This window comes from Cetorhinus maximus, chromosome 9, assembly GCF_964194155.1.
Source record: "Cetorhinus maximus chromosome 9, sCetMax3.hap1.1, whole genome shotgun sequence".
NCBI lineage: Eukaryota > Metazoa > Chordata > Chondrichthyes > Lamniformes > Cetorhinidae > Cetorhinus > Cetorhinus maximus.
In genome coordinates this window covers 21913265-21985353 of record NC_135887.1, presented here as the reverse complement: position 1 = coordinate 21985353, position 72089 = coordinate 21913265, and the positions used below count along the sequence as shown (strand labels likewise).

General features: G+C 41.8%; 1 protein-coding gene and 1 long non-coding RNA gene across 4 annotated transcripts; both read left to right on the top strand.

Moving 5' to 3' along the window:
• The first annotated feature begins 18061 nt into the window (after positions 1-18061).
• Positions 18062-31628, top strand: tbx2b (T-box transcription factor 2b). Of its 3 annotated transcripts, none has more exons than XM_078548267.1 (7): positions 18062-18625; positions 19755-20022; positions 22503-22649; positions 24673-24749; positions 25230-25399; positions 27065-27684; positions 30244-31628. In XM_078548267.1, the coding sequence occupies exons 1-7, from the start codon at positions 18252-18254 to the stop codon at positions 30700-30702; spliced, it is 2115 nt and encodes a 704-aa protein (XP_078404393.1). In that variant the 5' UTR covers positions 18062-18251; the 3' UTR covers positions 30703-31628. The 3 variants fall into 3 exon arrangements, with proteins under 3 accessions (XP_078404393.1, XP_078404392.1, XP_078404394.1); XM_078548266.1 differs by having other exon boundaries at positions 18198-18625; positions 19755-20034; XM_078548268.1 differs by lacking the exon at positions 18062-18625 and adding an exon at positions 18693-18904 and having other exon boundaries at positions 19755-20034.
• Positions 31629-34222: 2594 nt separating this feature from the next.
• On the top strand, positions 34223-54994 carry LOC144684167 (uncharacterized). The gene is made up of 3 exons (XR_013577426.1): positions 34223-34313; positions 54387-54498; positions 54880-54994. It is a non-coding gene; the product is annotated as an uncharacterized LOC144684167 (long non-coding RNA).
• The last annotated feature ends 17095 nt before the right edge of the window (positions 54995-72089 follow it).

The following is a 72089-nucleotide window of genomic DNA, read 5'->3' as shown; positions in this document are numbered from 1 at the left end:
AATAAATTCTTGTTGACCAAGCGTCTGGGGGATAAATGATAAAATAAAGGGAATCATTGGAGGAGCCTCTGCGGGAATGAGTGAGGAGCCAGTGGTGGAGAGTCTGTTACTGTGGCAGAGAAACACAGTTTACCACCGCTACCACCTTCTCAAGGACAGTTAGCGATGGGCAATAAATGCTGGTGGAGCCAGTGACAGGGCCCACATCCCATAAAAGAATAAATTTAAAAGCCTGGGAATCTAGTAACTGAGGGAGTGAGGGGGGGAAAAGACCCAAATATCGATTGAGTTCAGAGTCATAATCTGTCAAACGTCTGCAGGAAAGTATTTTTTATGAACTTTGTAGAACTGCTTCTGTCCATTCTGAAATCTCTGTCCTGAGCATTCGGCGCCCTCTTTAACCCGGTCACTTCAAGGCTCATCCACCCTCCCTCTTCGTTCCAATATCATCGTTTGGTTTTACTGTTGCTGAAGTCTTGTCACATAGGTTTGATAGAGGCGTTCAAAATCACGAGAGGGCTGGACAGAGTAGATAGGGAGAAACTGTTCCTGCTTGTAAAAGGGTGAAGAACGAGAGGGCACAGATTTAAAGTGATTTGCAAAAGAGAGTGTGATGTAAGAAAAAAGCTTTTTCACACAACGAGTGGCTCGGGTCTAGAATGCACTGCCTGGGGAAGTGTGGTGGAGGCAGGTTCAATCGAGGCATTCAAGAGGGCATTAGATGATTGTTTGAATAGAAACAATGTGCAAGGGTACAGGGAAAAGGCAGGGCAATGGCACTAGGTCATAATGCTCATTTGGAGAGCCGGCGCAGACACGATGGGCCAAATGGCCTCCTTCTGCGCTGTAACAATTCTGTGATTCATCCATCAGGCCCGGCTCCATTTCTGGGGCACCGCGGGCTCTTCATTGAGCTGCTGCACGAAGCTCCCTGGGATCCGCAGATATCGCCAGGGTGTGGGTAACTGATGATATTGAAAGAAGGACTGTCGCTCACGGAACCTCCCGTTCCTATCAAATTCTAGATTAATAAACATTTATTGAGGGGCTTTGGACTTTTGGTGAACTTTAATAGCGGATTTACCCCAATTGGAAATCTGGGCCCCTCAGTTCAGGTTGGGAGTCAAAACGGATCAATGTGATTAGATAATATTGTTAAGGGATAGGGAGCAAAGAGCATTAGATAGAGTTAAAGATGCAGATCATTCATGATCAGAGGGGCTGAATGGCCTCCTCCTGTTACTGTATTTCTGTTGAAATGGTAGCCCAAGAAGACATTGTAGTTAAGTCCTGCAAGAGTTTGCTACCTTTGTCGGCCTGCCTGTTGGGAGATTAAAACTCGAGGATGACCCTTCCCGTCCCAGTTTAAACAGTAATCGAGTTGTTATTCTAAGGGGATAGCTGTTGTACTGAGAAAAACAACTTTAAACATCATCACGCGGCAATTTGTGTAATTGCCAAACCATCAAATACTCAAATGATGGAGAAGCGATGATCGCGGAACCTCCCACCGATGATTTCAATAACTGAGGATTGAACTTTGACCAACAACAACCTGCATTCATGTAACGCCTTTAAGTTAGCAGGCCTTCCCGAGGAAGGCAGCAATTTTAGTGCGGGTCTCATCAGTTCTCTTCAGCCGGCTCGGATTCCTGCCGCTTAACACGAACTGACCCGGAACCCGCTCCGAACATCGGGACTCGCTGTGGGGGAGCCGAGGGATGGGGGCGACTGATACCCTCAGGGCTTAAAACAACCATGAATCAATACCATTACAGTTCAAACATTTAATATTAACACGACTCGTCAAAGACAAAATATTCCTGCACTAAATTTATTCCGATTTTCAAATATTGGTGCCTACATCCCGAGATAATTCCTCGTACTTGACACCATTTTATACCAAACCGGGAGAGCAGTCTCTGCCTCTTGAGTGATACTAGATTCTAGCTTTTTGTGAATCAAAATGATGGCATTTCCTTGTAAATATTCTTGTCCACAATTAAACACAATGAATAAATAACGGACCGCAACAAGCAGGGTGCGAGGAATCGTCTCTGCAATCTCAAACAGATGGGTATTGTAACTCAGAGCTGGGAAGCCCTAGTACATGATGGGCTGGGTGTGGGGTATTAGTTACACTGGCAAGCCCTTAAATCGACTCCATATATGGTTAAAGCAATTGGAGGCAAGGCACAAATTGGAACGTGATAAAAGATTTGCCCGGGTCAGCAGCGCTGTTGTTGCCAGATCTGAAGCAACTAGTTAGAAATGGGGAGTGGTTTCATTTGATGCTGAGCTGAACCGGTTGATGGTCTCAGTACCGGACGCTTGGTGCCCGGGTGGGTGGGTGGGTGCCCGGTGGGTGCCCGCGCTTATAAGAGTCGAGGGAAAATGCCCATGAACTCTCGGTGTCAGTCGATCCTCTCCTCCTTGTGGCCAGGGGGACTGATTAGAGCTGGAGCCGCTTCCAGACCAGCGACAATGAGCTAATGAGCCGCGGCCGAGGCTGCGCTTCACTCCCCGCCCCACAACCGCCGCCCCCGAGCTGCCTCCTAAAGTCAGCGGCCCCGGTTACAGCTCCACCGAGGCTGGACGCGACAGAATCCCCCTCTTCATTCGGCCCAACAAGCAGCCGTGAGCCAAGAGCCGGAGGCCACTGGTCAGACTCTTAATTGAAAATAAATCCACCTGCTCCACCATTCAACTGATTTACAGGCGGGGTCAGAGTTGGCTGATCAAAGGCGGCGGGAGACTGTTAATAAATTTTCTCCATGCGTGGCAGTTGTGCACATTTCTGTGCCGTGTCTGTGCTGTGAGGCCGCCTACCCCTACACAGTCTGTCCCACTCCACAGGCCCCTGAGACTCACAGTACTCAGCTCTGCCGTGTGGAGCATGAGTTTGCAGCCTTTAAACTCATGTCTCACTTCCTAACTGGTGACATTTATTCATTTAAGTGTGCCTTTGTATCTGTCTATAGTATCTATGTTTATGTCAACGTCTATGTATATCTATATGTTTGTGTATATATCTCCAAATGTATTAATATCTGTATATATTAATATACATTAACCAGTGTATGAATATATGAACAGAAAATGCCTTAAACACTCAAGTTTCCAGTTATTTTCATTTCAGATTTCCAGCGTTCGGATGGTTTTATGTATATATTAATCTCTTAACAAATATGTATGCCTATATTATCTTTGCATTAATCAATAAATGTATATAATAATCTCTAATCAGCAATGTGTATGCATTTATCTCTGTATTAACTATTATTTGTGTATTTTATTCTATTAATTCACATGTATATTAATCTCCATGTATTTATTTATGTCACACGATGGTCCTTTTTCAACCTTTGCCTGTTTTAAGTGCTGGCGAGCGGGATGGTTAGGAGATTGTTAAATCTTTCTTACATTTGGACCGCAATCTTGTACATCTATTTGAATCAGGTCACTCCTTAAGTATAATTTTCACGTACTCGGTATCTCTGCTTTATTGTGTGTTGCAACCCCCCCACTTCTCCCCATCCCCAGCACGCACACTCCTCCTTTCCAAGCCGAGGTACAAAACTAACACACTGGAAAATGTGTTTAATGGTTGTTACTGAATCAGTCTCCCACGCTCCCTGTGACTATGAAGGCTACAATATTGCTACAAACTCCTCGCTTCCCTTTTGCTCCTTCCAAGTCCAATCTCTGGCTTTCTGGCTTCCAATTTCCAGAGAGTTTGGTGAACATTATCTTGGCGCAATACGAGAAACACCGCAGTCCAAACACACTTAGGAGGGTTGATTTAAATTAACCTTTCCCTAAAACGCCCCCAGTCCCTAACCAACAGTGGCGAGGAAAGAATCATAGATTTTTTTTTAAATATGAAGAAGAGGCACGATTTGAATAATGTCCCCACAAAGACTCGATTTCTTGTGCCATATACATTAATGATCCTCTTCTCATATTAATGCGGCGACAGATTTTGATGGCGCCCTTTTCAATGACTATTATCTATATGCACGTTAAATCAGGTGGAACTCGAAACATAAACACAGGAGCATATTGTGTTAAAGATGTCAATAATTTATGCTTTTAAAAAAATAATCATTCGTTCCGGATTAAAAAAAATCTGCCCATTATCCGTTAATTCTCGCCGAAATTTATATTTGTAAAAATCTCATTGCATTGAACGGTGCATCAGAATTGATTAATATATGATGGACTGGGAAAGACTGGTTAATAATTTATAGATCGATAACTACAAAAAGTTAATTTCGTTTATAAAGGCTATTAGATGAATTACACAAGTGTTTGGTTTGATCCTGGTATTCGCTATTCTCTTCACACCGCTGTTCCTGCCCTGCTGAATCTGGGTAACTATCCGACCAGATTATCATTTGAAATGATTGTGGTCGTTTTGACCACCGCCGCTAACACTGTACTCACTCTAGTGACCGCTCAAGTTAGACGGGGTGGGGAGGAGAGGATGCACATCTCCAAGGAAGAGAGGGCGTTCCAAACCCCTCCACACTCTGCTGTCCCAACGTTAACCCCTCGACATTTAACCCTCTCGTCACATCCTGCCTGATCCCTGGTTTGAACCTAGCGTTTGAAAATGACCAAACCGAACCCAAAGAAAACAAAAAAATAACTTGTTTTTAATTGCATGGTTGCGTTAAACAACAAACAAAAAGAAACACGTTTACACTTAAAGGCACTCGGGCATTTATTCCGATGCGGAGTTTGGTTTGGAAATTTACCGGCGTGGTTTCTGTTGGTAGCGGACGGTCCGGGATGCTTGTTCTGCAATGGGCCAGCTTTCCGTGCTCCAGGATTTTTCTTGTTGCTGTTATTGTTGCAAAACACAGTTATTGGTGTCAGCGCCCCCAACCGACACCTGACTGGGAGATTATGGGTGTGTAAGAGAGAGAGAGAGGCTGTGAAACTCTGCGACTTGCACAAGAAACATACGCAGAGGACGAACACATCCAAATAAATGTTGCAAATTACACAAAGATGGAGGATTAGTAAATTGAGTCCATTTCACATCTCATTGAAAACCTTACAAAGCAGCCCCAGATTCATGTGAAGTAGTGATACCGAACAGGAGGGAAACTCCAGTCGCAAAAGCGAGAGAGAGAGAGAAAACAACAGTACACGCTTTAAAACAGGAACATTTAAACACTCGTGAGGAGAGTGAATTTCGCCTAATTGCGGGATTCGGCTCTGTTAGATGAAGCAATGTTTCAGTAGCAGATGCTCCAGTCGCTGTGATTATTCTGCGGGCCTTTTGTGTGTTTAATTCCCAGTTCTGTTTCACCAGTTGAAACGATCCCTCTGACCCAGTCGGGTGCGAGGATCAGGTGTCCGGTACCGTGCGCCAGATCAGTATCCCGGATATTTTTCCGCCCGTCCTGTCCTCCATGTCAAGCCTATGTTTTCCGCATTTTTTTTTTAGCTGTTAAAATAGGTCTAAAGATCCGTTTATAAACCGAGAAGGGCTATTGCACCGCGGATGATCTGATGTTGGATTTAGTTTCCTGGTTGACATTTAATCTTTTTTTTCCACGGTTTAGGCTGAACTGATCAAACAAACACACGCGTGAGAATCAAACGGACTGGAATTAAAGTCAAAATGACGAACTGGGCAGAAAATTATCAACGCAAAAATAGCGGCAAAACGAAAATGTCAACATTCCTTGATTGAAAAGCATAATTACTTTATTAGACACGAAGAAATGAGCAGATCGAGTTTTATAAAAGCTATTTTTTCTGATTTGCACATTGTACAAAGAGTGTGTGTGTGTGTGTGCGGGGGGGGGGGGGGGGGTGTGCAATAATTGGAGAATGTGAGGGGGGGTGGGTGGGAAGCAAGGAAAATCGGCCTTTTGTTAATGTAGCACCTTCTCCTGTCCCAGGATTGGCGCAAAGTCCTTCACCTGCTGCCACTGATGATACAGATAGACATCCTCTCATAATCAGCAAGTGTGGAAGATATTAAATGGTGTTATTATCCAGTAATATTATTGAAGAATGAATTTATAATTAGCTTTCAAATAAATGTAATGGCTTGGATCCGGAGCTCTGCCTAATGAGTAAAAGTGATTGAATTGATGTCCAGGAACGTTAAAGCCCGGAGCTGAATTATTAGAATCAGATCCGGTAAAATGTGACATTCCTGCATTATTTAATCCTTTCGCAATATTAATATGGACACAATAGTGTCATTAGCATTCAAACAAGGATGACCAGCGGAAATTAATGATAGACTAGAAGCGTCTGGTCCGGCGTTATCCCTGAATAGTTATTAAATTCGGCTCCACGAAGAATCTTCCAAAGTTCTCAGGGTTAATCTTTACTGGGGTCGGATGGCGCAACAGCTTGTTGCAATGTGCCGGGACCCCTCCAGTCCCTGGACCGGAGAGGTGATAGGTAGACTCACTGGAGAAAAAGTTTGTGGTAAATGACACACAAAGAAAATTGCTTACAATATGTATGACACCAGGATTAACTGGAGTTTGGTAAGAGGATTCCTATTCCAAACGATACATCTGAATTATTATCCACTTTTTAAGCAAATAATTTAGCACCAGCGAAAAGTTGGCCAAGTCAATGGCAACTGGGAACCACCTCAACACTCCCACCTCCAAATGTCATTCACTTCAACACTGACATTAAAATGTACGTTTGAGCCAAACAGTTGGTAATATTTTGAAACTATAAAAGTCACTTTTTTCAGCGATATATTGAGACTGTTTTATATCAACGATTGTTTTACATAAATGTTAAAAGCTCCACTTAAACGAAATCATTGGAAGGAGTAGTGGCGTTTTAATTAAACAGAAATGATTTCGCAAACTCATCACCTCCCACTGCGGACATTTGTCTTTATTCACCATTCTGTGCGCCTGCCAAAATGTGAAATATTTATTTTAATAAATATATTCCGACCGACTGAGAGTCAGAATTGGTAATATCATAGATTAAACAATCTGGAAATAACAATTTACTGGATACGCCGAGGATAATTACAGAAACAGTGAGGCGTGTTCGCTAATAATTGATTCTGTGTCCGATACATACACATTTCATATTGTATACTTGAGGTAACACATTCTACACGTTGCGTTTTGATATCGTAGTTAATGTAGCATCAGGACAAGAAATGCAGAAGTGGGTTATTTTTCTCCAGCGATGGATAAGTGCACTATTATGGTGTATGTGATAGAAAATCTGCCTGCACATGATATCTAAACCTGGTAACAAATTACTGTTGCTGTATCGTGGATAGATGAATATAATAATCAACAGTAAATGACCCGGGGAGTTGGCTGCACCGTCGTTCCCATTGCTAAATGTGCATTCCCAGCTAATTAGCGGTTTATGTCAAATTCTTCTCTCTCTTATACAACCCCGCTGTTAATAGTTATTTTCTTTATTCTCTCTCGCCTGAGCTAGTTACAGGAATTGAGATAAGGGTCCGCGGACAGGTGGTTTCTTGTGTGATTTTTTTTTTACTCTTAACACTTTACAGGCCAGAGCTGTTCAATGATCATAACGTTTTTCATAATTCTGAAATTTCTGAGCATTGAATTAGGAGAAAGACACTATCTAAGAATGTTCCAGAATGCAAACACAAAAGAATCAGATAAAAGCTAATTTATTAGTGGTATATTTACCAGGCGTAATATATATGATAAACTATTTTACTGACTTCATTTCTGGACATCGGAATCTACATCGTGTGTGTGTTATACGAGCAATGATATATACACATCATATACCATTACACTATCTAAAGGTCATATAATATTCACAATTTTCGCAGGGGTAGGGGGTGAATTACATTGGCTTTTATCTGTAAATGTGATAAATTAGTGCAGAGAACTTTCCTCTGTTTGCTATTTCTGATCCTCTTCGTGGCTATGAACAGTGGAAAATGTAATCTTCCAGAACTGATATTACTATTGTGGCGATGGGATATTCAGAGTGACTGGATAAATTATTATAAAAACAAAAAACTACTGCGGATACTGGATCTGGATAAATTATTCCCTCGCAGTAAGACATTCCTCTCATGACTCACACCGGCGCTTTATCTATCGCCTTATCTCCACTACTCCAATCTCTTTTTCTATTCTGAAGTAAATGGCAACAAGATTTCATATTGTGTTCTTATAAATTCCCTAACGCCAAAGGTAGCAAACACAAACTCTCCCCTAAAGCGCAGGTGGATCCAACCAGGAGACTCAACTTTTCCCAAAAACCAGATTGAATGTTGCTTGGGGACACACATGTTTTCCCCTAAATCCGGAGTGGATCTAGCTTGGAGACAGAAACTTTCCCCTAAAACCAGAGTGTCTTTGCTAGGAAACTCACACGTTCCCCTTAAACTGGAATGGATCGTGCATCGGCAAACGTGACCCACAATTGGAAACGCTCATTGAATAAGACTAATTATTTGTGATTAATTATTAGAAATTAATGACTACTGTCTCACAGCGATTACCCAGGTGAAACAGTATCTCCCCAGGTAATGGTACCGGCGAATGCAGCTTCTCCGCTTTGGAGAAGGTGGGATTGCAAATCCGATGGAACACACTGAGCCCCGGTACCCGTCTGTCAGCACCTGTCGCTGGTCTTCCGCCGAAACTGCGCCAGTTCCTTCACTTCAGTGGATATCTCGCCTAATTCCTTTGTTTTCTCCCCCCACCCTTCTCGTTACACTGACCCGCAGACAGGGACTTTGACCCCGTTTTATCCATACGCATTCGATCGCTATGCAATCACTTGACTATGTACTTGACTCAAGAGGGGCCCATACCCCATCCACCGGCATCAACATCGAAGTGAACACCTCCTTTCACTTTAAACATGGTCTGGACCGTTACAAGGTCAATAACACAGTTATATTCTAAACTTTGGGTGTAGAGTTACATTTAAGGACGAGACATTAGTATTTATCACATTGCTGGCTGTGGGATCTTGCTGTGTGCAAATTGGCTGCCGCGTTTCCTACATTATTACAGTGACTACACTAAAACGTACTCCAGTAAAAGCAAAAATGCCGCAGATGATGGAAATCTGAAATAAAAATAGAAAACGCTGGAAATACTCAACAGGACTGGCAGCATCTGTGGAGAGAGAAACAGAGTTAACGTTTCGAGTTAACTTCTGAAGAAGAGTCATATTGGACTCGAAACGTTAACTCTGTTTTTCTCTCCACAGATGCTGCCAGTCCTGTTGAGTATTTCCAGCAGTTTCTGTTTTTATTTCAAAAATAACTCCATTGGCTGTGAAGCACTTTGAGACATCCGATTGTCCCAAGTCTTACTTTTTAACCTGACCCGAGACTGTCACTATCACTGCCATTATAAACTGTTATTATACACAAACACTGTAATATCATTGTCATTGTACAGTCATTGTACACAAACAGTGTACTACCACTGTCATTATACACCAACACTGTACTATCACTGTCATGATGCACTGTCATTGTGCACAGGCACTACTATCACTGTCACTACACACTGACATTATACACAAACACTCTGCTATCACTTTCTCTATACACAAACACTTCTATCTCTGTCACTATACATAGTTATTGTACACAATCACTACTATCACTGTCACTGCACACTGTCATTATACACAAACATGTACTATCACTGTCATTATATACAAACACTGTACTATCACTGTTATTGTACAGACATTGTACACAAACACTGTACTATCAATGTCATTGTACACAAACACTATATTATCACTGCCACAATACACTGTCATTATGCACACTCTACTATCACTGTCCCTATAAACAAACATTACTGTCTCTGTTACTATACACGTTCATTGTACACAAACACGTGCTATCACTGTCACTACACACAGTCATTGTACACACTGTACTATCACTATCACTATACACACTATCATTATACACAAACACTGTACTGTCACTGTAATTGTACATTGTCATTATACACAAGCATTCTGCTATCACTGTCACTATACACTGTCATTGTACACACTGTACTATCACTGTCACTATACACTGTCATTATATACAATCACTGTACTATCACTCTAATTGTACACTGTCATTATGCACAAACATTGTACTCTCACTATCATTATACACAAACACTGTACTATCACAAATTGCATGCTTTCATGCACAAACACTGTACTATCACTATGCACTGTCATTACAGACAAACACTGTACTCTCACTATCATTATACACAAACACTGTACTATCACTAATTGTACCTTTTCATGCACAAACACTACTATCACTGTCACTATACACTGTCATTATATGCAAACATGCATTATCACTGTCACTATACACAAATGCTGCACTATCGCTAATTGCACCCTATCATGCACAAACACTACCATCATTGTCATTATACACTGTCATAATACACAAACACTGTACTATCCTTGTCATTATACACAAATGCTGTACTATCACTGTCATTATACACAAATGCTGTACTACCACTGTCATTATACACAAATGCTGTACTACCACTGTCACAATACACAAACATTGTTTTTTCACTGTCACTACACACTGTCATTATACACAAACACTGTACTAACACTTATTATACACAAACACTGTACTATCACTGTCACTATACACAAATGCTATACTATCACTGTCACTATACACATTGTTCTATCACTGTCATTACACACTGTCATTATATGCAAACATTACTATCACTGTCATTATATGCAAACACTGTACTATCACTGTCACTATACACAAATGCTGTACTATCACTGTAACTATACACAAACACTGTTCTATCGCTGTCACTACACAGTTATACGCAAACACGGCACTATCACTGTCATTATACACAAACGCTGTACTATCACTGGCACTATAATCTAGGCTTCCACAAATGATATTTAATGTGCTCATATGGAAACAATGGTAGGGATTTCGTTGAATGCTAATAAACTTGCATATTCATTTAATACCTAGGTCCAAAATTTGAACGTTTTAGAGAAATTTTTTTAAAAGAGATGGAAGAATAGCATTTCAAGGTAAAGTGCTCTGGCTAGTTGGTCTGAATGGAGTGAAGTGTCTGTTATGGTGAATTGGGAGGCAGGAGGCAAAGAATATGCTTCTGAGCTGGGAACCCGGTGGCGGGCTTTAAATTACAGAATGATTCGCCGTGTGCAGATGGAGAAGGAGAAGGAGTGAGAAAGAGGGACGGAGAAAGGGGGAGAGATAAGGACAGAAAGGGAGGGAGAATCGCACGGAGAGCGAGAGTAGGGACCGAGAGAAGGCAGACAAGGGCACAGAGAGGTGGAAGCATTAAGTCAGAGGGAGTCACGTCGGGAGGCAGAGGCGGACAGCAAAGGGGAAGATACGGAGAAAGAAATAATAAGAGAAGGATAGAAGAGGGGAGAGAGATAGGAACAACGGGAAAGAAAAAGCAGAGAGAAGGTATAGAAGATAGAGCGCGGGGGATAGATAAGGAGGCAGACGAGACCGAGAGGTTGAAAGCGAACTTTACATTGAACCGCGGCTGCCGACTCTGTCGATTCAGTACAATCTTCTAACTGGACAGGACACCAGCAGCACCTGCTGACTCAAGGTACAGACACTAAGGACGTGGCGGAACAAATCGCAGCCACTGCCTTCCCAGAACACAGGGGAAAGGCGAGCTCAATTGCTGCTTTTGCATTGATAGTGTACATGTGACATGAAAAAATATGAAGGATTTTGACAGGTCTTAAACTGCCTGGCGCCAGGGCCAGAGTCTCTGCTAAAATAGGCAGTGATGGGGCGAAAAAGAGAAAATGAAAATGGGCATCAGGAAGGAGTGGAGAAAGAAGTAGAGGAAGGAGTGGGATAGAGAAAGATTAAGTTTAAATTAGGACTTGTCCTAGAAACGCATATCAGGTGGGGGGAGGGGAGGAGGATGGTGAGTTGTTGGGGGGGGGGGGGGGGGGCGGGGAGAGGGGGGGGCTGAAAATTAATCCCAATTAGGAAAAACAGTGAAATAAACAATGGAGTGTACATCAAGCTATAGGGGCTGAAGTGTGGAACAGAGCAGAGAAAAATAAGCGCATGGATGAAAGGACTCGCAAAAGAATATATAATTACATCAAGAAATAATGAGGAATATTGCCGAGGAAGTGGGTCCCGGTGTGAAGATGATCCGCTCAGGCTCCCTCATCTGCTAAATTGAACTCCAGATGTAAAATTAATCCCGTATAATATGGAAGTTGGAGTTTTATTATTGGATTCGTTTTGTGGTTCCACTTCCGTTGCACACACACAATATCACACTCATATTTACAGAAACACATTCACTCATATACACAGAAACACACACTCATATACGCACAAATACACGCATACACACACACATATTCATATACACACAAACACACTCATATATACACTCACACAAACACATACACACACTGTCACACCTACACACACTGACACACACTCGTATACATACAAACACATACTATCACACCTACACACACTCACTTTGACAGACACACATATATACACACAAATACACTCACTGCCACACCTACACACTCACTTTGACAGACACACACTCACATATACACACAAACACACATACACACACACAAACATTCATATACACACACACAAACACACACACACACACAAACACATACACACACACTGTCACACCCACACACACTGACAGACACACACTCATATACAGACAACACACACTGTCGCACAAACGCACACTCGTGCGCACAAACATATATTCACGCCCTTAAGCACACATTCAGGCTCACAGGCACATTAAATTTCACACAACACATCCATATATACACAACATACTCTAAAACACGCAACACTCAATCATTCTCAGACACATATACACACAATTTCTCGCAGATTCACACAGTCTCATACAACACATCCGCATTCACGCAACAAACACATGTATCGCACACACTAAAACACATATCACACACTCACACTCACATACAAACATTCACTTACACACAACAACCCATTCATAAACATATACACAACAGACACATAAACTCACACATGCACATGCGTTTTAATTTCCCCAGCTTTCTAACTATTTTAATTTCAGTCGAAATTTAAATTTAGGCGACAATGTGCAGTGATAATGCATAAACAAAAGGGACGATTAGGTTGAGCTGGAATAACTACGGGAAAAAAAACGTTTTTATTTCTGTTGTCCATCTATTTTGGTGACTTAAATTCTCAGTTAAAACAATTCCACCAGGATTTTAAACACTGATTTGTTACTAAGTAATCCTTTGAATGCAATTCAGCATCATCGTGTGCACTCTATAATTATTTTACAAAACAATAAAAAACCTGTAAACTTTAATATTGACATTTGTAAAGGAAAACACAAAATAGTTGAATTTGTAATTCACATTGTCCATTCAATAAAAAGCGGTAGTATCCATTCTCTACGGAAATTCAGAAAAGTTGTGTCTCCAAATGAGCGCTGCACATGTCGGCTTAATATACACACAGGAACCAGACAGACCTCGAAATAACGAGGCTGATCCAGAGAATATGTAGTTTCTTCCATAAATGTAAATGTATATTAATAAATAGATTTAATATACAGGTACATGCTTGAACTTGCAATGTATATGTAGCTGTATACATTCACCATATGCATTGGATACCGTGGGCGAACTAAGGTGGCATGTTTGGAATGTTATGGGATTATTTGTTATGCAGTTATGGAGTAGAAATTATTGTATAATTCGGTAATGTGTTGGACACTGAGGAAACAAACGGGAAAAAAAGAGGCAGATAGAGGAAAGATTAAAGATTAATTGATGCACGGTTGTGTTTAAAGTCTGGGGTTGTGCTTGTGCTTTTCAAATAAATAAACCTTGTGCAATTAAATAAATATATTCATAATTCAAAATGCAGAGAAGTCTGCGCAATAAACTCTATCAGAGTGTCCACTGACATGCAACAAAGTCTGCTAACTTGATTCCCCATAAACACAACCGTCTGAAAGGCGTATGTGTTTTTATCTAAATAGATAATAAAACTTTTCTGATAATTGCATGATAATGGAAAAATACCCTATTGTCTTCCAAACATGTGAGCTTAATGCACTTACAGTAACCAAAGAGTGACCTCCAAATACTCAGGCTAACCCAGAGAACACGTTTATATAATACAAAACCTGACCAGCTGGTGTATTTCGGACGTGATGCCATGGAACTCTCACTGGCCACAAAGGTTAAATACTGAAAACACGGTGCCTGAATCATCTGCTTTGGCGCTTAACAACCAAACCATGGGAAGTTGTCGCTTTAATGAGAAGGGTAATCGCCCCCAATCCGTCAGTCCTATCCAATCTCTGGTCTGCAGCCGCTCGGCCTCCTCCCAGAATCTTTATTATTCTAACTGTGTTTTGAGTTTTTTTGGTTCTTGGAAAGATAACAAAACTGCATTTTAAATTGCATTTTATTCATTAACGGTTTTAATTGTACGACTCCGTTTAAACCTGAAACATTTCTCTTTCTGATAAAATCTAGATTCAAATTAAAGTCACTTCCAAACTCGTCTGTAATGCTATCTGGTTGATATTCTTAACTAGAATTGGCCTAACAAGTCTGAGTGGACGTTTGAGTGGAATAAACTCTCCAGTAAACGACTGGATACGACGGTAAAGAAGGATTTACGAAAAAAAAAATCCCAAATGAATATCCTGAGAATTCATGCATCTAATACGAACTACTTCAATGCCCCATCAATAGCTTTAGTTCCGATAGATGCAGGATCATATTTTGCAAAGCCTCCCATCTCTCTGCTTTACATTTATTTTCTGCTTGTTTAAGAATAGCACGCATCTTTTTTTTTACAATCTTTCTATCTTTCTTTCTATCTTCTGTCTGGGTGAAGCTTTGAACCAAACGTTCCTCCAACATTGTAGGAAGAACATGCCCTTGTGAATAACATTCTGCATCGGGTGCCAGAACTACTGAGTTCTTTGGCGGGCTATCTGGCCAGACCTCGCAGACTATGATCAATTTTAGGTGAGGATGTAATTACCTGGAACAAGAACGCCGAGAAATGGGAGCTGACCTCCCTCTGGCTGTCTGGTAAAAGTGATTGTATGAGGTGGTGGTGGAGCTGTGCAGCTATCTTTAAACACGAGTTATCTCACAGGACTTGGCCAGTAAAGGCATCATCAAAAAGTACCTGTACATTTTTTGATTAAACATTTTGATTTAGAGTGGAGAAGTGAATAAAGAACAGTCTCGGAGACAATGGCCCAGTATAAATGGAGAGAGATTGTCCTTTTATTGTTGCAGGTATTGGAGTTGCTTGTGGCGCCAGTGACATTATCTCGTCAACAGATAGGGAGACTAAAGACAAAAGGCACATCACACCTTGTTCGATAGAGACCCAGATGACTATCTGCCGCTCGCACACTGGCGGCGTTGAGATAAGTCAATCCGGCTCAGTAACGACGTACTTTTTTATATAACAGATCACAGATTCTGAAGCCGGGAATGGGATTTATTTATCCAGATATCATACAATTTCCCTATATCGAATAATAAAAAAAAATACCCGGGGAATAATGCAGAACAGCGTTAATAAACCCGACCAAGAAAACACTTCTTGGCGCCGTCTCTGTATTGTTTCCTGAGGTTCGACTGGGGAAAAACCAGGTTGAGTACGAAACATTAAACTAATGGGTTTACAAAAAAAGATGGCACGTTCTTAGAACTGTATCATCAGGTTACTGTTAAGGAACTTCAAAAAAAAACTCGATCTTTGAGCCCGGATCAGTTGTGTAGGGTCACGTAGTAAAGCGGCAGATGTGAGGATCTCGGGAAAGAATAAAGATTAACAATTTAAAAAACTTTTCCTTTTCCGAGATGGTAAATGATGTATGTGTGCGTGTGTCTGTTTTTCTCGATCGTTCTGCCAGGTCAATTGGAAAGGGCCAGAAGCCGAAGAAGAGCCGTGACCGATCAAAGTGCATCTCTTCCCCGCTTGCATGTCGTGGACACTCCGACCCCTAATGCTGCATATATATATATATATATATATAAACCATATATATATATATGTAAACCTAACCGAAGTAAGAATTTAAACAAATCAGCGTTCCTCCCCTATTAGAAACCGGCAGATGCTCTTTTATTTCCATGCTTTCGGTGGAGGATATTTGCTTGGGGAGGTGGGGGCGGGGGCGAGGTGGTTGCTGGATGGATTGGGGAGAGGAGGGGCTCTGTTAAAATTTCTTTGCTTAATGCAAAGTGACAGGAGACGGTGCTTATTGTTGGACGTCAGCAGCCTGGCGCCAAGCGCTCTCGACAAGCCGTGTCCGACTTAATCGGAGGAGATGGTTTGGACGAATACATTTCCCACCCCGAGAATCTGCTCTCCTGCGCCCCTCAGATTCTCACCTCACCCCAGTCTTTGACATTTTCTCATGGACTTCTTTTTAGGATTATCATCCAAATAAACACCAAGCCCTTAACCCTAACAAACAAATGCATTAGAAACAATCGGAATCGTACATAATTAAAATTAGTGTTGTTTCCCCTTCTATTACCCATTTTCCCTAGTCCCCACAAACTCACAAGTTACAGTTATGGCCTGTATTATATATATAGACATGTGCCTATATGTATAGGCATTAAGTACAGTGTCAGATGTATTTTATATATACTATATGTATAGGCATTAAAATAGTGTCAGATGTATTATATATATATTATATATATGCTGTATGTATAGGCATTAAGATACAGTGTCAGATGTTCGGTTTTACTGGCGCGTCCCGCTCGGCTTTTCCCACGACTCGCAAAGCGCTGAAGCGTTTGAGCAACTTGCTGGTTCTAAAATTAAAAAGGGCAACGTCCTTATTTTCGTCGCCAGAGCTGGTTCTGCGGACCAGCCACACATAAGGCAACTCAAGTAGAAGAGAGGAATATTGCCCCCTCCCTCCCACCTCCAAAAAAACTTCACTGATCTGCTTTACAGTTTAAGGTCGCGTTTTATTTCACAATAACTTTATTTCAAATCCTAATTACGCCATCTGGTGGGACCCACCGCGATTTTTTAAAAAAAAGTCTATTTTCCTGTTAGCTGGTGATTTTACGGGCAAAGGGATAGTGGTTGTATAAAATCAGTAGAAATAAATATGGAAATGTTTGGCTTTAGAAACTTTAGGTTTTAAAATAAAAACAACGTGGATATTTCAAATTGTTAACTTAAATATTTGTTCTTGACAAAAAAATGGAAGCAGATTAAAACTGACGTTTCTGTTTCTTTTAACTTTATAAAGTGTAGATGCTCTGTGCTCAGTACCTGGCTGCTTAAACCAGGACAAAGGTGAACAATTGTTAATTGGTCTTGGAAGCAGAATTGCAGGGCTCCATTGACCGGCTCTTCCAATTCCTGACAATACACTACATACGGTTACAATACTCTACTTACACTAAACAATATAATTCCAAATAACCAGCAAAAAAAATGCCTAAAATGATAAATTCAGCATTTTAAATAAATATACCCACCGTGGAGTAACATACAAGTCTAAGACTTGTCATCCCGCTCAAGCTCCGTTCCTATTATCTTTTATATAAGTGCACATAGATACATGCCTGTATGTTGTTACCTGCGGATTTTGGAGATTTTAGCGGCTCTAGGTGTTTTGCGGTGCGCCGTGGAGTCTCTGTCCGGGGCCGGGCACTCTTAATCCGGGACGCGGGAAGGATGGAGACCGCTTGGGGGCAGGGAGAAGGACAGGGGGAAAATGCCTTCTGTCATTGGTTAATATTTAATTTTGTTGACATGTTTTCAAAGAGCGATCTCAGTGATGCTTACTGTACGTTGAAGCTTCCGACACCTTTTTCCCCACCCCTCCTCTCTCTTAACTCATCCATCCTGGCTTTAGTTGTCAAAACCCCGCCTTTCCAGGCTCACAATTGGTCAGGACGCGTAAAATCACCAATCAACTGGGCGGCTCATTAGCAGGACGGAGCCGAAGGGAGATCATTGTAGGAAGAATCTGTGTGTGTGTATGTGTGTGTGTGAGAGAGAGAGAGACAGACTCACACAGAGAGAGATTGTCGATCTGTACTTGTTCTTCAAGGAGATGGTATAAGTAAGATCCGGCGAGGGCGACTCTTCCAACAGAAATCTTCTCCCCACCCCCCCCTTTCTTTTTCCGGATGCACCGATGAGAGAACCAGTTTTAGCGGCGACGACCATGGCTTATCATCCGTTCCACGCTCACCGGGCCGCGGATTTCCCCATGAGCACATTCTTGGCCGCCCAACCTTCCTTCTTCCCCGCTCTGGCGCTGCCGCCGAGCGGGGCGGCTGCTCTCTCGCTGCCCGGAGCTCTGGGCAAACCCTTGACGGACCCGAACATGGCCGAGGCCGGGATCCGCGTCTCCACTCTGGGGCACCAGTCGGCACACCTGCGGCCCCTCAAGAGCCTGGAACCGGAGGATGAGGTCGAGGACGATCCCAAAGTGAACCTGGAAGCTAAAGATCTGTGGGACCAGTTCCACAAAGTCGGCACTGAAATGGTTATTACAAAGTCTGGGAGGTACGAATATCGCCGAGGACAATACCCAGTTAATGCAGCAGTCTTTCTCATATCCCCATTATTGCTTAACTTTTTCCACTCGCTTGTATCTTTTCTGTTATAAAAAAAACAAAACTGCAATTAAGAATCAGTCATCTGTTAAATGATTTCTAGTGAATTTGCGAAGTCCTTAAGAGAAGCCAGTTGACAACGTGCCAAGGCAGAATCGGATCTGCCAGTGAAATGCGAGCGCTTTAATGTGAAGTCTCTTGTTAAAGGGCTAAATAGTAACTCCTAAAGGTTGTGTTTTCTGCTCAGAATTCCGATTCATCTCTTTATATTTTAAATCCATATAAAGAGGGCGGTCAATGCTATTTTGACCATCATTCCGCCGCTTTGCAATCAAGCAGTTTAAAATGAAATGTATTAATTTACATATGAGCTCATTTATTTTTGTAACACAACTTGCGACAACTTTTTCTCTTTAAATATAATTGTGGCTCTACAGCAAACTGCTGTGCCGTTTGTGGAAAAAATCCTACTTGGCCCCTTAGCTCTCTCCCGAGCGCTGTCTGTCTCATTACAGAAGTTGTGAGTTCGAAGCGATAAGTCTGTTGCTAATTATAACCTTTGATGGTAATCGGCCGATGTCTCTTCGCTGGAAGGGGCCGTACCGACAGCAAAATGTAAAATGCAAAATATAAAAAAAAGGTCCGCGAGACTGCAGAATTTTAAAAAGTGGCCAAACTTTGTGTCAGTTGGTTGAAAAAAATCCCCGCTTGAAGAGAATGAATCTGCTTTGTACATTCTTCATACACAATACGGAATAATTGAAACGTTGATCTGGGATGTGAATTACTGGAGATAGAAAAACTAGGAATATTATATCTCACTTAAAATATGAGCTCATTTGTATTAAGAATTGAGGAATAAAATGGAAGGGTTCTCAGTTTGAAATAAAAAGGCTTTTCGAGAAGCTATAAAGAGTTTAATGCATAACTGAGCAGGGCTCTGATTAAGAATACTATTTTAAGTTGAAGGATTTGCATTATTTTGATTGCTCTTTATATGCTGAATTGTATTTCTCACCACCAGTGTGTCCCCATATTAAATTAAATGTGCTGCTTCCTGTGTTCCATTGCTCTCTTAGGAGAATGTTCCCACCGTTTAAAGTGCGAGTTAACGGTTTGGATAAAAAGGCAAAATATATTTTACTGATGGACATTGTGGCAGCTGACGACTGTCGTTACAAATTTCACAATTCGCGTTGGATGGTGGCCGGGAAAGCGGACCCGGAGATGCCGAAGAGGATGTACATTCACCCAGACAGTCCGGCAACCGGTGAACAATGGATGGCAAAAGCAGTCACGTTTCACAAACTCAAACTCACCAACAATATATCCGACAAGCATGGATTCGTAAGTGTTGCTGTAGGTCCATTTATATATTTTCCATTTTGACTGTCCTTTTATTTTAGTAAGTATTCGGGTGAGATAAGACAGTTGAAGAACTCCTTCTGTTTGGGATTGTTACATTCATGTCTTGTCATTTTACTAAGTGGTTTGAATGCCCCTTGTATCGCTGACCGTATACACCGACTTGGCCTCATTTCTGCAATAGGTTTCGAAACTTTAAAAATAACTCCCCTATGAGAGATTTGTTATGGATTTGGGGAAATTGACTCGCCAATTGGCGAGCAAGTCTCTGGGAAAAGACATAAAGTGAATTAGAGGCTTCAGAAACACTAGGGCCACTTATAGCTCAGAACCGGTGCCTATCAACTGGAGCAGGAAGGCCCATCTTAATTATCCGATAGAAGATTGATACATTTCCATTAACAGAATATTTATAGAACATGTGAAGCCAAAATCCCCTCAAAACACTACAGTAACCAGTTTACTTTTGAATCAAATGATTTAGAGATAGAATAAACACATGAGGTCAAAATTCTGCTGAATATACATAAACATCTGAATTCTACTGGGGTTAGAGTCTATGTACCGCTGTTATGGGAGGCTCGGGCCGTTTGAAACAATAACCCGGGCTGTCAGATTTGTTAATTATCCTGCACTCCTTGATTCAGGAGTAAGTTTGAGCACTATTAAAGGCTGAGAGACGTTAATAATCTGCGGTAGAGACTGTGCCGAGGTTAAAGATTTTATAATTATGCCTTTAAATATTACTGTTAAAGGCCTTTGTTTTTTTGCTGTATTCTAACTCGGGGTCAGGCTGAAGTGTATTAAGGATATGAGCTGTGAAAAGCAGGTCAGGCTTTGTGGCGTCAGGGAGGAGAGAGAGAGAGAGAAAGAGAGCGAGAGCAGAGAGTGCTCGCTAGTTCGAAAGAGCCTGAGTACTGAATGGACGATCTCTTATCTCCAGCCAGTGGGTCTCCGAAGAATCACTCCAGTGATGCTTTAGAGGTGGACAGGGGCCAATGGAGAACAATTTGTGACCATTTATTTGCGAGGGGGAATGAATGTTTTTAATGCAGTGTCTGGGAAACTTGATTGAAGGTTGCAGGAATGGCACTGGAGGTAAAAGCAGCCATTATGAACTGGAGCTTTACAGAAAGCGCCCTGAAGCACACAGCATTCGACCTAGATCAGCAAGCGTGAACAAAATGCCGCTCACTTATACCAGTAGCATATTCAAAATTAAAGTAAAAATGAAGACATGGGTTTCAGTCAGACGGGAGACTGTAAATCCATCAAGAGATAATAAGAAAAACTGTAAAAGATTCAATGGACTGTTTACAATCTCTTTTTGTGTGATTGAATTGCAAACGCCATTGGCGTTATTAATAAATAATAGGAACTGATATTCATTTTTGAAAGGTCTATCTCGGATATCTCTAGGCTGAAGAGCCTTGTCTAACGTTAAAGGAATTATAGCTGGGAACAGTTCAGAAGGATTTTGAGAGCTCAGAGACTCACAGGCTTGTCTCGCTGATCCAGGCTTTGAGTGGCTTGGCTCTAGATGATTTGCACGCCTGAGCGGGGAAGCACTGTAACATTTTATATTATATAAACCCAGGACAGAGTTCAGATGACGCATCAATGCCCAGATCCAGTGTCTATCTTTTATGTGTCAAAGACAATGCCTCAGTTTCGCTTTCAGTGGATGCCAGGATATTTTTTTTTAAAAGAGACTAGGATGATTTCTTTTTTCTCTCGGTGTTCTTTTCAAACAGATTTTCATCTACCGACCTTGTCATAGATGTGTTTTAATAATCATCATCATCATTTTAAAAAGAATAAAGCTAGGGAAATGGAGGGGGGAGATCGAAGTCACATTACAGCAGGAAACCGGTGACCTCAACATTCCATGTCTGTAATACGGGTCAAGATCAAACATTTCAAAGCACCTCCAGCCAGAATAGGCAGCTTGGAGTTGCCATTTTTAGTGTAAAATAAAAATAAATAGAGCTGAATTTTTTACTGTTTAATATTATTCGGTTGTAACACAAATTATAATCGAGAACGTATTGTATAATTAATCTTACACATTTATTCGCCAGTTTTAAAATGCTATTTACATTTATCTATTAATGTACACACCGAGGTTCCTATTCAATACAACGCCTTTTGCACTGATTGTAAGGCACGTAGCAAGGTTTGCTCTTAACAAGCAAGAGAGATTAAAGTTTCGATTTTTGTTTGTGTACTGAATTTTTACTAAACTGCATCAGGACAAGGTGCAGTCCCCTTTCCCCTCCTATGTGTGTGTGTGTGTGGAGGGGAGGGGTGGGGGTGGGGGGTGGGGGGGGGGAAAAGAATTATCAAAAAATGATCTGTTTTTCTTTAGATTTTCACTGATTCCTGGCTCCAGACACAAGAGACAAACCGTGGGCTACCCTTCTGTAGAATTAACCTGAGTTGTTCTCTGTCGCTTTTCTTAGACCATCCTGAATTCTATGCACAAATACCAGCCCAGGTTCCACGTGGTCCGCGCCAACGATATTCTCAAACTGCCCTACAGCACTTTTCGAACGTACGTGTTCCCTGAGACAGAGTTCATCGCGGTCACAGCCTATCAGAACGATAAGGTGAGCCCGGCACACTCCTGTCCCATTATCCCGGGAGCTAACTAGACTCGTTCATGCAGGGAGTTGGGGGTTGAGGCGGGGTGGGGGGGGGGGGGTGGGGGGGAGATTTATAACCGACTCAGCATATTAATTGTTTACTTCATTCATTCAAAATGTTTTGAGACGTTTCTGTCTGTTGCCCAACTTGATGTCTGGTGTACGACAGACAACCTTTTTAAATGAACATTTTTAATGCAGTCAAATACTGTACTGAATTTTTAAAAAAAATTTGACGGCGGCCTGAATACAAAAGACAGAAAAAAATAATGCCTCACATTCCTGAGAATTGCAACCTGCACCTTTGAATTTGGACTCGAAACTAATTTTGTTTAATAAGTTTTTTTAATAAAATAGTATTTAGGGCAAATAATTTATATCAGGACAAGGACACGCACAGAAATAAAAAGTGGTTTTGACTTTTTCTAAATTTAATACTTGGTCTTAGATCTATAAGATCTTTACTCCAGATGTGGAGATGGCGAGGATGTTAGTTCCCCCCCCCCCCCCCCAACCCCCAGCCCCCAGCCTGGCCTGTCTGAAAGCTGGAGGAGGATTGTTAGGCCAACAAAAGCAGTTAACATTTTGGTACACAGGGCTGCTATGTAAAAGGTGTTGGGGCAAAATACAGATTGAAGCAGGTAACAGATTTTGAATAAGACTTAGCGTTCGAAAGCGGTCTCCGTTACCCGCATTCCACCAACCTCCTCTCTGTTGCCCGATATCTTGGTTTCCGGGGTTCTGCTTAATTTCGTGCAACACTTAATAGCGAGAATCGAAATCGATAAGTGTACTTATCACTGAATATTCGTCTGATGGAAGCTGAACCAGGGCCCTGCTGTGTTGATCTTGCCTGATAATATGATGCAGCAACTTTTAAAGATAAAATTATAGACACAGTCAGGAAGATATTGTGGCCACAACTTCCCCTTTCACAGGCATCTCACTTAATATTGTTTCTCAACTGATTTAAAGAAGGAGTACAAATTAACAACGAGGCCGCCTCCGCCTGGCCAGCCCCTCAGAAGTTGCAAAGGTTGCTGGAAAAAGTACACAGCTTTATTCCTCTTCGATTTGTGAAACTTCAGGTGTTTTAATTCTTCACTTCTCGCGTGTTCTGCCCCTTTAAAGACGTTAGCTTTTTTTTTGCAAAGCGTGGCTTATGAATAATGGATGCAGGCACAGCAAGGGAGGCACACTTGTCGGTTAGCTGATATCATACACCATAATTTGTATGAAGTATTCATAACCTGATCACGTAACCATGCTGTTAAAAACCTTTTTAGGAGTGCTCCATAACCTTCTTATTGGCAAGTAAGATTAAATATCTCAACACTACACCGAGAGACAAATCCTGATTTATCCAACATTGACTCAACGCATCAATGGTTTAAATTTGTCTTGTTAGCACAGATGGCAAGGGCAGTCGTTTTACAATGAATAACCAGCATCGGCTATTGTCGCCACCTTTCTCTAAGAAAAAAGGGAGGGGCAGGTGGACCATTTCATATGTTTTCATATCGTAATATTCAAGTCAAATCATTCATAGAATTTACATCGAATTTCTTTGGCGAGCCTGGCCTTAGAGAGTATCACAAAGCCCTCACCCACAAGAATGAAAAGACTAGTAACTGTAGCACATTTCAGGGCCGTAGGTTGTCCCAAAGCGCACAGCCAGTGCAGACCTTTGTGATGCAGGAACGTTACAAGAAACTGTGGGCAGACAATTTGCACACAGCAGCTTCCATAAACACAGACAATCCTCGTGATGTTGACCAGGGTAAGTATTGGTCAGGGCACATGCAAGTAAAATTATATCATTCCATTGACATGTTTGTTGCTCAGTCTCACAGTTCCGATGTTATTTCATTTTAATTCACTAGTCCCCAAATAACATGCCTTAGGAAGGCGGTTGTGTGCACTCTGCATGACTGTATCACGTTTCAGTTTTATTAACTGGGTTTTTTTCCCCCTTTTAATTCTGCAGATAACGCAACTTAAAATTGACAACAACCCCTTTGCAAAAGGATTCAGGGACACTGGGAATGGGAGAAGAGAAAAAAGGTAATAGAGTGGAACCGACCAATTGATTTATTATTGTTGTCGATATCAACAACGACTCAAAGCATTTAGAAATATTTTCTTAAGGGTTTAGGTGGAAGAGAGGTGATTTCCTCCCTTTGCCCTCAGTGATTTCCCATCCGGATAGTTCTCAGTCTGAGTTGCGCCGGTACAGATTGGCGTATTGGAAAGCACGCCGTTACTCTGCTTATAGGTTATGGGTTACTCCGGGTTGCTGGTGTGCACCTCCTGGCGGCCAGTGACAGAATGACACCAGCGATTGCTGGGAACATTGTGTGAAAGAGTTAGGGGTTAGGCTACCGCGGTATGTTTTAAATGAACGATTAATATCTTTATATGATAATTTTATTCTGATTTATATTTGGAGGTGGGGATTAAAGTTTGTTACTTTTAAAACAATATTATTTAAGTCCGTTATCGGTCTCATTGTAACACTGCCAGGAACTAATGTTTTATTTTCAGAAAGCAGCTCTCTCTACCCTCCTTGCGAGTGTACGAAGATCAGTGTAAAGGTGACCGAGATTGTGGCGATTCTGACGCCTCCTCCAGCGACCAGCCACCGGCTAGGGACTCCCTGCGCTCGCCCCAAGCTGTAGACCCTGTTTCTTTGCAGTTCAGCCAAGTATCCAAAGGTAAGAGATAGGAAGGGTGGGGGGGGGGGGGGGGGGGGGGGGGGGTGTTGGGAGTAGGAGGGAGGCGGCAGAGTCTGATTTAATTCAGAGATCAAAGGCGAGCGGGGTTTGTTGACCGCATGGCGTCCCCCAGGTAAACCACGGGGCCAGTGGCTTAACCTTTAAAGCCTTGGTGTCATTACTTGCTTCAGTAAATTCTAATAAATGACTACAGGAGACGCCGAAGCACGGGCAAACATCAACTTTTTAAAGGGCTAAAGACTTAAATGAATATAACATAAAATTAGAACAATGCCCTAAAACTCAATAGGAAGTCTCCAAACCCATTAGATACATTTCTGGCACCTTGAGGAATCTACCTCGGGATTGGAGTTTTTAAGTTGGCGTCCGTGACATTCAAACATTAAATATTATTCCCTAATTATTTTTATGACGTGATAGGGAGATCTTGTTGAAATAATATGTACGCAGGGAGAGACGAGGAGACAATACTTAATGGATTTTGGTGATTTGAAAATATATATTTCAACACCAGAGCCAATATAAGTGCGATGGGAGCAATCCAGCATGAGTAATGAGTCATTTTTACTAGTGAAAACGACACAGGAATCCCTGAAGTATAAAACGCGCAGTGTGTGTGTGTGTTCTATTTATATTGAAACACAAATGATCCATCGGCCTTTCTTAAACTGAAGCCTAGTGAATCAGAGGTTCATGTCGCTGGCTGAGAGCATTTAGCTTACTGCTGGTCCCGGACTTTGGATCCGGTGTTTGGACATTTCAACTGAGTGTTGATAGTATTAATTGCTGGTCTCAGTTTTGTGAAGCATCGTTTCTTTATTTATGGTTTGGACTACTTTTTAAAAATATTACTCTACGGAGTGTTCTTAAAAAATAAAGGTGGTAACTAGACAACGCTAGCAAACAATTATGCTTCACGGGTTAGGAAATTCGATCCCTAGGTTTTCCACTATACAGTTTTTATTCAAAAGCTAGCTGCCTTCACCGTTATTTCAGCCAATGCTTTAATGACGTGCTTGAGACATTAATTTTATAAAGCAGAATATTATTTGCCTGTGTAGTATTCGCATAAATCTTAAATCACCTTGTTCAGACATTGCTGACCTGGATACAGAAAATGAAAGCATGTAATATGTCCAAATAAGACTCGCGTATAAAACTGACATCTGTTCCCAGTCATACACGGTCACTCTCTCTCTCTCTCTCTGGTTTTAATCATCTATATGGAGTTATTGTAGAAACACTTTCAGAACTGGATTCCTCCAGGAATCAGAGACTGAAATAAAGGCAGTCAACAAGGAGAAATATTATGAGAAAATATGAAACAAAACAAGCCCTGGATTTATTTAATATTGTTGTTAAATATTAAAATAAGTAACTTTAAGTCTAGAGGGATATTTATCACAAGGGATCTATCGAGGGCATGGATTAATTCATTTTGTTATATCCTGGATTGAACATTTAATGTATTTGCGTTTCTTGAGCGAGATACATGAAGAATTATAACACGTATTATATTTAAATATGCACTCACTTTCTAACCTATACCCGTGGATTGCTGAACGCGACCGAAATACCATTGCGTTACTGACAAACTCTCAAAGCCGTTTCAAATTTATATTTCATCTATCTCGATCTCCTCAGATGACAAGTCGGGTGCGGACAGTGACCCTGAGCTGGAGAGACAGGAGGAACACTCAGCCGCGATTAGTAACAGCCCCCGAGTCGCAGCGTCCGGAACCAACACTCCACCCGCGGAACATACGGTGGGAGACTTGTCTCATCGCCCGAAGCAAGGATCTATCCCGGAGAAGAAGAAGGAATGTCTGGAAGCGCGCAGGGACAGTGAGATCTGCTTCAGTCACAGAAGCTCGGAGAGGGAGAAGGGCGAAGGGAGGAGGAAGGATGAAGTCAAGAAGGACGGTGAATGTTTGAGTAAAGATACTTACTCTCCGCTTATGATACAGACTGACGGCCCCTCTCACCTAAACGCTGGACATTTGCAGAGCTTGGCTTTCTCGGGGTTGCACAGCCAGCAGTTTCTTAACCCTTTAAATGTCGGACAGCCTCTCTTTATTCACCCGGGTCAGTTTGCAGTCGCACCGGGAGCTTTCTCGGCCATGGCCACGGGAATGGGACATTTATTGGCCTCGGTGTCGGGAGCCGGCAGCTTGGACAACGCGACCATCACCTCGGCTCAGGCCTCGGCAGGGGCGGGAACTCACTTCCCTTTCCATCTCTCTCAACACGTCTTGGCTTCTCAGGTAAGAGGCTCCCAGGCGCGGAAGCGGCGAGTTTTGCATTTCATTGACCAGAATTAGCTTCTCAGTCCCACTTTGGGTAAGGGATTTCCCATTATGTAAACATTGAGTTTTATAATAATTCATGGTCCATTCGCAGAGATTGAACCCGACCGTTAATATTGGGATTTGAACATTGAACCGTTTGCATACAAAGATTGGTTAAAGATCTTTTTTTTTAAAGAAATCCTTCCTGTTCCTCTTCTATTTTTTCATGATGTCTGAATTTCCTTTCGGGGCACCAGAGTCTGCGTCTGCGAAAATGCCTGGCTTCAGTTTCCCAGAACATGACATTTTAGATTACAGCAGAGAGGGAAATAGAGAGAGAGAGAAATGCATATCGAGAGGGAAGCAAGAAGAAAAGGGGACAAAAAATCGAATATTGAAAAGAACTAAGTAAGAGGGAGGAGGAAGGGAGAGTGTGAACTGTTTAAAATATCATCGGGCCATGTCTTTTAAGCTATTCCTGCCGCCGGGGTGATCTCTGTCCTGTCAGCCGGGAGCTAATGCTATGAAGTGCAGGCTAATAGTCCGACTTTGACTGATAAAGGGAGGGAATATTTTTAGATGGGCCATTGGGTATAAAGCTAAATCAGTATTCTATCAAAACCAACAGCCGGGACACAGGTCAACCCGCAGGACCTGGATTCCAAGTGTAACACCTGGAACCTTCATTCTAAACACCCTGATCAGTGTTAATCCGGATTCAATAATTTATTGTCAGAATAGCAGCGTTTTACGCAGGTTGAGGAGGCGTGGAGAAATTTAACTTTTAACATCCCAGATTTTAACATGAAATCATTAAATCCCAGTTCCATGTTGAGTGGGTGCTAATCAATAACTTAAAATCCACGCTCTGCAGCTCTGAGCAAAGGTTCACGGCTGATTGATTGCCAAATCCTGCCCTGTGAGTCTTTTTGGGATTGTCAACAAGCTCCACAATCCAAGCTCATGTTTTAAAGAGATCGGGTTGGGGGGTGGCGAGGGAGTTTGGGTGGGGGGTGGGGTGGTGGGGGGGGGCGGCGGGTGTTGGAGGGATGCTGCTTTGGCCTCCGTGTGTAACAACATGGCAGATCCCTTCATTCAATTCACAATTTCATAATGACCAGAACAATTTCCCCTCTCTAGCTGGGTCTTACTGGAGAAATCACACAGTGGAAAGTGCTTTAGGTGGTTTGTGATTTGAAGCAAAGAAAGAAAAAACTTTCTATAATGTGCATGAATCTATTATATAGACTACATAAGTGTACATATATTGATATACTTTATGCGTATATTCGGAATGTATATTCATTACAATAGGTAGAGGGTATATATATTGTATATCCGTGGTGACAGGTATGAGCACATTTTAAAATTATCTTTATGTGTGGGGCTGATTAGCCAACGACTCATTTGGTTATTTATACAATGTGTTTTGACAGTGCTTAGAATTGACCACTAGATGAATCAGTATTGTAATGGTACATTGAGTTTTATTTAGTTTGGTCATCAAGAATTCTGACAGATTCAATTATGTTTGGTTAAACTGGATCCAAAAAAGAAATTGGGATGATTGCAGACCTGGAAAAATAAGTACATTTTTTCCTTGTTTATTCATTTATCTACACACCAACAGGTACATCTCTCCATGCACGGAAGAGTAATGCTTAGTGCATGCAGTTAATAATCTTTCTTTCCGAATAAAGAATTCCTATTCCAATTATACGTTTTATTGTCAAATTAATGAACTGTTTTATTGGTGTTGATCCCTGTGTTTAAAAGGGCGCCAGATAACACAAGGCGTGCAGTTCTGAGGATGCAGTGTAATATATATCTCAGCTAAAGCCAGGAGAATGGGGCATTGCAGAGTCCTGCACCTGTGGGGTAATAGAAGGGGTGGTTGTAGCTTAGCAGGAACTGTCCACACCTCTACTCCTTAATGAGCAGCTGGGTGGAAGGCCAAAGTGTTGGTATACCTGGTGAGTCTCTGGCAGACCAAATTCACAATCACTAAGCCTTGGGGGTCAAATCACAAGATTCAACGCTGCATTTTTAAATATCCCATTTGTTTACTCTTAACCGTGTCTTCGGTGTCATGTTCAGGGATATAGGAACAGGGTGAGGCCATTCAGCCCCTCGAGCCTGATCCGCTATTCAGTTAGATTGTGGCTGATTTTTTTCTTAACTCCGCCCAAGGCCTTGGTTCCGGAATTCTGAATACTCTGTGCCTAATATATAAAAAAAACCCACCAATCTCAGTGGGTAATCTTCAGTTCTCTTTTTGGAGGAGAAAATTCCAATTTTTCGTTATCCCTTAAAGCCGATTTCGTATTAATTTTTCATTTTTCAGACGCTAAAGGGATAGCTGCTTTAGATTATGCGCCAGTTGATAAGATTGTTTCATGAATTGCTTCATAAGATTGTTTCATAAGATTGCTTCAGGTGGTGCTAAATGTCTTCTGATCTTCTTCTCGCTCTTCACTGTAGGATGATACTCACCGGGTATGTTTCTCTGTCCCCCCCTCTTATTTTATGATGCAGGGGATCCCAATGACCACCTTCGGAGGGCTCTTCCCCTACCCATACACGTACATGGCAGCAGCCGCCGCCGCCGCCGCCTTGCCCAGCAGCTCCGGAGCCCCGTCCTCTCTCCATCGGCACCCCTTCCTGAGCGGCGGACGACCCCGGCTTCGCTTCAACCCCTACCCGATCCCGGTCTCCATCCCGGCTAGCACCAACCTCCTCACCACGGCCATGCCCTCGGCTCTGGGCGGTTCCGACAGCAAGCTGTGCAGCCGAGACTCCAGCCCGGTCTCCGTCAGCCTGGCTTCAGAGCTCAACCACAAAAGCAACGGAGGCAGTTTAAGGACTGCAGCCAGTTCACTCTCCCCCAAGCCGACCGCCAAGGAGGCGATCAACGAACTGCAGAATATCCAGAGATTGGTGAGCGGCCTGGAGAACAACCGGGAGACGTCTCCGGCCCGAGACTCTCCTAAATGAACCTTTTTGGATCCGTTTTGGGGCATCGGGACTATTATTAGATGCAACAAAAAAAAACACCTCATAGTGCAGATACCTTCAGCATCCGACCCTGAGGGGAGAGGTGGGGGTCAGACGGTGCCCAGAGGCAGAGCGGCACTCAGTGCTGACACCAGAGGGATAGGAGCAGGAGCATTATGAAGATCGCTGTTAAGTGTGGTGCAACTTGGGGTAAAGGAACGACCACTTCGCTATGTAAAAAAAAAACCGCATAAGATAAATGTACCTTCACACAAGAAAAAAGGATCTTCGCTATTTATGTAATTAATTAGTAATTTTGTGTAAATAAGCTATGGATGGCAGAATATGCAAATCGGTATTAATTTATTCACCAGTTGTAAATTCGCGTGTACATATATTAGAGTTTAATTCCATGCATTTTAATGTTTTTTTGTTTTGTTTTACACACGAGCATCACAATATATTGTAAATGAAATATATAGCGCATTGGGAAAGTGTGTGTGAGAGAGAATGAATGAGTTTCTAATTGTGTTTTATAGAGGTCTATCCCGCCTGCTTTGGTGAAAACGGTTTTAAAACGAAAATGTGCCATCCATTACATCAATGCTATTCCAGTGTTACCTGTTTAAAAAAAAATGCGCTCTGTACTGTATAATACTACAGATTTAAAAGAAATTAAAAAAAAAAACGTTTCTAAAGTCTTGTGCCAGCGGGGTATATAAGGAATGCCGCTTTGTTACCTCAGGTTGTTTCACCTCTCCATATGGATTCCCAGTGGGTCTCTCACCGGGCTCTCTACAAAGCGGCTTAAAATAAAAAGACAAAAAAAAAATGTATCTCAAACTGTGTTGGTCATTCGGGTAATCTATCAGCAATTTTAAAAAATGAGTTCTCTCACAACTTTCAATAAACATTTTGAAGTCAAACGTTTGCTTGTGATATATTTAGTTGAATGTGTGTATCTGTATGAAAGTATAAACCCCTGTGTGTGTCTTATGTGTGACTAGATGTGTATATGTGTCATGTATTTACTTATGTGTATTTGAACTTGCAAAAATCATTTGAAATTGTATGCATAGTTATTAAGGAATATGTCACATTAAAGGACAATGTTCCCAACACCTGCAGTCCATGATGGTAAAGATATAAAAACCAAGATTCGCTGAATCAAAGGATTGAATATTGAGTGCTTTATGGTGGGATGAAGTGGGAAATCCTCGTTTTAGATCAGGATTCTGGTGTTATGTTCTATGTATATACAATATTCTACGGTCTCTCACATGCCAGAGCATACAGTGCAATCCTATCCTCCCTCGGAAAATAAATTAATTATTCCAAATATTTTGAAGGGCATATTCTCTGGAAAGTTTCGTCTTGGGTGTCCTAGCAGCAGTAGGTTTATTCCGACTGGTTCAACTTTAGAATTTGTCTTGTGCTTGGGGTCCTTTTTGCCTGGATCCAGGTGTTGACTTTCACCGATTGGAACGGTTTCCACTCCTTGGGTGATGTTAGATTTGGATTTCACACTAACGTTGGACCGGTATTTTCACATTACAGATTCTTCAAACGCAGAATGCACCATTTGCATCTTAAACAAGGCACAATTCGATCTGTTATAAAGATACATGTGGGAACTTTTCACGAATGTTTTGCAATACATTACTCTTAATTATAACACTATATACAGTGATAACTATACACCTCCTGGCGGCTGTGAAGGGTCCACACGTTTGGTTTGGGATCAAATCTTACGTGCTTTAAAAAAAAGGTCAAAGTTTAAGGATCTAATAGTTCAAGTAGGTGGACATGTTCCGCACTCAGTCACTTTGATCTGGGGAGGACACATTGCTAAACGCCACATCATATCAAAGGAGTTTAGTTTTTATACTGAAAAATGTCATAAATGCATAAAATACCTTTTCAATAGGTGATCACCTGGAAACAATACTGCCGAGGAAGTGGATTCAATGAAGTGATGGATATAAGGAAATTTTGTTGAAATTATCAAACATTTCTTAGAAGTCGCAAAATGGATTTTTAACCAGTTAGGCATCTATTTGGGGAACTTGACTAGTCTCCGTGTGCTAAGTTTCACTGTGCACCGACTCAGATCACAAAATATGCAATCCATTTTATTGAATCCTTTAGTAGGAAGGCGAAATGCCAAATGCAGGATAATTGAACCCTTGACCTGCTTGAATTGTTGAGTGTTAAGGTGAAAAAGTTCTGGAGAGAAAACATAATTCCCAAAAGAACGAAAATCGGGCGTAAGGGAAGTTGCTGATACCGTAGAAAGATTGGGGGAGGAACCGAATCCTAGCAAGGTAACCAAATATGTAAATTCGTTATAAGATAGAGCTGCAATCGTTGTATCAACATTTCATCCCATACAGATAGTCACACACATACACATACAGGGCACATACAGACAGACCTACAAAGACACAGATCCACATTCACAGGCACACTCTCAAACACAAGCACACATATCTACTCACTGAGGTATACCAGATAAGCACGCACACAGATGCAGATGTTTTCAGATGTTCACGCATATATAGTTACACTCAAACAAAATAGCCACTCACACAGAAACACGTCTGCTCATAGGTATGCACTCACAAACATAGTTACATGTGCTCACACAGATACCTGCTCAAGGTACACAATCGCAGATAAGCACTGAAATATGCAGAGCTGTACACTTGCAGGTACATGCGAACACACACACACACACATATACAAATGCAGGCTCACATTATCGGCATTGAAATTTTCACAAATGAATTAGCCCAACATATGTTACAGTTGTCCAGCCCTGTTTTTTTGAACAGTTCCAGCTCGTGTTCTCCAGAATTAATCCTTCTCTCCAATGAGTTGATACGAGATTCACTATTTTTCCAACTCTTGAAAAATGTACAAGCGCAAGTCTGATAAAGTTAAATAGTTCCGCCGATATATCGAGGTAACCTGTCTTTGGTAGATTTTTAAAATTTTGCGAAAGTGTCTAAAACGTTTGAAAAGTGATTCTGGGGATTCCGCCTCCCCCCTGACTAATTGGATGCTGCTTTACAGTCTAATTCACACACGCCACACCGAGAAATTAAAAAGAAAAATCACTTTGATGTCTGGATTGATGCGAGGTCGTGCTTAAGTACTTTTAAATTCAACCTGGCGGCTTTAAGTTCAGGCCATTAATGTATGAAATAAACAGTCTTTTCCTCGCCAATTACCGATTGCTCCGTACCGGCAAAATTTACGAGGCTTTGTGTCAGTTGATGGCTTCATTTTCAGTGTCTTGCTGAGATTTGACGCTGTTTGGGCGCCACCTCCCGGACTGATGCAACATTGCGGGGGATGGGGGGGGGGGGGGGGGGTGTGGGAATGGGGGTCATGCTTTCCAAGTTTAACAACGAGCACAGTTGCTTTAAGAGCCGCAGATTTTGTCACAGTTTCTGTTTTAGCGCCAAAATGCAGTTCGATTCGTTTCACAAAATGCCGAATTAATTCTTGCAAAAGTGATTCAACTCAGGTGCGCGAAAGGGTAACCCTCAGAAGTTCATAACATCTTAAAGCGGGAATTTAGTGCGGACAAGGGGCAACGCTGTAAGGTTAGTTTTTAATTAATTAAGAAGTGAAATATGTTCCCATATTCTGCTTAAGTTAGGACAGACAGTTCGCTCGGATCCTCTTTAATTTGTTGTTCACTAACCGAGCCCGGCCCCCTTAAAGTCTGCATTTGTTTTCTGCTTTTTTCCTACTCGTTGATTTATTATCGATCTTTAACTCTATGTAAATATATTTAGCTTATTCGCTCTCTCTGGGCACATCATTGGTCTTTTATCGTTCCTGGAGTCTAACTTTTACCCTCCACTCACGGGACTGAGCTTGGGTTAAAGCTGTGGGACTGTCCATTACGCTGCCACCTCCACATGACAGAGAGAAATCCACATTCGGTGCTAGGGATTCAGTGCGCGCAATCTTCGTCAGGATTTTAATTGCCACATCGGATCTATGAATGATAAAGGTCACATCCTCCAAATTCCTAAAGTAATTAAAAGTGTTTTTTTCGTGTTAAATTTTGCACGAGTGATATCGAATACGTGTTGCAATGGGCAACAGGGAGAGATTGAGTCTGGCTGATCTTTTTGCTCCTGTCCTTAACTTGCCTTTGCCCCGCTTCAATTCCACAGCGAGGCTTCGAGTGGCGGTGGATTGGCCCGACATTGCTTATACCAGCTGACCACTGACGCACGGATCAAAATGGACTCACAACAGAGGAACTATGGAGACTAAGAGGGAGAAAGAGAGACTGAGAATGAAAGACACCGAGGACCAGCGATAGTGTGATTTATAGAGACAGGCAGAATTATAGGATCTGAGAGAGACACTGAGCGAGAGACTGAGTGACAGCGATGGAGGGAATAGTAGAGACAGAGAGAGAATGAGAGATAATTATCGTGACAGAGACTCGGAGAATTATAGAGGCAGAGAGAGAGACTGATTCAGACATGGAGAGAATTATATAGAGGGGGCAGAAAGAATTATAGAGGCAGAGAGGGAATGAGAGATAATTATAGAGACTGAGAAAAGGACAGCAATAGGAAGCAGTATGCATTAGACAGAGCTATGTGATCCCACAACCAACAGATCAGATCAAAGCTCTGTAGTCCTACCACATCTAGTCGGGAATGCTGGTGGACAATTAAACAACTAAGCAGAGGAGGGGTGGCTCCACAAACATTCCCACTCAATGTGGGGGGAGCCCAGCACTTCAATGCAAAAGACAAGGCTGAAGCATTTGCAACCATCTTCAGCCAAAAATGCTGAGTGAATGATCCATCTCGGTCTTCTCCTGAGATTCCCAGAATCACACATGCCAAGTCTTCAACCAAATCAATTCACTCCACATGATATCAGAAAACACCTGAATGCATTGAGTGCAGCAAAGGCTATGGGCCCAGAGAACATCCTGACAGTAATACTGAAGCCTTGTGCTCCTGAACTAGCTGCAACCCCAGCCAAGCTGTTTCAGTACAGCTACAACATGGCATCTACCCTACAATGTGGAAAATTGCCCAGGTATGTCCTGTCCACAGAAAGCAAGACTAGTCCTAGAGACTAGACCCTGGAGAGACACAAGGACACCCGCACCATGGAGAAACCATGGAAATATGGGGACTGTGGGAAGGGATTCAAATCCCCATCTGCACTGGACACCCATCGATGCATTCACACCGGGGAGAGGCCGTTCATCTGCTCTGTGTGTGGGAATGGATTCACTAAGTCATCGAACCTGCTGACACACAAGCGAATTCACACCGGGGAGAGGCATTATTAACCCTTCAGTCTACTCTCAATCATCAGCAAAAAGTGATGGAAGGTGTTGTCAACAGTTTGGGTTCCACCAGGGCCACTTGGCTCCAGACCTTATTACAGCCTTGGTCCAAACATGGACTCGAGGTGAGGTGAGAGTGCCTGCCCTTGACATTGAGGCAGCATTTGACTGAGCATTACATCAAGGAGCCCTGGTAGAATTGAAGTCAGTAGGAATCAAGAGGGATAACTCTCCTGTGGTTGGAGTCATGCCGAGCACAAAGGAAGACTGTTGTGGTTGTTGGAGGTCAATCATCTCAGTCCCAGGACATCGCTGCAGGAGGACATCGCTGTAGGGGTTCCTCAGGGTAGTGTCCTCGGCCCAAACATCTTCAGCTGCTTCATCAATGACCTTCCCCCTATCTTAAGGTCAGAAGTGGGGATGTTTGCTATTGACTGCACAGTATTCAGTGCAATTCGCGATCCTCAGATACTGAAGCACTCTATATCCATATACAGCAAGAACTGGACAACATTCAGGCTTGGGCTGATATCTGGCAAGTAACTTTCATGTCACACAAGTGCCAGGCAATGACCATCTCCAAGAAGAGGGAATCCAACCATTTCCCTTTGACATTCAATGGCATTACCATTGTTGAATTCCCCACCATCAACATCCTGGGGGTTACCATTGACCTGAAACTGAACTGGACTAGCCATATAAATGCTGTGGCTACAAGAACAGGTCAAAGGCTGGAAATTCTTTGGCAACTAACTCTTCCTGACTCCTCAAAGTCTTTTCACCATCTAAAAGGCACAAGTCATGAGTGTGATAGAACACTCTCCACTTACCTGGATGAGCGCAGCTCCAACAACACTAAAGAAGCAACCCACTTGATCAGCGTTTCCTCCCCTGTACACATTGGCAGCAGTGTTTTTTCTATTTGTTCAGGAGATGTGGGCACCCATCACTAATTGCCCTTATTCATTTAAGAGTAAATCACATTGCTGTGGGCCTGGAGTCATATGTAGGCCAGAACAGTAGATTTCCTTCCCTAAAGGGCATTAGTGAAGGGTTTCATGGTTATCACCAGATTTCTTTTATTGAATTCAAATTGAATCCTGTGGTGGGGTTTGAACCCTGGTCCCCAGAGAATTACTCTGGGTCTATGGATTTCTAGTCAAGTGACAATACCACTATACCACCGCCTCCCCCCACATACACGATGCACTGCAGCAATTTGCCAAGCCTCCTTCGACAGCAACTTCCAAACTCATAACCTCTATCACCGACAAGCACAAGTGGGGCAGACATATCCTGCAAGTACCCCTCCAAGTCACACACCATTCTTGGAACTATGTAGCTATTTTCACTATTGCTGGGTCAAAATCCTGGAACTCCTTTCCTAACAGCACTGTGGGTATACCTACCCCATGTGTCTTGCAGCTCAACTCCACCTTCTTAAGGATGATTAAGGATGAACAATAAATGCCAGTGACACTCACATCCCATGAAAGAATAAAAAAAGGAAGGAAACTGCAGTGACAGAGCAGGCAGTTACACAGAGGTGCAGCAGTTAGAGAGTGATAGAAAGTCAGAATCCAAAGGTTCGGTGATGAGATTCTGACGGGCTCATCTCAATCTTCACTCCTGTTACATTTATAAACAACAGAACTGCATTTATTACCCATCAGAGGGGTGGCCTGATAAGAAAGTGAACCAGTTAAATTGACCTGAATTGTAAACTGTTGCTTTCTCCACAGGTATTTCCAGCATTTTCTGTTTTTATTAAAGTTAAATGGATTTTTAAAAATATGAATAGGGTCTTGAGAATAAACTTTGTGAAGAAGGACCTGAAACACATGGATGCAGGAACAGGGCTCAGGAATCAATGGAACAATGTCAACATTTGCTGATGACACCAAATTATGGGAATTGCAAACCATAATGATGATTGTGAAAGGCTGCAGCAGGACACAGATTGTTTTGAGGATGAACAGATATCTGGCAGATGCAGTTCAATGTTGAAAATGTAAAGTGAAACGTTTAGGAAATAAAAATAGGAGTATAATGGCTCTGTTTCTGCAATAGTGATACATAGAATGTGGGAGTTGGAATTCATTTTTAAAAAAGATTTGACATGGGAAGCCTTTTTTTATTCTTTCATGGGATGTGGGCAGCACTGACAGGGCCAGCATTTGGTGCCCATCCTAATTGCCCTTTGAACTGAATGGCTTGCTAGGCCATTATTGAAAGCAGTTCAGAGTCAGCCATATTGCTGTGGGTCTGGAGTCACATGTGGACCAGATTGGGTAAGGATGGCAGATTTCCTTCCCTAAGTGACCAGATGGGTTTTTATAACAATCACAATGGTCACTAATGCTGAGATTATCTTAATATTCCAGATTTAGTAATTGAATTCAAATTCCACTAGCTGTTGTGGGATTTGAACCCATATCTCCAGAACATTAGCCTGAGGCCTTGGTATTACTTGCCCAGTGACATTATCACCACACCACCAACACCCCAGTAAGAGTATCAGTAAAAATGAAACTATGTGATTAGATTGTCCTAAAATCCAAACTGAAACATTAATGCCCTTTAGGGAAGGAAACCTGGTATCCTTACCTGCCCTGGCCTATCTGTGACGTCAAACACACACCAACATGGTTGACTCTTAACTGTTCTTTGAAGTGGCTAAGCAAGCAACTTAGTTTAACCAAACTACTTTCAAAAAGAAGACCCAGTCCCAGCATCCTCTCAGTGCCACTAGCAATTGGTAATAAATGCCAGACTTGCCAGCAACACATTCCAAGATTAAATTTTTAAAAATGCACAGCGAATATACAATATACTCAGAAACAAACACACTGAGGCATGCAAGCACAGACACCACATACACAGTAGCACAAACAAGCATGCATATACACAAACCCCAGCAAAAACTCCTATACAAGACAAACACGTATACAAAGTCCACAAAGTTAATACTTCCCATACAACAAAATACTTTGGAATGCAGTGGCAGTTGCAATGTAGGTAAAGTTAACAGTAGCACATTCGCACATCCTGGCAGAAACTGTATACACAACAAGAAATAATAAACAGAAAACTGAGCAGGCAGGCAGAGAAGATGAAAAATGAGAGGGATAAAAGAAAAAGGAATGGAGCTGACCTCTGCATGCAAGTTAAAACTAAATTCAGGCAAGGCCAGACTTGTGCGAATGTGTTCGAGTTTATGTGATTGTGCACGGTGGAATATGAGTGTATCTTGATATGAGTGTGTGAACTTGTATATATTTCATAATTAATGTAAGATGTAACTCATTCATTCATGTGTGCTCTGCCTGAAGGCATGTCCTTAGCTCATTGTCTGCTGATGTTTCATCCTGAACCGTTTCCTTGGCAGTTTTTGACTGTGGTTCTTTGCCATTTCCTTCCACTCGTCAGATATATTGTGCCGGAATAGTTTAGCAAGTGTAGACTGAGAGTTAGTGTGCATGCAAGTATATTTCTGAGATAGAATGGCAGTGTGTTCACAATGCAGTGTTTAGTGTATGAATGGTGTAGACAGGATGTGACTGCAAATAACAGTGCGTGTGAACATGTACAAACGCAGTGTCGACGTAAATATAGGGAATGTAAATAGTGGTCACGGTGTGTAAATAATATAGTGTCTGAGTATATATAATTGTGAAAATAATGCAGACACGGTGCATATGAAAATTGCTTACTGTTTCTGTAAATAGCGCAACATTAAATTGTTTATATGCTGTGAATCTATGTAAACAAGCCAGTGAGTAAACGATAGTGGTGCGAAACATTGCAGACAGCATGTGTGTAAATAGTGCAGATAGCATGTGAGGGCGTAAAGTGTCGAGCCCACGCGTGTGTAAATAGAACAGACAAGATGTGTAAATAGTGCAGACAAATGAAGCTTGTGTGCAAACATTGCCGGTAAATTGTGTGTGTGTATAAGTAGTGTACCTGTAGACAGAAACCTCTGGTTACAGTGGGATTTTGGTTGTGTTTTGGGGGAATGATTCTCCTGTCGGATGGAGATTTTCCAGGTGGAGGGTGGAGACAGCAGTAGGTTAGAGTCCGGTTCGGATTGAGTGAACTCTCTGCTGCCCTTCAGGCTTGTTTAAGGAGAGGGGCGCGATGTCCAGAGGGCGGACTTTCGGGGCAGATCCTTATCTTAAGGGAGCACCCTGTTTTGGGCTGGGAATTGAACGGATTTCAACGCCGAGACCTGTCGGCAGCAGGCAGCGCTTTTGTCCGGGACACCCCCCCCACGCCTGACGCCTGGCTGCCGGACTCTCGGCCTCTGTACACCCGCGGACAATAGCAAAGCTTGTGTCCCTGGAGAGCGTGGCTTCCTAATTGGAAGCGCTTTCAGCTCACAATCTCCCTCCGTCTCCTGGTCATTGTTACCTCCCATTATCGGCTGGCGGGGACTCAAACCAATCACCATCAATCACAGATCAATGAGCTGGAAATGGTTATTGATTCCGTGTCCAAACAAGCTCCAATTAAGCCCCAAGAATCCATTTTAATTTATTAATAATAACAGAGGGGTTGGTTGTAGACCATGGTGTGCTGATGAGGTAGAACAGGGATTATTTATTCTTTCAAATATCATTTCGTGGTGTCAGCCTTGGTTCGAGCTACAATGTCGGAGATGCTGTTGAGACGTAATACCGAGGCACCGTCTGCCCTGTCTGGTGGATGTGAAAGATTAGGAACAGTATTCGAAGATCAGGGCCGTTTTCCCGGTATCCTCGCTGACAGCTATCCCTCAACCACAAAGCTGGATATTTGGCCTTTACTCTCATTGCTGTTTGTGGGATCTTGCTTTGTGAAATTGTCAACTGCATTTCTCCACATTACAACAGTAGCTATACTTCGGAAGTAGTTCCATTCTGAAAGTTGCTTAATAAATGAAAAAAGTTCCAACTGCTTTTTATATCACAGAAAGAGAGCAGGGAGGAGTTAAGCACTGATGGCCTTTGTATTTAGAGTTCAGCAAATCAGGTTTAAGTTAATTGGAAACAAAAACAAAAAGTGCTGAGTTTTTCCAGCACTTTTTGTTTCAGATTTTCAGCACCCGCAGTATTTTGCCTTTATCTTAAGTTAATTTGGGGTCCACTGTGTGATCCTCCTCACCTAGATTTTTTTCATCACACTGAGTCCAAAAGATGTTTTGCACTCGAATCAGCTCCACTGTGCACCAGGAGGGAGGAATGTATAAGGGATATTCTAAATATGGACATACATCATAAGTATCCTTTAAAATAATTATGATCATGTTTCCAGTGGGTAGTCCAGCACCTGATTGCAGTTTCTGGCGTTTACCACTATCACATTCAGAAGTCCTACATAAGCATTCACTATCTAATATTGCCATTAATGACCCCCACTGTTGCCATGCTTTGAAGTAGGAGCCCAGTCCTCAATTTTTTCACTATCTAACGTTCAGCTCATTCAAAACATTGCTGCACATATCCTAACTCACACCAAGTCCCTTTCACCTATCACCCCATGATCACTCATCTACAGTAACCCCCAGTTGGGCAACACGTCCATTTAAAAATGTTCACCCTTTGTTTTCAAATCCTTCAATGGTTTCCTCCTCTCCCTACCTTTGTAATCTCCACCAGCCCTAGAATTGCCCAAGATCCCTGCACTCCTCCAATTCTGGCCTCCCAAGTTTTAATCACTTCATCACTGGCAGCCTTCAGCTGCCATGACCTAAAGACATGAAATTCCCTCCCTAAATCTCTCAGCCTCTCCAAGGCTCTCTCCTCTGTTTTAAGATGTTTTCTAAAGCCTGTTCCTTTGAGCAATCTTTTGGACATCTCCTTATGTGTCTCAGTGTCAAATTTGTTAGATAACACTCCTAGGAAGTGCCTTGGGAAATTTTACTACAGCTGGAATTTTGTGCATAGTTCTGGTCACCACATTACAGGAAGGACATAATTGCTCTGGAGACTGCACAGAGGAGATTTACAAGAATGTTGCCTGGACTTGAAAATTGCAGCTATGAGGAAAAATTGGATAGGCTGGGGTTGCTTTCCTTGTAACTAAGGAGGCTGAGGGGTGACCTGATTGGGGTGTACAAGATTATGAGGGGCCTAGATAGAGTAGACAGGGATGCCCCGTTTCCCCTAGCGGAGAGGTCAATTACCAGGAGGCACAGATTTAAGGTGATTGGGAGAAGGATTAGAGGGGACATGAGAAAAAACTTCTTCACCCAGAGGGCGGTGGATGTTTGGAAATCACTGCCTGGTTTGGTGGTGGAGGCAGAAATCCTCAACTCATTTACAAGGCACCTGGATCTGCAGCAAAAGTGCTCTAACCTGCAAGGCTACGGACTGGGTGCTGGAATGTGGGATTAAAATGGGCAGTTTTTTTTTATTTTTCAGCTGACACAGACATGATGGGCTGAATGGCCTATTTCTGTGCTGTAACTTTTCTATGGTTCCATGTTTCTATTAAGTGTTCCATAAATACAAGTTGTTGTTGTTTCCACTTTATTCTCACATCCTGGCCCCTAAAGAAAACCTCAGAACTAAAAACGAAATGACAAAACTTCTAGCTGATGGATTGAAAGGCAATCAGTGAATCATCATACACTGATGATTCAGTGTATCATCAGTAGTTATGATGCACTGAATCTTTAGATTGTACTTTCTGACATTTGCCAATGAAAGAAAGCCTTCGAATCTCACTCATTCTCAATGAGACTTAATCAATTCTAACTGCCCACTCACATACATACAAACAGAACTCTATTTCTTTCACACTATTTGCAGTTTGTTACACTAGTAAACAATGCTCTATAATTATCAATTTTCAGCAAGTCGGTTTCAATTAATTCACTGTCCGCCTCACTGTTTATTCTTGAAAAATTCTCCATGGATGAATTTGACTAAAGTGATGCTGTAGTTCATCCTTCTTTATTATATCTTAATGTCAGGGAAGGTACTCTGATATTGAAGCATCAGCCCTGACTCTGTGGTGCCTCTGAGTCAAAAGGTACTGGGTGGAGCTCCATGTTGGAGGCTCGAGTACATAATCTAGACTGACACCTCTGTGCAGTATTGGGGGGAGTACTGGACTGTCGGAGGTCCATCCTTTGAATGAGAAATTAAACTGAGGCCCCTTCTGCCTTCCCTAGAGAATGTGAAAGATTCCATGGCACTATTCAAAGAGTAGGGGAGTTTTCCTGATGTCTTGGATAACGGCTATCACTCAATCAACAGCATGAGAAACAGTTCATCTGGTTCTATGTTTCATGGCTGCTTTCTTTTCTTTTTGGTTTTGAAACCTGATTCATTGCTGTTGGTTTAATGAGAAAGAAACAAGATTCTTAAGATCCTACATCATGCCCAAAATCATGCAGATGTAAAACCTTATTATTGCATTTTTTGCAACTTAAATTATTCTTCCTTTCAACAAACCCACAGTACATCTCCAGAAGGGAGGCATTTAATTAGCCAATGCTGGTGGCCTGTTTCTCTTGTTTTCAATTATGGTTTTCACGGAGTGAAGACAAGCTTATGTTATTTCAACAAAACTTCAGAACTAAAAGCAAAATCTCTAGCTGATGGACTGAAAAACAACAGCATCAGAAGATAGGATATGCTGAATCTTCTGATTGTGTTTGTTGAATATATATGGTAATTGTTATTGTATTTATAACATATGTTGCTTCTTATTCAGGGGCTCTTTTATAGAAAAGAGAGTATTGAGGGGGGTCACATGATAAAGGTCTTCATGATTATGAAAGGGTTTGATAGGCTATATGCAAAGAAGATGCTTTTACCTATGGGTGAGACCTATACAAGAGGCCATAAAAATAAGGTAGTCATTAATAAATCTAATAGGGAATTAAGGGGAATCTTCTTTATCCAAAGATTGGTTAGAAAATGGAACTTTATGTGAGCACTGTTGGCTGGACCAGTATTTATTGCCCATACCTAATTACCCTTGAGAAGGTGGTGATGAGCTGCCTTCTGGAACCACTTCAGTTCATGTGGTGTAGATACACCCAGTGTTGTTAGAGAGAGGGTTTCAGAATTTTGATACAATGTCCTGGTCAACATTTATTCTTCAAACAATAATACTAAAACAAATGTTCTAGTCATTTATTTCATTCTGTTTATGGGGCCTTGTTGTGTTCAAATTTACTGCTAGGTTTCCCTACATTATAACAGTGACTACACTTCAAAAGTAATTAATTGTGAAATGCTTTGGGATGTTTTCAGGATGTGAAAGATGCTATATTAATTCAATGTCTTTCTTAAACAATGGTTCTCTGTATATGCTATAATTGAATGTGGTGGGAAGCTATTTGTATTTGTGAAGTGTAATATCATTAAGCACTGTCTGTTTGCCTACAAATGCGTCTGCAAGCCTGCAAAAAGCAATCTCACATATGCTAATTATATAGCATGAGTCATTATTCATTCTTGCCAGGAAAGACATGTTTGAGTAAAATAAAAGCAAAATACTGTGGATGCTGGAGATCTGAAATAAAAACAGAAAGTGTTGGAAAAACTCAGCACATCTGGCAGCATCTGTGGAGAGAGGATCAGAGTTAAGGTTTCAAGTCCAATACAAATCTTCTTCGGAACTGAAGAAAGGTAGAAATGTGATGGGGTTTATGCTGTTGTAAAAGGGGGAAGGTCGGGTGGAGCAAAAGGGAAGGTCAGGGATAGGTTAGAGGGTGAGGAAGATTAAATGACAAAGGTGTAATGGAACAAAAGGCAAAGGTACTGGTAATAGTAGAAGTAAAAGAACAAAGCATTGGTCCAGAGTAGGTGTTAATAGCCGAATAAAGGTCAGTGCTGTCTGAAAGCAAAACATGAGAGCAAGATACAGACTGGCACTAGGGGAAAATAGAAGGAAATGGACAACAGGGTTCATGGGCTGAAGTTGTTGAACCCATGTTGACTCCAGAAGACTGTAAAGTGCCTAATCGGAAGATGATGTGCTGTTCATCAAGGTTGCATTGGGCTTCACTGGAACATTGCAGCAGGCTAAGGACAGAAACACGAGCATGAGAGTGAGATGGTGAATTGAAATGGCAAGCAACTCGAAGGTTGGGGTCATGCTTGCAGACTGAATGGTGGAGTTCTGCAAAGTGGTCACCCAGTCTGCGCTTGGTCTTCCCATTGTAGAGGAGACTGCATTGTGTGCAGCGATTACAGTAGACTAAGTTGAAAGAAGTACAAGTAAATTGCTGCTTCACCTGGAAGGGGTGTTTGGCACATTGGACAGTGAGGAGGGAGGAGCTAAAGGGTCAGGATAGCATCAGAAGGTGCCGTAAGAAGGGGGACAAGGTGTCGGGGGTGATAGAGGAATGGATCAGGGTGTCGTGGAGGGAATGGTCCCTACTGTTGTGGAACGTGGCATCATCAGAACAGATGTGACAGAGAGGGAGAAACTGCGAGAGTGGAATGGAGTTATTACAGGAAGCAGGGCATGAGGATGTGTAGTCGAGTTAGCTTGAGAATTGGTGGGCTTGTAATGAACATTAGTAGGCAGTCTATTTCCAGAAATGGAGACAGGTAAGTCAAGGAAGGGAAGGAAGTGTCAGAGATGGACCACATGAAGATGAGAGAAGGGCGGAAATTGATCAATATTTGAGAGTTTCCAGGCTGATGGAAAGCTTCAGTTGTTAGTCCCCACTTGGGACACATGCCTGGGAACATGGCCCAGAGTGAGGGCGGAAAGCAAAATTGATGAATATTTGAGAGTTTCCAGACTGATGGATCTGACACCTCAATGGGCTAATTTGGCAAGGTGTTTCAGTTCAGCAGTTTATTGGTAATTCTAAGATTTAGTCAGAGAGGATGGTTCTGTAAAATGAGGCTAACATTATGTACAAACAAAAACAAAAAACTACTGCGGATGCTGGAAATCCAAAACAAAAACAGAATAACCTGGAAAAACCTGCTGAGTTTTTCCAGGTAATTCTGTTTTTGTCTAACATTATGTACGTCTCAATTAAATTTTAGTCAATGTGAGGACTGAAAGCGGATGAATGAGAGTCAAAGTTTGCCACTCCAAAGAGCCTGTTTTAATCCTAAGACATTTATCAAAAAATAGATATTTAACCTGTTATATATTTATATTTGAAGGAGATGGGTGTTCAACCAACATTGTGGTGACCCCAAGTAAATTGGGAGAAGCTGAAAGAAGAAGATATTTATATTTACTTAGTATGATATTTGCTGAATTACTTAGTGTTTCTAAATTGGAAATAAATGCTGCGATACCTCAGTGACATTTAATATTCCACCATTTCTGAAAAAGTGATCAGTATAGTGAAAACTGTAGTTAATCCAGTTAAACAGATTACACGTAACTGTTAATTGATAGGGTCATGCAATACACGGTGACCATCATTCCATGTATAGTGCCTTAGTCTGTAAAATATATGACTGTTCTCCAGGTATCGCACCTTAGTTTTTATGATACGGCGATTGTTTTTCAAAAATTAATGTCTCTTTCATGTGGATTATATTTCAGGAGCAAAATCATAACATGTTCTAGACAAAATAAATTTATCAAGCTGAAATTAAGCTGCATGTTCTAACTAAGAGATTATAATAATTAAATTAAATATATTAACAGTACCTGCCCTATATTTTACGAGCTATACTCTAATAAATAAATCCAGTAATAATATGCTTACAGGTAAACAGACGCAAAATAGATACGGTATATCACTTTGGAAATTAGCAAAAAGGAATTGGACATATACTTCAAAGAAAAACTTGTAATATTATGGGGAAGCACTGGGGAGTGGGATTAATTCCATATCCCTTTCAAAGAGCCAGCATGGGCATAACAGGACAAACAGCCTCGGTGCTTTATGATTCTATTCTATCAGAAAAGTTATTGAATCAACTCCTGGGTTAACCAGATGATCACCTAATACAAGATAAATCAAGGATTAAGAATATTTCTTCATAGATTACCGGTTCACCAAAACCTACAACTATATTGAATTAGCAACTTTGGAAGAATGGGTATAGAAACTGCATAACAGCAATCCTGGCCTATTGTAATTGAGCAGAAAGTGCTGGATTCGAACACAAAATGAAACATAGAAAAGGAAATGGCTGCCATTTAGTGCCTGATGACTAATCAGATTTTATCATTACTGCAAGTTATCCTTGTTGCTGTCACACTGGGCCATGTTCCCAGACATGTGTCCCAAGTGGGGACAAACAACTGAAGCTTTATAGCCACAGTGACGCCATGTCACCCAGGATTAGTGTTGGTGTATGACATTCTACCTCTTATAGAATAAATAACATTAAGTACTGAACTCTCAGCCTCTTGGCAACAGCAGTATATTAACAATCACTGGCATGAAATCAATAACAGAAGTTAAGTATTTACACACTTAGACTAATAGTGTTAACATTTATATTCTGACCCCTCCTTCCCAAGGAAAAAGAGCTTTTCATCTCCTATATCCTCGTGAACATTTTGCTCTCTCTCACTACAAGCTGCTACAAAATAGAAGGAGCCAACTCTCAGGTTGTTTTTGGCGATGGGGTGAAACCAAAATGTCAACGTTTGCACAGAGAGCCCAGGGAAATATTATGACTTGGTTAATACTTACACTTGTCCACAGATTAACCTCTGCTTCTCCAATCACTAGACCCTCACCCACTCAATAATCAGATCACACATTCCACAACCCTCACCACTCACATTAGTCTGGAGATCACCTTCACCCATTCAAAGGAAATTGGAGATTACCCCTATCCCTCCCTCATGGTAATCTAGAGATCAGTGGAAGCAATTATTTACTCTATGAAAACCCTTCATAATTTTGAAAACCTCTATTAAATCTCCCCATAACCCTCTCTGAACTTAAGATAACAATCCTGGCTTCTGTAGTCTCTTCACATGCTTGAGGTCTCATATCTGTGGTGCCATTCTCATCAATCTCCTCTGAAACCTCTTATCAGCTCCATCTTTAGTTTTCCCGCAAGGCAGCTTCTCCTGGAATGTTGGACTCACCAGTGAGCTGGTGAAGGAGTTCTCTCACTTTGGAAGGATTCTCTCAGCTCGTGAGTTTGCGTGGGATTTTGGCTGTTCTGATCCAAAGTTGCTCCCTTACTTTTCCTCTGTCCCTTCAGACATGGAGAAGATTTTGTGACTGGGTAAAATCATTTTCAGTGGGAGATTTTGGCAGGTAGGAAACAGGAAATTGGACGTCTGAGAATAGTGCCCCTACACCACCACTCCACACCTGGCTGGAAAGCTGTCCCCAATTTTCCAATCAGGTGTTATGTCCTGTGTATTCCACATGCAAACAAAGAATATTTGGTGTCCCCACAATATTCCTCAGGTATCAGACAGAAGCAACATCACTGCTTAAAGGCATTAAAATTTAACTGCTTGTAGGATGCAACTGTTGCAGGGACACCGGCTTTTTGTAGTTAGGACTTTTTTTAACATAGAGGCATGGAAATTTTATGGTAGGCTATTTGGGCCAACATGTTTGTGTTGGCTGAAGAAGAGTTATCCACCCTTACCCCACTTTCCAGCTCTTGATCTGTGCCCTGTAGGTTACTGTACTTAAAGTGCATATTCAAGTATTTTACAAATGCAGTCAGGATTTCTGCCTCTACCACCCTTTCGGGCAGTGAGTACCAGACCCTTACCCTGCTCTTGGTGAAATAATTTCTCCTCAACTCTCCTTTAGTCCTTCTACCAATTACTTTAAATCTATGCCCCTTGATTTAATGACCACTTTGCTAGGGGAAGCAGATTCTTCCTATCCACTCTTTTGAAGTCTCTCATAATTTTATACACTTCAATTATATCACCTCTCAGCCTCCTCAGTTCAAAAGAAAATAATCCCAGGCTATCCAATCTTTCCACATGGATAAAATTCTCCAGTCATGGCAGCACCCTGGTAAATCTCCTCTAAATCTTCTCTAATCCAATCACATCCTTGTTGTGAGCGCTGACCAGTACTGTATGCAAGTCTCTAGCCGTGGCCAATACTGTGGTTCTTTCTATTCTAGCATGACCTTCCCACTCTTACGTGCCTCGGCTAATAAAGGAAAATATCCTGTATGCCTTCTGAACAGCCATACCTATCTGATCTGCTATCTTCAGGGTTCTTTGGATCTGTTGATTTTTACTTTGCTTTTAGATCTGAAGGTGAAGGAAGTGTTTCTATTACTAGATGAGAAACCCAGTCATTGTTTCCAATATCACAAACAAGGAGAGAGTATTTGCAAGAAATCAACAACAGAGGAAGATGCCAAGAAGAAAACAGAAACTGTAAAGTGGCCTCCATAATAACAGCTTTCAATTCACAACAGACAGCAGCAAGACTGAAAGCTAGAGTGTAATGCTGTTAGGCAAGTCAATGTGAAACTGATGCTGGGAGGTGCTTTGAAAGCAGCCCAATGGCGATAGTTCATGCTTGAAGTGGTATGAGATAAAGGAAGGCATTTGCTGGCACCTTATCCTGCAGCAGCAGAAAGAGACTGTCTAGGTAAAGTGATGATAAAATAAATCCATTTTATTGTCTTATAATGCACAGTGTATATTTGCTCAGTGTTTCTTTTCCAGTCCAATGCTTCCCCTTCGTAACATTATGTTTTTCTTTTATCATATCTCATTCCCTCCTGTGTTCCCTAGTGTCTAGCTGCTAAGATTTTGAAAAGATATATTCTCAGGATGTGGACGTTACTGGCAAGGCTGTTCTTTATTGTCCATTCCTAGTACAACTGAATGCCTAGCTGGGTCACTTCAGAGCATCAACCAGATTTAAATACAATACATTTTACAGTGCTATGCAGACAGGGTCAGGTAGTGGAGCTAAATGATTGCTCTTTCAAGGAGCTGGCACAGGTGCGATGGACTGAATGGCTTCCTTCTGTTTTGTATCAGTCTATGAATCTGTGGACGATATTTTCACTTATTCAAAGCCCATTCAGTTGCACAGAGTTAAAACCAGATCCTACAATTCTAAAGTTAGTGTGGGATTAAAGTCACACAGGCCAGATACTGGTTTCCTTCCCCAAAGGACAGTAATGTATCAGTTGGGCTTTTTTGACATTAGCAACAGTTTCTTTTTCATTTATACCGGTGTTAATTGGAGCCTCTTGTGATTAAGGTGCCCCTTTAGCTCCATGTACGGGCCATGAAAGAAAAGAAAGAAGGAAATTGCTTTTACACAGAACCTTTAAGCATAATTTTAATGGCTCACTGTTGTCATGTTGAACACAAGGCAGCCAATTTACACAAAGCAAGCACCCACAGCCAGCAATGAGATAATGCCCAGATAATTTGTTTAAAGTGGTATTGGCTGAGGGCTAAGTATTGGGCCAAGGATATCCATTCCTGCCAAACGTTTTATCAGTTCCACCCCTTCCTGTGGAGGCATTGACTGACACTGGGGTACAGTTTGGGACCTGGGGCAGGATTTTTGGGTCATCGGGCATGCATGGTGGGCGGGCCCGGAGCGGCTGGGAAATGGACCACCACCCATGATCGACCCCCACACTGCGATTTCACACTGGCTGGCCAATTAACGGCCAGCGAGCGTGAAAGGCACACTGAGAACCTCAGCACTTCTGGTGTGAGGGCAGGGTGAGTGCAAGCACAAAAGTCTGCACATGCTCGGGGGAGCGTGCACTGAAAGCTCCCTGAAGGCAGGGAGCTGCCTCAGGGAGCTGAACAATTTTAAAATCAAAAATGAAGTTTTTTAAAATCTGAAAAAATGTCCCGACATGGGTCTAACTCACAATAACATGAACAGAATACGAGTTCTGCCCCAAAATTTATATTGATTTTTTATTTAATTGTGGAAACCTCATCCCACCCATGGATGAGGTTTGCCATTAAATCAAAAGGCCGCCTGGCCAATTCGCCTGCCCAACAATTGTAAGGTGGGACGGGCAGTGAAAAATATGTTTAAATTAATTGATTAACGGCCTTAATAAGCCTCTTAATTGTCGGCAGGTGCACTGCCAACTCTCGCGCGCGCTCACCGACCAAAATATTGTGCAATTGCGCAATGTTGTCAGGGCGCTCGCCAGACATCATCACACACCATTTTACACCCAATCGGTTCTGGTGCGCGGCTGCCTGCGGGATGTAAAATCCTGCCCCTGGTAATCTTCCAGCACTTTGTGAAAAGAATCATTCCTCAATGTGTGAATCTGGACACTGAATGTCAGTGGGCTATTGGACTATGAAAGGCATTACAGATTAATCCAATTCTGATACTGCGCAGTTTCCAGCAGAAGTCACTGTATAGATGTAGTCAGGAGGAGAAACCTTGCCTATCACAGGGGCACTGATGTCAACGTTAGTTGCCAATCTGCCTGTGAACAACAAACAAGAACAACTTGCATTTATATAGCACCTTTAACACAATAAAATGTCCCAAGGAGCTTCCCAGGAGAATTATCGAACAAGATTTGAGACCCAGCTGCGTAAGGACTTCTGGGACATGTGAGGCAGAGGTAGAGAGGTTTAGGGAGGAAATTCCAGAGCTTACAGCTTGGTCAACTGAAGGCATGGCTGCCAGTGATGAAGGGCTTGAAATAAGTGATGCTCGAGTCCAGAATTGGAGGTGTTGGCAATCTTGGACAATCTTTGGGCTGGAGGAGCGGGGAGGCGATGGGCAGAAAAGAGATGAAAGCCAGAATTGTCTGCTCTTTATGTCACAGGAACTGAGCAATTGGTAGTTAACAGTGGAATGGAGGAATGGATTTCTTATTAACTACAAGGCCTTATGGCAGCACCCATGGAGATAGATGAACTGGCTGATTAAGTGAGATTTCTACCACAACCTTAGCAACACAGTTGTTTACAATCACAAAGAGGCTGACTGTAATTGCCAGTAACTGATTTTTTTGTCATATGCTAACCACATGTACATATCTAAAGTTCGGGGTTAGGGGAGAGCACAAGGGATGGGAGGTGGGGGTGGGAGGGTGACAGAGGTACAATTTTGTGTTAGTTTAGAAACGAATCATTTTCAATATGTGTAGGCATTTTGTTTGTATTCTAGAGAATAGGATTTGGCTGGAATTATTCCAAGTCAAGCTGAAAGCTCAGAGCTCGAACTATGCTCCTGTTTTCTTTTGTGCAGCTCTGCTGACTTGATCATCTACCTTTTTTGAATCTTATTCAAAATTCAACTTTAAAAAGGGAATTGAATGTTTACTTGAAAAGGAAAGAAATGTAGTGCCAAAGAGAAAGTGTGGGCAGGGGTGGGGTGGGCCTTACTGAAAGTTCTTTCAAAGAGCATGTACAGGCACAATGGGTCAAATGGCCTCCTTCTGTAATGTGAAATATTCACTCCAGGATCTGAGGACCAAGATGGAGGCTGACGCCCAGTGCAGTACTGAGGGAGTGCTGCGTTGTTTCGTATGAGACATTAAACCAAAGGCCCCGTTTGCCCTCTTGAGTCCCATTTCACTATTTTGTAGGAGAGCAAGGGGGTTATCCCTGGAACAAAAAACAAAAATAGCTGGAAAAAACTCAGCAGGTCTGACAGCATCTGCGGAGAGGAACACAGTTAACGGTTCGAGTCCGAATGACTCTTCATCAGAAGATGGACTCGAAACGTTAACTGTATTCCTCTCCGCAGATGCTGTCAGGCCTGCTGAGTTTTTCCAGCTATTTTTGTTTTTGTTTCAGATTTCCAGCAGCCACAGCATTTTGCTTTTATCTTAGGGTTATCCCCGGAGTCCTGTCCAATATTTATCCCTCAATAAACATAACTAAAAACAGATGATCTGGTCATTATCGCATTGTGGTTTGTGGGATCTTGCTGTGCGTAAATTGGTTTCCGCCTTTCTTACATTACAACAGTGAATACACTTCAAAAGTACTTCACTGCCTGTAATACGCGTCGAAACCTCCCATGGTTGTGAAAAGCGCTATAGAAATGTAAGTCTTTATTTTAGATTCTATGGCATTCAAATACTTGCTGACAAAGCACCATTTCAGTTGAAGCTCTAATCAATGACTGGCGGGGTTGAACGGACAGCAAGAAAACAGATCATCATCAGGCAGAGGCCCTAATAATGTAGGAAGCACCAATCTTCCCTACTCGGACTGCAAGGACCCCCGGCGTCACTGCAATAGCACAAGGAAAATGATGTATTTCCGCCACACATGTTCCAGGTACTTAAAGCAACACGGAACATGAGAATAGTTGCGTTAATATTACAGTCGTTCGTTGTAAGAGGACTCGCTGATTGTTGCGATCAGCAGGCTCTCGGCTCCGGGTGCTTCAAAACAAACCTTTTAAAACTCCACCATAACTCTCATAGAGGTGCCAATAATACAGGGAGATAATGGGACACTAAAACCCGCAAGGTAACGCTTCAATAGGACACGTCCAGTAACAATATTCATGGCAGCGTCCATGCATTAAGAGACAGATTTATAAATTGCAACCCCGTAATAAGACTCTTTGGATACTTGGCTTTGTGCATTTAGAAGGCGCCTGTTATAGCTTCAGCATTTCACGCGTTCAAATCCGATGAGGGGCTGGGGTTGAAGGCAATCATCAGAATTATTTCAACCGATTAAAACTATTGAAAATTCCTGTTATTTTTAAGATAATAGGATATAGGAATATATCAACGTTGCAATTTGTAAACAATTTCCAAAGATCCTGAAACGGGAGATATATGATTAGACTGTCAATAACAAAGGTTTCACGGTGTGCTCAGTGAAGCAATTGTAGTAGTTATGTAGAACCAGAGAATGATTACAGCACAGAAGGAGCCATTCAGCCCATCGAGTCCATGTCCCCTCTCTACAAGCGCAACAGCTAGTTCCACCCTTTCCCCATTGTCCTGTAATTTTCTTTCGATTTAGATAATTACCCAATTCCCTTTTGAAAGCTATTATTGAATCTGCCTCCAGAATACCTTCAGGCAATGTATTTCAGATCTTTAAAAAGCTTTTCCTTATGTCCCCTTTGCTTCTTTTGCAATTTGCCTTAAGTCGGTGTCCTCTGGTTCTCAACCCTTCCGCCAATGGGAATATTTTCTGCCTATCTATTCTGCCTGGATGTCTCATGATTTTGAACACCTCTCTCAAATCTCCTCTCAACCTTCTGTTTTCAAAGGAGAACATCCCCTTCTCCAGTCTATTCGTGTAACTGAAGTCCCCTCATCCCTGGAACAATTCTTGCTAATCTTCCCTGCACCCTCTCCAATGCCTTCACATCCTTCCTAAAGTGTAATGCAAGAATTGGGCACAATACTCCAGCAGAGCCTGAACTGATACTTTATGAAGTTCACTATAATCTATTCGCTTGTTTACTTATCACCAAAACATTTTTTTTTAGCTGGAAAGCCATGAACATTTTTGAAATTTACTCGCCTGGTTTTAAACCTCGGCTGACAGGAGCCTTTGGGGAAGAAGTATAACAAACAAAGAGGCAAAAGAGTGTCAGTAAGGTTTGTGATCCTCTACATTCACTGAATATTGATTAAGAACCAAGGACCCAGAGTGAACATGTTCAGTGTCTGTGTTGTTCAAGTGGGTTAAATATCAACCCCTCCCTCCTCATATCAACTCCCTTAACTTATTTTTAAGATACTTTGTGCTGTTTTTCATTCATATTTAAATTCATAGATGCATAAATTCACCAATTTCAGCTAAGGATAATATAAGCAGCTTTGTTTAATTTGTTACGAGCCTGATGTTTTAGTCATTTTAGTTTTGTTGTGAACAGTTAGAGAAAAAATACAATCCTTTTATTTTAAAATGTCATTTTCCATCAGACAAATAATTTTTAACACTGCAAAATGAATAATCTTTTTATTCCAAAATAATAGTAATTCTTTTCAATTGAACGCTCGGGAAGAATTCACCGTGATACCAAACTTCACACCACAAAGATGATACTTCCAAGCTGTTTATTAGAACCAAATGAAGAGCAAGTCTTGCCTGGTAAAGAGGCTGAATGTCACAGTGACAGTACTAAGGAAGGCAAACTTTCATCCATAATTCATGAAGTTTTTTAATGTTGATGTTGTGATTAATGCTGTGTTAACGTTTATCCTCCATTTAATTTTAGACACTGAAACTAATTGGAAATGATGACAGTAGAAGAAAAGCTGAATCATAGGAAAGTCGGATTGAAAGATATATCACAAAAGATGCAGTTATACTGAAGCCAAGAAATTTGAATTGTAATGTTTTAAAACTTTATAAATTATACTTTTAGATGCAGTTTACAGTTTGATTCTATCATGCGTACATCCAAAGTTAAAGTTTAAAGTTGCACAAGGACTTCATAAATATCCTGCATGCATACGCCTGCACCTGTTTTATATGTGTATTTATGAATGAGTACATTTACATGTACTTATGATTATATGTCTGCATGTGTATGTAAATTCGATTAAAACAAGCTTTATGTATGCATTCATTTACATATCAGTACATGAGTTTACATTTATGCAAAGTGGTTATATTTGCATGCATTTATGTGCAGTTGCATTTCTGTTTGTATTTGTGTGTAGGGGTGCATGGAAATGCATTTATCTTTGTGGACATTTATAGAGTCATAGAGTTTTACAGCATGGAAAGAAGCCCTTTGGCCCATCGTGTCGGCGCTGGTCATCAAGACCCTATCTACTCTAATCCCATTTTCCTTCACTTGGCTCTCAGCCCTGTATGCTATGGCATTTCAAGTGTTCATCTAAATACTTCTTAAATGTTGCGAGGGTTCCTGCCTCTACCACCCTTTCAGGCAATGAGTTCCAGATATCCAACACCCTCTGGGTGAAAAAAAAATTCCTCAAATTCCCTCTAAACCTCCTGCCCCTTACCTTAAATCTATGTCCCCGGTTATTGATCCCTCCTCTAAAGGGAAACGTTTCTTCCTACCTACCTTATCTATGCCCCTCATAATCTTGTACACCTCAATCAGGTCCCCTCTCAGCCTTCTCTACTCCAAGGAAAACAACACCAGCCTATCTTGTCACTCTTCGTAGCTGAAACACTCCAGTCCAGGCAACATCCTGGTGAATCTCCTCTGCACCCTCTCCGGTGCAATCACATCCTTCCTGTAGAGTGGGGACCAGAACTGAACACAGTACTCCAGATATGGCAATACAGCTCCATCATAACCTCCCTACTCTTGTATTCAATGCCTCAACTAATAAAGGCAAGTATCCCATATGCCTTCTTAACCACCTTATTTACCTGTCCTGCTGCCTTCAAGGATCTATGGACAATGCACACCAAGGTACCTCTGATCATCTGTACTTCCTAAGGTCCTACCATTCATTGAGTATTCCCTTGCCTTGTTAAGTCCTCCCAAAATGCATCACCTCAAACTTTTCAGGATTAAATTCCATTTGCCACTGCACTGCCCATCTTATCAGCCCATCTATATTGTCCTGTAATCTAAGACTTTCCTCCTCACTATTTACCACACCATCAATTTTTGTGTCATCTGCGGACTTACTGATCACACCTCATACATTCATGTCTAAATCATTAACGTACACTACAAACAGCTAGGGACCCAGTACCAAACCCTGCAGTACACCATTGAACATAGGCTTCCAGTCACAAAAATAACCTTCGACCATCACCCTCTGCCTCCTGCCACTAATTTTGGATCCAATTTGCCAAATTGCCCTGGGTCCCATGGGCTCTTACCTTCTTGACCAGTTTCCCATGTGAGACCTTGTCAAAAGCCTTACTAAAGTCCATGTAGACTACATCAGCTGCACTATCCTCATCTACACATCTAGTCACCTCCTCGGAAAATTCAATCAAATTTGTTAGACATGGTCTGCCCCTGACAAAGCCATGCTGACTATCCTTGATTAATCCTTGCCTCTCCAAATGGAGATTAATTCAGTTCCTCAGAATTTTTTCCAAAAGTTTCCCTACCATTGATGTTAGACTCACCGGCTTATAGTACTCTGGTTTATCCCTACCACCCTTCTTGAATAATGAGACCATATTAGCTGTCCTCTATTCTCCATTCCTCTGGCACCTCTCCTGTGGCCAGCAAGGCTTTGAAAATTAATGTCGGGGACCCTACAATCTCCTCCCTTGCCTCCCACAGCAGCCTGGGGTGCATCCTATCTGGGCCTGGGGATTTATCCACTTTTAAGCCTACTAAAACCCCCTTCCTCTGAATGCTAATTTGTTCAATCTTATCACAGTCCCCCTCCCTGATCTCTATACTTACATCGTCCTTCTCTATAGTGAATACAGATGCAAAGTACTCATTTAAAACCTCACCAATGCCTTCCGGTTCCCCACACAGATTGCCACTTTGGTCCCTAATGGGCCCTATTTTTTCCCTGGTTATCCCCTTGCCCCTAATATACTGAGAAAATGCCTTTGGACTTTCCTTTATTTTACCCGCCAGTGTTTTTTCATGCCCCCTCTTCACTCTCCTAATTTATTTTTTAAGTAACCCCTGCACTTTCTATACTCCTCCAGGGCTTCTGCTATTTTGAGCCCTCAGTATCTACCATGAGCTTCCCTTTATTTCCTCATCCAATCCTGTTCCTGTACATTCCTTGACATCCAGGGTTCTCTGGACTTGTTGGTCCCACCTTTCACCTTTACAGGAATATGTTGGCCCAGGACTCTCACTATTTCCTTTTTGAATGACTCCCACTGCTCTGATGCAGATTTTCCTACAAGTAGCTGCTCCCACTTTGGCCAAATCCTATCTTATATTAAAATCGGCCTTCCCCTAATTCAGGACCTTTATTTCCAGTCCATCTTTGTCCTTTTCCATAACTACCATAAATCTTACTGAGATATGGTCACTATCACCAAAATGCCCCCCCCCCCCCCCCCACTGACACTTCTACCACTTGCCTGGCTTAGTCCCTAAAACTAGGTCCAACACTGCCCCCTCTCTTATAGTTATTTCTGCGTGCTGGCTTAAAAAGCTTTCCTGGATACATTTTAAGAATTCTTCCCCCTCTAAGCCTTTCACACTTTGTCTATCCCAGTTAACATTGGGGAAATTGAAATCCCCTATTGTTTTTATACTTCTTTGAGATTTGCCTCGATATCTGCCTTTCCATCTCTCCCTGATTATTTGGGGGTCTATAGTACACTCCCAGCAATGTGATTGCCCCATTTTTGTTTTTAAGTTCTACTCATATGGCCTCATTTGAGGAACCTTCTAAGGTATCATCCCTCCTTATTTCAGTAGTTGACTCCTTGATCAATATTGTGAACCACCTCCTCTTTTACAACCCCCCCCCCTCCCCCCTCAACCCCTCCCATCTCATCTGAAGATTCTACACCCTGGAAATATTGAGCTGCCAGTTCTGCCCCTCCCTGGACCATGTCTCCGTGATAGCAATGATATCATATCCCCATGTTTTAATCAACACCCTCAACTCATCTGCCTTATTCGCAAGACTCCTTGCATTAAAATAAATGCCATCCAGCCTTACCATGCTCCCTTGTGCCTTAAATTGGCTATATACGTTCTGCCTACCAGGCTGACTTCATTTTTATTCTTTACTTGTCTGTACAACATCCCCTACTATACCTCCACTCCGTATCCCATCCCTCTGCCAAATTAGTTCTAACCCCCACCAACAGTACTAGCACCCACCCCCTAAAGGATCGGTAAATGCATTCATGTGTGCACATTTGTATGGGTGCACATTTATTGATTATGTGCAAGTTTGTATGCATGCATTTATTACCGTAAATTTATGTGTTCTTGTATATTTATTTATATATCTATGTGTGCATGTACTTTCATAGGTACATTGATGCATGTATATGTACACGCGTGTACATTCAACATGCATGCGTGAATGTTTATGTATTCATGCATATGGGAGAATTTAAATTCAGTTCAGCAAATGAACCTGGAATAAAAAGCTATATCAATAATGATGAGAATCGGACCATTTGTAGCGCCCCTACCACCATCTCAGCTGAGATCAACACAGAACAGGACTGAACTTGTATCGTTCTTGTTTTGCCTTAGCCAGTTCAGCAGTTGGGGAAGTTGTATGAGATAATAATGTATCAGGTTATTTACTGTAGTTGTGTGTGTGTTTGTGCGCGCAGGTTTGAAAGTTAACATTTGTATGATACTGGCTTTGTGTTCGTTGTGTTTGCACTGAGTAATGAAGATGCAGTCATAGGTTATGTCGACCTTATACCGTGCAGCAGCTAAAAGCATAGCCCCTGTCACACTACTTCAGCAAATAAATCCCCAGTGACAGACTATGCTATCAAACTAGTTAAACTGCTTAAATATACCGCACGAGTGTTAACGCGTCTTCGCCAAATATTTTAGATTTAAATCATGTTGGGTGACGAGTATATCGCCGGCGGAGGGGTAGGTGGAATAGGTTGTTCTATATTTTGCCTTCTGCAATATCACAACACACATTAGCTTCAAGATTGGGTCTGAAACACGACTGATACGGATCAGTTTCATTACAATTAAACCACAGCAATAACACATTTTATATATAGGCGTCTATGCTTATATGTATAGTTATGCCTAATATTAGAATTTATTACCTACATTTTTCTTGCAATTAATGTATATATTATAAAACATCAAGCAAATAATTACACTGTCGCAGTGTTCAACAAATACAGATTCTTGGAACAAACACTATACTCTATATTGATTACAATGCCGCACTTTACAGAAACAGGGCGTCATGTCATGAAAATACCACTAAGTGTCGCTCCGTGTTGATAGGAAGAGTCAGTCTAACCAGAACCAGCCAGAGTCCACTGAAGGATTTCTGGTTCTGGTTTAAAAGATTTCGCGCCTCCGGACACCAGTCCGAGGACACCTCAACCAGAACTGACTTAACCAAACTCTAAATCCCCCCTTACAGTAAACCCGGCCAGAGACGAACCCAAAAAAGGCCAGAGGTGTCAAATCCCAGCAATTAATTTCCATTAAGCCGCGCAGATGAACACGCGCATTCCACATTAAGGACGCTGTCACATTACAGATAATGCTGGACATGTAATTCCTGTTTTAAAAAAAAATTCCGATGCTTAGCATTCGCAGATTTTTATTATTACAGGTACTTCATTTTGATTGACGGGAAAACGGAAGTTTGCCCATACGTACGTCGAAAGCTTTGTTCAGTTGTATTCAAATAACCAACTAAATTATAATGTCAACAAAAATATTAACTGCCCCACGACCTATATTCTGCTATCAAAAAAGAACGAAATAAAGTTGAAGAAGTTCGCTCTGATCCATTGAATTGTGTGGGAATGACGGTATTCATTTTACTATCAACAGGCTGCAGTTATACTTCGTGAAAATAAACCAAAATAGGGTGAGACTGCCCCCTAGAGGCGACGTTCAATTTAGACGGCTTCGCATCAGCACATTGCTTGGCACGAAAGCAAAATAAACTAAATAAATAGAGATGTTATGTGGGGAAGTATCAAGCTCTTCAGCGGCATGACTGAGGCAACATTTTAAAATGCAATGAAATATGCGAATCACAGAAAGATGCAGCACAGAACGAGGGCATTCGACCCATCTTGCCTTTGCTGGTTCTTTGAAGGGACTGTCGATTTAGCCCCACTCCCCTTCTCTTTCCGTATGGCCCTGTAAATCTTCAAATATTTATCCAATTCCCTTTTGAAAGTTATTTAAAACAAAAACTGAGCTTCCCAGGCACAAGATATACTGCACAACTCAAGATTTCAAGATAAAAAACACGGTATATTTTCAGTGAGGCTACGCACTCAGTAAGGTAGATGGACAGTGCTGTATGATAGGGAGCAGTGCTTTTACACTGCTTAATCCCCGTTGACCTTCAAAACATGCTTGTAACTCCTGTTAAAAGGCTACTCAAGTAAATATGGGTTCTGAAGAAGGGTCACATGGATTCGAAACGTTAACTCCGTTTCTCTCTCCGCAGATGCTGTCAGACCTGCTGAGTTCTTCCATCATTTTCTGTTTTTGTTTCAGTATTTTGCTTTTATTTTAAAATATTTGTGTTGTTCTTCTGATTTATTCAAATAAATTAATCTTTAAGATATTCAATTTAAACATGAATGATTAAGGAGTGCGTCTTTACAACAATTGACCCTCTCCCATTAAATTTCCTGACCTCAAAGGATATTAGCGAACCAGATGGGCTTTCACGACAATCAAGCAATGGTTTCGTATTCATCATCAGACTTTTAAGTCCAGATTCTTATTCAATTTTCATCATTTGCTGTGAATCGAACCCGGGTGCACCGGAACATCGCCCTGGGGCACTGGTTTGATAGCCGAGTGAGAACACCACTACACCACTACTTTTTTATAGCACGCCTAGGATTCTGCTTTTATCTCTGTAACACTTACGGCCCTGGCTATTGTTGGCAACTTCGGTTTGACCTCTGCTGGCAGGTCACACCCTGAAATGGATGAAAATACACTTGACAAATATGCCACGCTTAATATGGAAAGGATAAACATACGTGGTTAATTGTTAATGTTTTGAAAGATAACATTGAAACAGAATACTCCGGGAGTCAAATCAATGGGCGTTAGCTCATTCATTTGAATGTTTGAGCGACTATGAGGAATTAGTCCAGTCATGCCACAAGCGGAAGACTTGCATATACACTGCGCCTTCCATATCTCAGGACCTCCCAAAGTGCTTCACAGCCAAGGAAGCCTATTCGCTGTTGTATGCAGAAAGACGCGGAAACCAATTTCCGCATAGCAAGCTTACACTAACAGCAAAGAAATAAATGACCAGTCAGTCAATCTGTTCTAATAATAGGAACAGGAGTAGACCATTCGGCCCCTCGAGCCTGCTCCGCCATTCAATAAGATCATGGCAATAATGTTGGTTGAAGGATGAATGTTCGCCAGGACAGTGCCCATGCGCTTCCTGGAATTGTATTCGAAGATGATTTATATTCCCCTGGCAGGGGCCATTCACCCCAAAGACAGCATAACTGACGGTGCAGTTATCTTAGATTTTATGCTCAGTTGGGATTTTGAAACCGCAGTCTTCTGACGCAAAGGTGAAAAATTTGCCACTGAGCCAGTGCTGACGTAGAGGGGATGGGCATCCCGCTACAGGGAGCAACAGCATCATCAGATCCGGATTACCATTCAGACCCCATTAACAATGGGTTTTGGCTCCCCCTAAATTCACCCTGATTTACAGTCACATGATGAATATTTATCAATCAATCAACACCCCTAAACGTTATCCCCACCTCCACCTACCCACACATTTGGATAATCTTGTATAACGGGAATACTATGTCCCGTCCTATAAAAGGGGATTTGCAAAATCGCGGTTGGGATTTTTTTCAGTTGAGCTTTGGACACAAGACAGGATGAATGCATTTTTTGTCCTTTTTTATGCCGGGTATGTGCTGGAGAAATGTGAAGCATTAACATAGTTGGACACTGATCATTGTGTTTCTTTCATTGCTACAAACAGATCCGCAACAAACATGGTTGGGCCGAATGGCCTGCTCCTTTCTGTGTTGCGTGATTCAGATTGAAAGGAAAACTTGGTACTAAAATCAGAATTGTGTTTATGAATTGCCATAAATACAAGAGCAAGTGGGGTTTTATTTTTGAAAGATTCATCCAATTGGGAACAGGCCCAAATACCGATACTCACGGCATCCACCATTGCTGGGGAATGAACGTTGGTTAAATATTCGGAAGTTGCCTTTAAAATGTGAACTCGTTAACCCTCCTGTATAACTGACAATTTCCAGGACCTTTATAAGTGACAATCGTGTTTCTGTTCAGTATTGTACTCCAGTCTTTGAGGCACAGTAAATCTTTCATAAGATTCACCACGTTCATTCCAAAAAATAATTATCCAGAAGTAAACAATAATTTAGAGGGGAAATGGTCCTCATAGAATGTCTCGAGGTATTCTAAAAGTTGAACAATCACTAATTGTATTGCTTATTATTGAATCTTATGATTGGAAGTGTAATCGGTTTGTTTGGCGGTGTCGGTTCAATTCGGAACCCAAGTGAGCAGAAAAATCCATTTCAGTTTTTACTGAAACTGATAACTGGTGAAGAGGGGCATGAACCCGGCGAAAGGAGACGAGGACACATAGGGTGAGAGAGAGGGAGAGCAGCACAGGAACTGGAAAAAAATACACAGGAGCGCGCGTTCAAATTTATCAAAAGAGATTTATCCCGCAATCGTCTTCAAGTACAGGCATTGATCTTTGAGATAAGCTTATTGAATAAAAAAAATCTGTTTAAAAACCCTGGAGGTGTAACCAATTCTTAAAAAAAAAATCTTAGCGCTCTCCGTCCCCAGAAAGCGGCATGTTTTTGTTTGAATGGAACAGAAACATAAAAATTAAGCTGAATCTGAAGCGGAACTCCAGAAGAACCCAAAACCCCCCAGACTGTGCCTTTAGCCTTTACTCCCGGTTTAAATCTCTTCACAAGCCGCACTAATGCAAAATATTAGCTCAATAAAAGCTGAGCCTTTGCTTCAATCGCTGAATTCTCCGTGTGGCCACCGGCGATTGGTATTCGTGCCTCTTCTCCTGGGGCATAGATAATGTTAAAGCAATTGTTTTCAGTTTGTGATACTCATTGCTCTTCTGTAAAACATTACCCACAGTATTTAAACAGAATCCCTTTGTATCTGGGAAATGTCGTTACTGCGAATAGGTATCTCCGTGTGCATTACCGCTGCTGGATGTGTGTCAGGGTGGCTAATTCTCTTCCTCGCGGTGAATTCTCGTTGTTTTTAGTTTTACACACTGAATCATTGATCTGTTAACACACGAAGTTGGAGTGCGAGTTGCGAGTCACATGGACACTGAAGACAGGGGGAGCAGTATCTCAATAGTTTGCTCCAGATTTTGGCCACAGCTCGTAGGGAAGTGCAGGTTCAGAAAGGGATGGATATAACCATCTGAAGAAGAATCATTCGGACTCGAAACGTTAACACTCTTTCTCTCCTACTGAGTTTTTCCAGCATTTTCTGTTTTTGTTTCAGATTCCCAGCATCCGCAATATTTTACTTTTATCTATGGTTATAACGATAGTGTGCCGAATAACCATAGTGTATTGAATAAGGGCAATCCACGTAAGACAGAACAAGGATCCTCAGAAACTGATCCTAATCAACAGTTACAACGTCCCCCTGAGTATAAGGATGAAGACGTGAGAAGGACAGTCAGAATGGACACCATTGCAGCGTGGGGAGGAGGCAGTCCAGAGGAGGGGAGGAGAGAAAGCATGATTCCATGGTTGTAGGAGATTCAATAATTAGTTGGAGGGTTAGCATCTTTTCTAAGCAGGACAGAGAGTGGTGTCTACCTGTCTGGCGCCAGGGTGTGGCCTATCTCAAATCAGCATGAAAGGATATCGGAGGGGGAAGGGAGGATCCAGTCGTTGTGGTCTATGTTGGGACTAACAACATAAGGAAGAGTAGGCAAGAATTCCTGTTCAAACAGTACAAGGGGCCAGGCGCTAAATTAAAGAACAGGACCTCAAAAGTTATAAACCTCTGGATTATTACCTGAGCCATGTGAAAATTGTCACAGGGATAAACCAGTTAGGAGTGGTGAACATGTAACTAAAGAAGTGTTGTGAGAAAGAGGCATTCCATTTCATGGGGCACTGGCACCAATATTGGGGGTAAAAGAAACTGTACTGTTGGGTCAGGCTTCACCTAAACTGGCTGGGACCAGGGTCCCCACAAAAACAATAAATAGTGTGGTCACGAGATTTTAAACAAATAAATGGCAGTAGGATGGGGTGAGGGGAGGAGTGGAGGTCTCAGGTGGGAAATAAATTAACATTAGTGAAATAAATGAAGGATACTAGAGTAGCTGTTAGAAAATGTGCTTAAAGGATCAGGAGTGAGAAATAAGAAACATGCAAATGGAACATTAAAGCTGAAGAACAGATTAGAGTATGGGCCCAAATAAGTGTTCTTTATGCATAAGGAAAAAAGGAATAAACTATAGGTGAACATTCAACTTAGAGGGTATGACATGCTAATTATTGATGAGACATAGCTGCAAGACAGTCAAGGTTGGGAACTAAATATTATAAGATCAATTTAGATTTATAGGGTCTATTCAGGGAAAATGGTGAAGAGGGAGGGGGTAATCTTAATGACTAAGGATCTTAGTGACTAAGGTCACCACATTATAGGAAGGATGTGATTGCACTGGAGAGGGTACAGAGGAGATTTACTAGGATGCTGCCTGGGCTGGAGGGTCAGAGCTATGAGGAAAGATTCGATAGGCTGGGGTTGTTTTCCTTGGAGCAGCGAAGGTTCAGTGGGGACCTGATAGAGGTGTATAAGATTATGAGGGGCATAGATAGGGTGGAGGAAGGCACTTTGTCCATTAGTAGAGGGGTCAATAACCAGGAGGCATAGATTTAAGGTAAGCGGTAGAAGGCTAAGAGGGGTGCTGAGGAGAATTTTTTTCATCCAGAAGATGGTAGGAGTCTGGAACTCACTGCCTGAAAGGGTGGTTGAGTCAGAAACACTTATAACATTTAAGAAGTATTTAGATGTTCACTTGTGTTGCCATAGCCTCCAGGGCTATGGACCAAGCGCTGGAAAATGGGATTAGCGTAGTCAGATCTTTGTTGACTGGTGCAGACATGATGGGCCGAATGGCCTCCTTCTGTGCTGTAAACATCTATGAGTCTATAAATCACTAATAATAAGAGGATATACAGACAGTGGAGACTATATGTGCAGAATTAAGAAATAGTCCCTAGTAACAGCAAGAGCTCAGTTCATCAAAAACAACAGCCATTGATGACTAAAGAGATAAGAAACAATATAAATTTAAAGAAAAAAACATACAAAAATGCAACAACAAAAAAAGCATACATCCTGGCATGGGAAAGATCGAGTTGCCTCTGAATCACAAGGTTTGGGGTTCAAGTCACAGTACATGGCTTGAGTAATCAAAAATCAAGGCTGACATTACAGTGCAGTAGCGAGGGAAAATTCCACTGTCAGAGGTGCCATCTTTCAGGTGAGGCATTTACATCCACCTGAGCCATCTATCTGCTCAGGTGTATGCAAGATATTCCATGGCACTATTTCATTGTAGGGCAGGGAGTTATTCTTGGTGTCTTGACCAATATTTATCCCCCAATCAACATCACAAAAAACAGATTACCCGATCATTATCACTTGCTGTGTGTGGGAGTTTGCAGTGTGCAAATTAGCTGCCACATTTCCTAACAGTGACTACAGTCCAAAAAGTAATGCATTGGCTGTAAAGTGCTTTGAGATGTCCAGTGGTCATGAAAAGCACTATATAAATGCAAGCCTTTCTTCTAAACTCTAAAATAAAAATAAAATATCGCAGATGCTGGAAATCTGAAATAAAAACAAAAACTTCAGCAAATCTGGCAGCATCTGTGTAGAGATAAACAGGGTTCATGGTCTGAAGCTGTTGAGCTCAATGTTAAGTCCAGAAGATGAGGCGCTGTTCCTTCAGTTTATGTTGTGCTTCACTGGAATATTGTTGCAGGCCAAGGACAGAAATATGGGCATAAGAGCAAGGCGGTGAACTGAAATGGCAAGTCTCAGGAAGGTTGGGTCATGATTGCGGACTGAGCAGAGTTGTTCATTACAGGTGCACTGACTCCCTCAAGTACACTTCCTTTGAATACACAACCTCATGCTCCGCTTCCTGTAGGGGCTCTATCCCAATCTCCAACTCCATTGCATCTGTCCCAATGAAGCTACCTTTCACAATTGAGCTTCTGATATGTCATCCTTTATTCTGAGCCGATGCACCCCCACCCCACCACTGTGGTTGACAGGGCCCTCAACTGTGTCTGTGACCCATTTCCCACACTTCTGCCCTCACCCCTCGCTTCCTCCCTGAACCATTATAAGGTTCCCCTTGTCTTCAATTTTCACCCCACCAGTCTCCCCATTCAAAGGATCATCCTTCACCATTTACATCAAATCCAGCATGATGCCACCACCAACTCATCTTTCTGTCACCTGTCCGCATTCCGTAAGGGCTGTTCCCTCTGTGATATCCTGGTCCACTGCTCTATCACCCCCAACACTTCATCCATTTCCCACAGCACCTTCCCATGCAATCTGCCCCTTTACCCCCTCCCTCCTCACTGTCCAAGGCCCAAAACACACATTTCAGGTGAAGCAGTGATTCACTTGCACTTCTTTTAATTTAGTCTACTGCATTCACTGATCTCAATGCGGTCTCCACTACACTGGGGGGACTAAATGTAGACTGGGTGATCACTTTGGGGAACACTCTTGCTCAATTCACAAGCATGACCCTGACTTTCCAGTTGCTTGCCATTTCAATTCTTGCTCTCATACTCACATTTCTGTCCTTGGGCTGCTACAATGTTCCAGTGAAGCCCAATACAAACTGGAAGAGCAGCAGCTCATCTTCTGATTAGGCACTTCTGGACTTAACATTGAGGTCAACAACTTCAGACCATGAACTCTGTCCTTCATTTTGATATATTTTTTCCAATCCTCCTCCCACAACGAGGGCCAGACTGTAACTTGTTGTCATGCTTTACTTTTAGAGAACGCTGACTCTTGCTCTGCTATTAACACATTCTGCTAACTGACCTTTATGCCACTATTAACACCTGCTTTAGTCTTTTACACTATTATTATCACTCCCTCTGTCTTATGTCCATGCTGCTTATCCCTAACCTTCTATTTTGCTCCATCTCCTCTTCAACAGTATACAACCCATCACATTTCTACCTCTCTTCAGCTCTGAAGAGGAGCCATCCAGAATTGAAATGTTAATTCTGTTTCTCTCTTCACAGATGCTGCCAGACCTGCTGAATTTTTCTCGCATTTTTTGTTTTTATTTTTAAAAAAAACATTCTGTACTCTTGCCTATGCACTTGAGATGGCTATAGAGCTATGGACCAAGACTGAAAGGTAGAATTAGATGGATAGCTGTTTTTCAGATACAACGGTCTCCTTCAGTTTCATAATCCTTTTTATGTTTCTATTTTTCCTTTAGCAAAGAGTGACAAACAAGTATTAAGAGCTACAAAAGGGAAAATGAAAAGACACTTGCAAGGGATATCAAAATCAACACAAAAAGATTTTACCATTATATTGGAGACAAAGAGCAGGGTGGTCCAGAGGAATACGGCCCCCGAAACCAGATAATGGTGATATTGTCAAAGAAAATAAGAACTGTCAGGCATGTTGAATGATTATTTACAGTAAAGACGGACATGTCAGAAATCCCAAGGAAACGAACATTGAATCAGGCACAGGGACTTACCAAAATTAACATAATTAATGAAGAAAATAATGGCACTAAAGAGTAACAAATTCCCAGTTCCAGATGGTTTCTATTCGAGCATTTTAATCGAAGCAAGTGAGAGCATTGTGGATGCCCTAACCATAACCTTCCGAAGTTCCCTCGATCCGGGAACCATTCCTTTAGATTGGAAAATTGCATGTGTCACTCTGCTATTTAAGAAATTGGCAGAAGAAAACCAGGGAATTATAAACCAATTAACTTAACATCTGTTATTTGGAAAGCACTGGATAGTATAATAAGGATAGGGTGAATGAACACCTTAAATTTTCAGCTGGCCAGAGAAAGGCAGCATGTATTTGTAAAGGGTAGTTCACGTCCCATGGAACTGTTTGAATTTTTTGAAGAGGCGACTTAAAGTGGTGTCCATTGGTGGATATTGTAACTTGATTCCATACCCCTCCATTCACCCTTACAAGGCTACCAAATTCCTCTGGCCCAACCATAGCACTGGCAAACTCCAAGACCCCCAGTCAGGTAAGGACTTACAGAACACCTTTGAATAAACTCCACGCAAGAGACTGTTAGTTAAAGTTGAAGCTTTATGGAATTGAAGGAAAATTATTGACCTGGTTAGGAAATTGGCTGAGTAATGGAGCCACATAGGGCGGAATTTTACAGCAGCAGGATTTTACATTCCCGCCAAAGTCAATCGAGTTTAGAATGGCTCACTGCATTTTACGGCCCTGTCTCTGCTACAATGGCCACAGTAGGGATACTGATCAGGTATGTTAATTGGCTGGATATGACAGGTGGTTTCCTGGAAGGATGTGTGTTGGGGCCTCAACTATTCACCGTATTTATTAATGACGTAGATGATGGGATAGAAAGCAACAGATCCAAGTTTGTTAATAACACAAAGGTAGGCAGTAATGTCAGTATAAAATGACGAAGAAATATTGATAGATTAGGTGAATGGACAAAACGTTGGAAAATGGATTTCAAAGCAGGAAAATATGAGGTCACCCACTTTGCACCTAAAAAGTATAGAACAGGGTACTTTCTAAATGGTGAAAAACTAGAAACAGTGGAGGTGTAAAGCGACTTGGGAGTCCAGGTACATCAAACAATAAAATATCAAGAAAGAAAATAAGCATAAATGCAAATAGAATGCTGGCCTTTATACTGAGAAGACTAGAATTAAAGGGACTAGAAATCATGCTTCAGTCATGCAAAGTCCTAGTTAGGCCACACCTGGAGTACTGTGAGCAGAATCGCAGAATTGTTACAGCACAGAAAGAGGCCAATTGGCCCATTGTGTCTGCACCAGCTCTGAGAATGAGCAACTCGCCTGGTGCCAATCTCCCGCCTTCTCCCCGTAACCCTGCACAATCTTCCTTTTCAGATAAGAGCCTAATTCCCTTTTTAATGCTTCAGTTGAATCTGTCTCCACCACACAATCAGGCAGCACATTCCAGGCCCTAACAACTCGCTGCATAAAAAACTTTCTCCTCATATCACTTTTGCTTCTTTTACTAATTATTTTAAATCTGTATCCTCTCATTCTCAATCCTTTCATAAGTAGGAACAGCTTCTACATGTCCAGGCCTCTCATGACTTTGAATACCTCTTTCAAATCCCTTCTCAGCCTTCTTTTCTCCAAGAAAATAAGTCCTAATTTCTCCAATCTGTCTTTATAACTGAAGTTCCTCATCCCTGGAACCATTCACATGAATTTTTTCTGCACTCTAATGCCTTCACATCCTTCCTAAAGTGTGGTGCCCAGAACTGGAGGGTTTGAGCTATGAGGAATACTCTAGCTGAAGCTGAACCAGTGACTTATACAAATTCAACATAACCTCCTTGCTCTTGTACTTCTGATCACTACACTTTAGGACTCCCAAGGGTTAAATTATGTGGCGAGATTACAAAATTGGGGCTATATTTTCTGGAATTTAGAAGGTTAAGGGGTGACTTGATACAAGTTATGATATTAAATGGACAAATAGGGTAGATAGAGAGAAATAATTTTGGCTGCTTAGGGAATCTAGGACTGGGGCCATAGTCTAAAAATTAGAACTAGACCTTCCAAGGATGAAATTAGGAAACAATTTTACACGCAAAGAATGGTAGATGTGTGAATTCTTTTAGCCAAATGACAACTGATGCTAGATCAATTATTAATTTAAAATCTGAGATAATAGATTCTTGTTAATCCATGATATCAAAGGGTTTGGAGCAAAAACAGGGATATGGAGTTAGGTTGCCGATTAGCAATGATCTCACTGAATGGTGGAACAGGCTCCAGGGGCTAAATGACCAATCCTGTCCCAGTGTAATGCTGCCCTGCTGCGCGCGCAGCATGGTATAACGCTGCTCTGTTGCGTGCACTATAACACAATGTATCTAAGTTTGTTTATGACACAAAACTAGGAAGGAAAGTAAACTGTGAGGTGTTGCATAGACCAGGGAAGTGGTTGGGCAAGTGGTGGCAGATGAGGTATAATGTGGGGAAGTGTGAAATGATTTACTTTGGTAGGAGGAAAAAAAACCTTTTAAAAAGGTGAAAGACTGGCAAATGTTGTTGTACTGAGGAATTTGGCTGTCCTTGTACAAGAATCACTTGAAGTTAACATGCAGGTACCAGCAAGCAATTAGGAAGCAAGTATGGTATACACATGGAGTATGTGAGTATTCTTTACCCCAGAGGCTATGATTGTTCAGTCATTGAGCATATTCAAGACTGAGATTGATAGATTTTTAGGCAGTGAGGGAGTCAAGAGGTGTAGGGATGAAGTGTGAAAGTGGAGCTAATGTAAATGTTCGGCCATAATCTTACTGAATGGTGGAGTAGGCTCGAGAGGCTGTATGACCTATCTTGCTCCTTTTTCTTAGGTTATTATGAATCTCAGGAGGACACATGATGCAAGGGAATCCACTCCTAATTTATTCCTCCCTTTACACCACAACTGTGATGTTTTGGTGGGACCCACTAAAAGATTATCTCAATTAAACACCATGCAAGTTATAACTTCAGGGTCCACCTCTCCTTCACTGCTAGCTGTATCTCCTCACCAGAAAATAGACCAAAGTAACATTTAGTCAAAGTATTATAAACAAGAATATGCACACATTTGTTTGTCCACACGTTTATGGTGGTATATGTCTGCATGCATCCATATATATGCTCCCACAGTAAAAAAACCTGCTCCAAACAATTAAGATTAACAGCGAGATTCTGGAAAATATGAACCATGTTCTGCATCTTAGGAACCTCCTCTCAATGAAGGCAGACAGAGATGCAAAATTCGTCAAGATGTCTAATGTGCCAGCTTAGCCTTCAACTAACTGAGAAAAAGAATATTTGAGGACCAGGATCCCAAACCTGAGGTGGGAGGCAGTGGTGTAGTGGTAGTGTCACTGAATTAGTTATCTAGAGACCCAGGGTAATGCTCTGGGGACTGAGTTCAAATCCTGTGTAGAATCTGAATTCAATAAATATTTGGAATTAAAAGTCTGATGATGACTGATTGTTGTAAAAACCCATCTGGTTTGCTAATGTGAGTCTGCCATCCTTACCTGTCCTGGCCTAATGATGTAAATGCCCTCTAGGGTGGGCAATAAGTCCTGCCCACATCCAATGAAAAAAAAAGAGACTGAGAAAACCAGGCAGCAGCAGTGATCCCTGTGCTATTATATGCTTGGGTGACTCAAACTTCACAAGATCTTCCAAAGTAAGGTGGCAAGAAATGTGGTCCAACAGCAGCATCCTCTTCCTAAGCCAAATTGTCCAG

What these genes read in the sequence shown, in the direction of transcription:
- tbx2b (XM_078548266.1), top strand. Translation starts at nt 18,252, where the DNA reads ATGAGAGAACCAGTTTTAGCGGCGACGACCATGGCTTATCATCCGTTC. An exon ending in CAGCCTATCAGAACGATAAG is followed by an intron (nt 22,650 to 24,672) that starts GTGAGCCCGGCA and finishes TTAATTCTGCAG; the next exon opens with ATAACGCAACTTAAAATTGA. An exon ending in AACACGTCTTGGCTTCTCAG is followed by an intron (nt 27,685 to 30,243) that starts GTAAGAGGCTCC and finishes TTTATGATGCAG; the next exon opens with GGGATCCCAATGACCACCTT.